The sequence below is a fragment of the Nothobranchius furzeri genome, chromosome 12 (assembly GCF_043380555.1).
Source record: "Nothobranchius furzeri strain GRZ-AD chromosome 12, NfurGRZ-RIMD1, whole genome shotgun sequence".
NCBI lineage: Eukaryota > Metazoa > Chordata > Actinopteri > Cyprinodontiformes > Nothobranchiidae > Nothobranchius > Nothobranchius furzeri.
This window is the reverse complement of record NC_091752.1, coordinates 22771099-22841758: the sequence shown is the minus strand read 5'-3', so window position 1 is coordinate 22841758 and position 70660 is coordinate 22771099. Positions and strand designations below refer to the sequence as shown.

General features: G+C 46.4%; 3 protein-coding genes across 5 annotated transcripts; all 3 read right to left on the bottom strand.

Moving 5' to 3' along the window:
- Positions 1-42514: 42514 nt before the first annotated feature.
- LOC107375592 (sperm flagellar protein 1) lies at positions 42515-47836 on the bottom strand. Of its 2 annotated transcripts, none has more exons than XM_054750066.2 (8): positions 47616-47701; positions 47360-47436; positions 46957-47104; positions 46817-46862; positions 45848-45926; positions 45653-45764; positions 45296-45373; positions 42515-44812 (listed from the first exon to the last, which is right to left on the bottom strand). In XM_054750066.2, the coding sequence occupies exons 1-8, from the start codon at positions 47619-47621 to the stop codon at positions 44786-44788; spliced, it is 573 nt and encodes a 190-aa protein (XP_054606041.2). In that variant the 5' UTR covers positions 47622-47701; the 3' UTR covers positions 42515-44785. The 2 variants fall into 2 exon arrangements, with proteins under 2 accessions (XP_054606041.2, XP_054606040.2); XM_054750065.2 differs by having other exon boundaries at positions 42517-44812; positions 47360-47474; positions 47616-47836.
- A 33-nt stretch (positions 47837-47869) lies between these two features.
- Positions 47870-55684, bottom strand: adam8a (ADAM metallopeptidase domain 8a). Of its 2 annotated transcripts, none has more exons than XM_054750064.2 (25): positions 55618-55684; positions 55134-55240; positions 54800-54873; positions 54619-54697; positions 54118-54194; positions 53812-54046; positions 53526-53603; positions 53360-53428; positions 52804-52973; positions 52631-52712; positions 52399-52541; positions 52116-52293; positions 51955-52044; positions 51593-51788; positions 51421-51502; positions 51171-51351; positions 51006-51092; positions 50847-50931; positions 50608-50719; positions 50306-50504; positions 49971-50018; positions 49846-49887; positions 49719-49769; positions 49541-49615; positions 47870-49273 (listed from the first exon to the last, which is right to left on the bottom strand). In XM_054750064.2, the coding sequence occupies exons 2-25, from the start codon at positions 55167-55169 to the stop codon at positions 49229-49231; spliced, it is 2514 nt and encodes an 837-aa protein (XP_054606039.2). In that variant the 5' UTR covers positions 55170-55240; positions 55618-55684; the 3' UTR covers positions 47870-49228. The 2 variants fall into 2 exon arrangements, with proteins under 2 accessions (XP_054606039.2, XP_054606038.2); XM_054750063.2 differs by lacking the exon at positions 55618-55684 and adding an exon at positions 55353-55591.
- Positions 55685-56401: 717 nt separating this feature from the next.
- Positions 56402-60475, bottom strand: msx3 (muscle segment homeobox 3). Its single transcript, XM_015944233.3, has 2 exons — positions 59709-60475; positions 56402-59485 (listed from the first exon to the last, which is right to left on the bottom strand). Exons 1-2 carry the CDS (start codon positions 60049-60051, stop codon positions 59088-59090), a joined length of 741 nt encoding a protein of 246 aa, XP_015799719.3. The 5' UTR covers positions 60052-60475; the 3' UTR covers positions 56402-59087.
- Between the last annotated feature and the right edge of the window lie 10185 nt (positions 60476-70660).

The following is a 70660-nucleotide window of genomic DNA, read 5'->3' as shown; positions in this document are numbered from 1 at the left end:
ATCTATTGTCTCCCTGTTCTTTAAGCTGAGGATGCACCACATTGCAAGATTAGCAACTCTTAGCTTTCAGTGTGACAGCGTGAGACCGAAGCTCACAAAAGCTGTCCTTTTCAAAGGTCAGTAGGAAATCACAATGTGCTTTAGCATCTGTCAGTAGATCAAAAACATGTATAATCTGTAATAAACAAGTTTTTCATAACTGTCAGTCTGTCTTTCATTTACTCTTTAATTTTTGGAAGTGTTTATCTAGCCCTTTAACTCACAATTATCCCAGTTTTCTCTTCTCAAACTTTCATTTTAAATGGGTTGCAGGCTGAAAGTGTAAATAAATATAAATTATTATAATAACTTGCCAAAGCCAGTATATATTAGGTTCACATTACTTGCAAATATTAAAGTCAACGTAAATAAAATATATTCTGTATATCTTCATTTGTCTTTTTATAAAATATTTTCTCAGTCGTTGAGGTTCTAGAGTTGTTTTGATTTTTTGGACTGGGTGTTTTAACTTGAAATTTTGTTTGCTGTGTCTGTATATTGGTTTTACTATTTTCTGTATATTAATTCAGGTATTTGAGTTTTTATTTATAAGTTGATATGGTAAGTTATAAGGTATCATAAAACTTATATTTATAAGTTGACCTCAGTGTACAAACTACAGCTAGTTAATCAGAAGCACATCTTGTTGACATTAAAACGGTAAGTCTATGGGAAATTGACAGGATAGGGGAAAACGGCTGGAAAGTGGAGTGAAATAAGGGGAGTTTCCAGCTAAAACTTATGTATTTCATAGCCACGTCTCTACGGTTTCTAAAAAACAAACCGTATGAAAATCGGTTGAAATTTGAGAAAGTTATAGCGCATGCACCACTAAACACCAGTGTTAGAGGGCGGCAGCTGTCCGAAGTAAGATGGCCGCCGCGTACGGACGTCAGGGTCCATTGACGAACAGCGCGGGTGAGGAAGATGGTGTGTACCCACAATATTACTCCTCGTTGTGCCACCTTGTGGAATAATCGAGTAATTGTTTCAAACAGAAAGTCTTTGTTTAACCAGCAGTGGTTTGATCAAGGAATTATCTTTGTACATGATATTGTGGATAAAGATGGTGAAATATTACAGCAACAGAATTTTAAATACAAATTTAATAACATTCAATGTTCTCTTCAGGAATATGAGAAAGTATGTAAGGCTCTACCAGTGACTTTGAAACAAATGATAAAAAACACAATCCTCTTCTCTGATGTTCAAACAAAACTTCCTAATTAATTAATAGGAGAATTGAACATCACAGAAAGAAAATGTGAAAATAAAATTTTAAATAGAGCCTTCAAAAATATATCATGATTATGATATAAAGATTAAACTAAAAATATTAGGAAATCCAATAACTGAAGGAAAACAATTAAAATGTCTAAAATGGCCTATAATGCCAAAAGTAAAAGAAACGCAATTTAAAATTCTTAATAACTACTATTCATCAGCAGAGACACTGAGGAAGAGATTTGGTTTTGAAGTTGACCCTTGTGAATTCTGTCAGGAAAGCCCTGAAGGAATAGAACACTTATTTTTCAGCTGTCCTGTCGGTAAGAAGTTTTAGGAAGAAGTCCATTGTTGGTTAAGAAATAAAATAAGAGAACTTGATCGTTTTACAAATGAAGATATTCTTATTTACAATTCTAAATTAAATGGGAATAATTAATTGTTAATATTATTATTATTATGGGTAAATACCACATCCACAAAAGCAAATGGAAAAAACAACTGCCAGACATGAACTGTTTCATGAATAAATTCCGTATGTTCTTATTCACTTTGATTCGTACAAAAAATTCCAATGTAACTGCAAAAGCCATTTGTCATGCTGCAGAATACACTGTTTTTACTGTGCTTCTTTTTAAGTTTCTTATTTGTTTTTCTTTTATTGTTACTAAGGATGCCTTGCATGTTTCCATTATGTGTTGTTGTCTCCACGAGAAATTGTAATAAGCATGATAATAAAGTAAAAAAAAAACGCGCGGGTGAGGGATCTAGCTAATATACGCATTTATCTATGTGCATAAGTTCAGAAACGAACGCTCGGCCAGCGTCTGCACGTCTATCACGTGACCAAGCGTAAGCGTCGGGTCTGCATCGTCCTTTAATTCGTCACTACTACCTGCCAGCGTCTGCACGTCAATCACGTGACCAAGCATTCTGCTTTAATACGTCACTGCTATACCTTTTGTCTCATTTCAGCCTTGTGGTTGGTCGGCGGTGCACCTTGGATACCGTTTGGGGAAAAAAACTTTTCAAAGGAGTTTCGTGTTTTTCTGGATTATTTCACTTCTGATAACTAGCAGTTTAACCTCAGGTGAGTTTTTCTAAAGCAGAAATTCAGCTTTTTTCTAAAGACACTCAAAAGTTCTTTATGTCTGAGGAGCCCAGTAACCTGAGACTTGTGACTGAATTCAGTTTATCCACTGTCAGCGATTTAGTTAGACAGCCAATCCAGGAATCCAGAATGAACGAATATACTAGAATTCAAGCCTTAAAACAGAACATCAGTAGGGAGCGTGAAGGATTTGAGGAAACCCCGTTTCAGCAAGTCATATCTGAGCCCAGTATTCAGAGCCTTGACACTGAATTCATGTTTTCCTCTGTCAGTGATGCAGTTAAACAGCAAATCCAAGATGCCACAATGAAGGACAATTTTATTATTCAAGGATTAAAGTTTCAAATCACAGCTCTGTTTCAAGGGCTTGAAGAACAAATGTTTAAACTTCAAAAAGATCGAGAAGATTTTGAAATCAGCAAAGTTAGATCAATTGAGGAAATAGAGGGTATGAAATGTTATCTGCTGGAGCAGAGAAAATACTTTGAAGAGGAAAGATCTCTATCAGAGTACGAGATCAATGAAATTCAGACTTTTCAGCAAGATGAAAGAGAAATGATTGAACTTTTGAAATACAGTTTAGCAGTTCAAAGCAACGACCTGCAGGAAGAAAAAGTAAGATTACAAGAGGAATGGCATCATCTCGAGCAGGCTAAACTCCAAATGAAAGAGGTTTATGAAAACCTGCAGGAGGAAAATGAGAAATTGAAGACAAACAGAAATGATATCGACAGAGCCAAAGCAGACGCTGATAGAGAGATTGAAAACATGAAAATTCAACTCGAAGCAGATAAAACGTTGTTTGAACAGACGAAGAAAAGCTCTGAGCTGGAGTTTGTAACTATGAGAGAAGTTTTGGATGATGAGAAACGTCAGCTTGACTGTGAGAAAACAGAGTTTGAGAAAACAAAGACTGAATCACAGCAGGAGATAAGAGACACCATTCAAATGCTGAATGATGAGAAAACATATCTAGAAATTAGAATTGGACATCTACACGAAGAGCAATCTGAGTTTGAACAGAAAAAGACTGAAGCTGAACAGGAGATAAGAGACACCATTCAAATGCTGAATTATGAGAAAACATATCTAGAAATGAGTACGGGATATCTAAAAGAAGAGAGACGCGAGCTGGAAGCCAGATCCCAGCTCGTGGACAAGCAGAAGGCTACAGTTGAGGAGGAAAGGCGTGAACTTCAGGAACAAACGATTAAACAAAACGATGAGAAAAAGAAACTGGAGGAAACAAAAATCAAATTGGATCAGGTCTACGACAAACTGCTGAAAGGTAAAGCTAAACTGACGAAAAACATCCAAAAGTTTAAGACTAACAAAGCAGAAATGCAGCAGATGATGGGAAGTCTAGAAGAACAGAAAAAGGTGTTCGACGAGACAAAGAAAAGCTCTGAGCAGGATTTAATAAATATGAGAAAAGCTCTGGATGATGAGAAACTTCTGCTTGAAGCTAGTAAAGAAAACCTAAATATGCAGAGAATTGCGTTCGAACAGAAAAAGACTGAAGCTGAACAGGAGATAAGAGACACCATTCAAATGCTGAATGATGTGAAAACATATCTAGAAATTAGAATTGGACATCTACACGAAGAAAAATCTGAGTTTGAACAGAAAAAGACTGAAGCTGAACAGGAGATAAGAGACACCATTCAAATGCTGAATAATGAGAAAACATATCTAGAAATGAGTACGGGAGATCTAAAAGAAGAGAGACGCGAGCTGGAAGCCAGATCCCAGCTCGTGGACAAGCAGAAGGCTACAGTTGAGGAGGAAAGGCGTGAACTTCAGGAACAATCGATTAAACAAAACGATGAGAAAAAGAAACTGGAGGAAACAAAAATCAAATTGGATCAGGTCTACGACAAACTGCTGAAAGGTAAAGCTAAACTGAAGAAAAACATCCAAAAGTTTAAGACTAACAAAGCAGAAATGCAGCAGATGATGGGAAGTCGAGAAGAACAGAAAAAGGTGTTCAACGAGACAAAGAAAAGCTCTGAGCGGAAGATCAGAAACATGAGTTAGTCATGGAGACAGAGCAGCTGGTGAGTGAATTGAAATGCAAAACAAATTACTGAATAAATTTAGCTGCACACAGGCTGCTTTACACAGCAGCTCTTGGTTCATCAGGTTACGTCTAAGAACATCTTAGGTGTGTTCTTGCTGTGCTGTTTCTCTAATTCCATGCTGTAGTTCTTTTTTGAAACACAGAGCAGTTCTGTTTACCTGTTTTCCCGCTACGTGTCGTTTGCGGCTGCAAACTTCCTCAGGCTGAGGAAATGGATCTAGAAATTAAGCTGAGGAAGTTTGCAGCCGCAAACGAAACGTAGCGGGAAAACAGGTAAACAGAACTGCTCTGTGTTTTAAAAAAGAACTACAGCATGGAATTAGGTTACGTCTAAGCTACCCTAACCCTTACTCAACACATCAGCTGGGTTTCCTTAGATAGAAAATGTTTACATATGATTAATAAATGAATAAAAATGACACATAAAATAAAAAATACATTAAAAAAAACTAACTCTGCCAGTGTCCCTTTTGGGTCATGCCTGCCAGTCCCAAGCCTGGATAAAAGAGGAGGGGTTTCATTTGTGACACAAAACAAAAACATGTTTTTATTTCACACTTTTTGTCTCCCACATGAGAGAATTCTTCTATAGGGACCCTGAGAGTCCTCTCTTTCCAGTTGACTCATGAGTTCCCAGGAAGAATGAAAGCAAGTGAACGGGGCTAAAAGAGACATTTTCTAATCTGCTTTGCCTAACGCCCTGAGTCACGCACACGTCATACTTCAATTTAAATGAAAAGTAGGATGTGTGTTTCGACCATGCTGTTGAGGGTCTGACCTCATGAGGAAATTACTATGCAGTGATTTTCTCCAAAATGACTGTGCTTAAATTGCTCTGAAAAGCAAATAATCACATCAGCGCCAAGAAACTTCATTTCCCATGATGCTTTGCACACGGAAGCATTGGGTGATGTCACCGCCTAGTACCAGAAACACGTTCTGCGCATGTGCGGGAAGCCGTGGAGCTTTTCCCGCGAACTAAGACCATAAATCTTCAGCAGAGACAAAGAAACCTCGTTCTTTTGCCCAGGATACCTGGCGGTAAGGACACGCTTGTCGAACGCTCCGTCAACTTGAGCACGCGGAAGCTCTAAGTGCCAAGTTGAGCCCACGCAACCGCTGGAAACTACACTCAACTCCATCGGGACCTGACTGGGAACGAGCGGAGCTCCATTCAGCTCTCAGAGACGCTGTAAGTTGTCAAACTCAGCACAAAAGAAACTTCGTTCTCTTTGTGTCCAGCCGTGGAGAAACACTCGTGGAGCCAAACAACGGAGAAAGCATTAAACCGACGGATGACGCTGAAAACTGCGGAGAAAACGGAGAACCGTCAAATCATAACAGCGGGGACGCCTTGCTGCTCTGGTGATCAGAAAACTCATTTTTTTTCTCTCTCCTTTTCTTCTCCCGTTTCCTCTATAGTCCAGAATAAGCAATAAAACCGCGCTATTGCTTAAAAAGTAGCTTCGTGTTTTCCTCTTTCGCTCCCAATTCGTCCTTCGGGTCATTTTGAAAGAATAAACTGCTTATTGATCATCGCTAATATCTTTAGTCGTCAGCTCTGGCCAGGCTGCCGACTCCTTTTAGATTAAATAATTTACAAGTGACCCTTTTGTTGTTTGTTAACTTTTGAAGTGTTTGAGTTAAGTTTTACTGTGATTCTAAGCCACTAAGTGTTCGGGAAAGTAGAAAACTTTACACATCCAGGTCTCCTGTTGAATGCGAGGGGAGGGGAAGAGCCCCACACACACTCACAGCTCCCTCCCACACACCACACAAACACCTTGAACATTATTTTGAATATACATCCTTTTATTATATCACATGGTTATTATTCATTTATGCCACTGTTTATTCATTTGACAAATTGTTAATTAAACGTTATAAAATTCAGATTTTCGTCTCCAGTAGCTTTGTTGTGTCGAAGAGAAGTCTCTGCTCCAAGGATTCTACGAACTTCAAGAAAGACTGATAAGAGTTTTGGATTCAATTTTTCCCCGGTTAAAGGGGAATGGTGCCCCGTATATCTAAGAATATCTTAATTAATTAATAAATCAGTAAATATTCCCATATTTACAGAATTTATTGAAGAATCCAAAAGTAAGTTGAAGCTTACTAATTGTTCGCTCCTAATAACCCCAACATTAATTGGTGCGGCCGTGTGAGGCTTGGATACACAGAGATTTCTATCCGGCACAAACAAGCAAATAAATCCAAAGAGCTTGAATTAAAAATAATCAGTTGTTCAGCCTTGAACCAGCAACAGAGTGGTGCTGATTTCGCTGAGCAGGAAGCTGCATCGAACTCTCACCAGTAACTCAGTGCTTCTTTAAAGGTGCAACGTGTAAATTAATTCTGGTTGACTTTTAGGTTAAAATTCAGTTTTTCCTTAAAGGTGCAACGTGTAATTAATTCTGGTTAACCTTTTAGGTTAAAATTCAGTTCCTCATTAAAGGTGCAGTGTGTAAGTAATTCTGACTAACCCTTTTAGGCTAAAATTAACTGCTAATTTAGCGACTTTAACTCACAGTGGCTATTATAACTAACTGAAACCTTCACTCAAAGACTGATAACACCCTGTTTGCTAATATCCTGAAGGAATAACTAGCATATTTAACACTGCAAGTGTTGTAAGACGTTGCTACGACAACGCACCAGCTTGTGCTAAAATACTGAAAGGAATAGTATTTTAAGCGTCAGTCACGGCATTCCGTGCAATCTTAAAACGCTAAAACCTGTGCGCACAAAGGTTAATTTAGTGTTTTTCTGCTACAAAGCTAGCAGTTGCTGCCAAAGGTGCAGCTTTGAGCTATCTGCAGAAGCTCTACTAGGCTATTTTTGGTTCGGTTGTTAAAATGGAGGGACAGAGTAGTGAACTGACCAACTCCCAGCAACCAGGTGGCGCTGCGGCCCACGACTATGAACTTGGCCTACTTTCTGGACAAATATTGTCCAAACTGGTCGCGGTTGCTCGAGAACCCGACTACCCTTCTAGGGATTTCACTGAAGAACAGCGTAGCGTCGAGCTAGAAGCTGTAATTGATCAAATAGAAAACCCGGATGGTACAAAACCAATCCAGGTTCACTTAGCTAAGTTAGCCCTGATCCTCTATCAGAGAGGACTCCAACGTGGTCAGAAGATCATGAACCTCCAGAGTATGCTAGCTGAAAAACAGCGAAATGGAAGGCTGATCGAGGAAGACAACACCAGCACCGATTCTGGGGAAGATGGGGAGAAGACCCCGCCCCCTTCTGCTGATGACAACAGACAGTGGGAAGGGGGGGAACACCGTGACTCTGAGGCTGAGCCAGAGGGCTCTCCCACGCCGGTACGAAAGCAAGCCGGCAAAGCCAACCAGGGTCCGCCCAGGACGATCGCCAAAGACCAATTGGTTTCCTCCACCCAAGGTAGCGAGGGACCGCCGTCCCGCCGTAAAGGTAGGCTACCTCCTGATACGTCTCCATACGATAATCAACAGTATGTAGTGTGGGACTCTCTGGACGGACGCACGCCGCAGGGGAGAGATGAAGCTTATCTGTCCCAACCTTCGGCCCCGTTCCCTACACACACTATAGGGCATTCAGGACCATCTAGGGGCCGAGGGCAGTTCGCCCTCGAACCCCAGGTTGGACCACCACCCTCATCTTCACGGCCTTCTCAATCAGTGAGAAGTCGACCAGCTGAGCGGCACCTCTATTTAGACCGCTCCCCCAGTCCACGAAGGGTGCAAGGTGCCGATTGGGGTTATGCACCCCAAGCTGCACCTCAACCATCCACCCATCCTAGCTACTCCGGTATTCGGCATGCCGGTAACCAGCTGCATGACCAAGCATCATACGCCAGTCTGTACCCGGACAGAGCATATTACGCAGAAGCCCCAGTTGAAAGACGCAGGCTGCACTTCGCAGACGTCTCCCGGGAGGAGGACCTCCCAAGACACCCACGTGACGTGCCAGCAGCCCGCCACAGCATGCCAAACCCCGATTTGGGCCCCAGGAGTCAACATTGGGAGCCCAGAGCACACCAGCGATATCCAGCGCCCTCTGAGACAGACCGTGGGTCAGAGTCAGAGGATGACGCGCCGTACCGTGAGTCAGGGCTCCGTGTACGTCAAATTGAATCGCTAGCTAAAGATATAGAACGCTTTGATCCTAACACCAATGAATCCAATGTCGACGATTATCTCAGGGAGATAGAACGTTGTCTGCTTGATCTTCCAGCACCCTCTTCAAGGGAAAAGCTCAAGCTAATTTGGAAAACCACATCTAGAACGGTGCATGGTTTCATGGAAACTCTACCACCTGACATTCGAGATCGGTACTCCTCGCTCTGCCGAGCGTTGAGGGATGAATACGCCACGTATGCAGACTCCACGTCAGCTACAATGGGGGCCTTCTCCATCAAACACGGGAGAAACGAACCCCCCAGAGAGTATTATCGCAGACTCAAAAGTGCTTACTTCCAAGGTCGAAACGGCCCTGGGCTCGAGGAAGACCCTGCCTTCAGATCCCTGTTCATTCACAACCTGCACGAGTGTGTTCGATCCGAAGTCTCAATGTATTGTCGGATGAAAAAACTGACAACTCAGGAGATTAGGAGATACGCTCAACAGGCTTGGGAAGCCGGCGGAAAGCCCCAAAAGCCTGACGCACATCACCGCGTCATGCACCTAGCTCCCGACCCTGAGCCGCGTTTGGAGCTCGAAGGCACAGAAGCTCCACCCACTAAGCCAAAATCTGCTAAACCTAGACCTGCTAAACCGCGAGAGCAGTCCCAATCTCCTCAACAGGGGAAGGGGGGTGCTAATCGGCCACCTAGGTCTGGACAATCAGACAGGAAGTGGCCCAACCAAAACCAACGGCAAGCAGGTCGGAACAGTGGAAGGTTTAAGGAGCGCCGCCCACAGGTAGGTCCCGAACACAAGTCCGCAGGTGAGTACTTGACCAAAGCCGACCTCCAGGAGATGTTTCAGCAGTTCCTAGCTAAACAGAAGGAACAGCTGAGATCTGCAGATGAGACCCCTGCACCAAAGTCTTCTTCTAAGAAGCCAGACCCAGAGCCAACGTCAGCATGACTAGGCGTGGCTCAACCTCCCAGCGTGGCCAGGACCTACCTGATCAGCTCGGGGAACACTACTGGTAGATCACAGGAGTCTCCTGAAATCTACCCCCCAGAGAAACCTGATACTAAATTTCTGAAGTTCCTTGGTGACTTAACAAACCATGATCATGCTCGCCGTTTGTACTGTAGCACCAACGTAGGTGGATGCATACAGGTTGATGCTCTGCTGGATACTGGCTCAGAAATCACCCTGATATGCTCCACACTGTTCCATCGCTTGTCTGACACCATGCGGTCGCTCGGGAAACCAGTCCAGGTAGAACCCTGTGACCTGAAAATCACCAGCTACACCCAGACCCGGGAGTGTATCACTCACCGGGCGTGGCTGGATATCACCTTCCAAGACATGACTCTGGTTCACCCGTTTTATGTCTGCCAGCTAGACACTGAACCACTTCTCGTTGGTCAGGACCTGCTTGAACATCTAGCTCCCCTCATCGACTGCCAGAAGGGTCAACTGTGGGCCCAGGTGGACACACCTAAGCCCTGGAACCCGGATAGCAGCCGACCATCCTCCATTCTTGAAGTCAGCATAAGTGAGCAGCAAAACCCTTGTTCCAAGGTCATGCCCCTCCCTACAGCTCCCACAGACGATGTCCGCCTGCAAAGGCATGAAACCGCTCCTGGAACTCCGTTCCGCACACATTCATCTTTTCTCTGCTCGCTGAAGAACGTCAGCCTGCAGCCATATGCACCACACATAGTTGGTGGTCTTACCATCCACTGCACCCACATCTCAGATGCTCGCCTTGCTCTTTGGTCTGAAAAGTCAGCCATCAGCCAGCAGACGTTTGAACACCTGCGTCAGAAGGACCCCCTTCTGGTCAGTGTGACACGTAGCCATCGGCTCTTGTCACCTACTTGGCCGCAGAGGCTCCTGAAAGCGCCAGAGGTCTGCTCTCTGACTATCCAACTTGGAGCAAGACAGCTCACACATACATTCAGCATCATACCACAGCTTGATCCACCTGCACTCATCGGAGCAGATCTGCTGGTTCGACTCGGTGCCCAGCTGGACACTTGCAATCAAGTCCTTTGGGCCCGAGCCACACCATCCTCTGAGCCTCGCTCAGAAGGCCCTGAACACTTGCTGTCCGGTCAGACCATTCCACAGGCCTGCCGTGCAGTGGTTGAGGCCAGCACGGTTCTGCCCCCACAGGTCAAAGGAGTGCCTGTTCGTCTGACTCTGATGAAGCATCAGAAGCTGCCAGGCACACAGGCCTTCTTCCAGCCATCACCACACTTCTTGGAGCTCAACTTAGCCGTCTGTGGCACGCCACTCTTGGAGCTGAACAATCGTTCTGCGTACTTGTTGGTCGAAAATCCGACCCAGAGTCCTATCCACATGCCGGCAGGAAAGCCCTTGGGCATGCTGATAGATAGCTCATTCCATGACTTCGAACTTTCAGTCCCCGTGATCGGACAACTTCCGTTGTTCTTGAATGACAGACAGGTTGGTGCAGACACATTCAGTACTTTCCCTTCACAAATGATTACCATCAAGCAGCATGAAGCCCTTCCTGAGGAACCCATTTGCAGTGCAACCTTAGATACTGACGGCGGTCAGTGTCTAACGGTTTTTGCAATAAATACTCAACCCTCTGAGTCACCGGTTGAAAGCCCGGAACACCCGAGACCCTCCTCCTCTGAACCTTATGACGGCTTCGAGGCCGAAGTCAGCCAGCAGCTTGACAAAGCGGATGCGCTGGAGTCAGAGGAGCAGAGAGCAGCGCTTAGAAGCCTGTTCTATGAGTTTCAGTCCATCTTATCCAGGGACTCCCTGGACTGTGGACTCACAAACCTGCACACGGTTCGCATTCCGACGAACCCGAATGCCCCTCCTACTTTTGTACGTCAGTACAAGATTCCCCTCGCTGCTTATGAGTCGATCCAGGAGATCCTCGATCAGCTGAAGGAGAAAAACATCATCAGAGAGTGTAACTCCACTTACAACTCTCCCATCTGGCCGGTTCTGAAACCGACTGGGAAATGGCGTCTCACCATAGACTATCGTGCACTGAACAAACAAGTACCTCTCTCCAGGTGGCCTATGATCCATTTAGATCAGGAGCTAGCCAGAGTTAGAGATGCTCGTTTCTTCTCTACGGTTGACGTAGCCAACGGCTTCTGGACCATGAAGGTTGAGCCGGCGGACCAGTATAAACTGGCTTTCTCCTTTGGAAATCGCCAATATACTTGGAACCGCTGCCCCTTTGGCTACTCTAACTCACCTGCAGAGTTCAACATCTTCCTCCACAAAGCCATGTCAGATGCTGCTTCCAGAGGGAACCTCATATATGTCGATGACATCTGGATGAGGAGTCGAACCTTCGAGGAGCACCTGGCCGAACTCCGTCACGTGCTGCAACAGCTCGCTGACGCCGGAGCTAAATTGGCGATTCTCAAGGGACAGTGGTGTCGAACCAAAGTGGAGTATGTTGGACTGCTGGTTGGCCCTAATGGAGTCGAGCCCCAAGCGGGACGCATTAGAGCCATTCAGGACATCAAAGCCCCAGCTAATCTGACTGAACTCAGGAGCTTCCTCGGAGTCTGCAACTACTCCAGGCAGTTCATTGAGGAGTACGCTGAAACAGCGAGGCCCCTCACTGAGCTGCTTCGGAACGACACACCTTTCGTGTGGGACAGACCCCAAGAACTCTCCTTCCAGTTCCTAAAACAGAAGTTGGCGTCCGCACCCTGTCTGGCTTACCCAGACAAGGATAAAGAGTTCTACATAGAGGCTACTTTCTCCTCTCACTGCCTGAGCGCTGCTTTGAAGCAGAAACACGATCAGGACATGAGAGTTGTGGCATACGCCAGCAAGCCTCTGAGCAAGGTGGAACTCCAGTTCTCAGACTGCGAGAGAGCTCTCCTCTCTACAGTCTGGGCCGTCGAACACTTTCGTAGTTACATCGGTGGACAGAAAGTGATCATTGAAACGTGTCATCAGCCTGTCACCTTCCTAAATAGCCAGCGTCTGCGCGAAGGAAGAGTGTCAAACAGCCGCATTGCGACGTGGATGATGGTGCTCCAAGGATACAACATTGAGGTCAAGTATGGTCAGAACACCAAGCTAGCGCTAGGACAAGGGCTAGCAGGCTGCCAGCACTGTGACTCTGACTCCGTCATGGGCCCCCTGGACACACCTGCCGCAGTCTACCCAACCGCATACAATCATCGCTACTTTGATGAGAATGTTTGCCAAGGGCTTCCGAAAGTTTACACTGACGGATGTGCCTACCTTCACGAAGGCCAGCTCCGTGCCGGGGTTGGAGTCGTTTGGGTGGACTGTGACACTAAGCAACCAAATCACTACCGGTTGGGCCAAAAGTCTAGTCAGTACGCCGAAATTGCTGCAGTGTTGATAACCCTCCAGCAGGCGGCAGCCTTGGACATCACTCAAATCGTCCTTTGCTCTGATTCAAACTACGCTAGACACAGCTTCATCTCTCACTTCCCCATGTGGAAGGAGAATCACATGAAAAACGCCAGGAACAGAGACGTGAAACACTCTGAGTTATTCCTAGCGTGTGATCTGCTCACCACTGAGAAAGGCATAATGGTCTACTGGAAAAAGGTCAAAGGTCACTCCAGGACCATAGGTCCGGAGAAAGATGGTAATGACGAAGCTGACCGCCTTGCTAAGCTCGGTGCTGACCAGGGAACCTGCTGGGAATTCAAAGACGAGTGGCTTCCTCCCAAGGCCGTTCACGAGGTCTGTGCGATTACTCGTCGCCATGCTAAACAGGCAGACGAACCTCAGAACATTGGGGTACCCGTGTTTCTAGGCAGACAACCACATGATGCGGACCTAGTCACCATGCAGGAACAAGATCCTGACCTGAAGCTCATCCGCGAGCTTCTCCAAAAGGGCCCGATACCTGAACAACCATCACCACCTATGGGCGCAAGCAGAGATTTGGTAAACCTGCATCGTCAACTCGCGCATCTGAAACTACAAAACGATTTGTTAGTTTACATGCGTGACGACCACAGCCCGCCGCGCTGGGTTGTTCCACTCGACCACAGAGGAGTGATGCTTGCCTACGCCCACGACACTCCGGTTGGAGGTCACCGCGGAGCAAAAGCTACCCTCGCGTCACTGACAGAAGTAGCATATTGGCCGTCAATGTCCAAGGACGTACACAGCTATGTCCAAGGCTGCCTCATCTGTGCCCAGTTTCAACCCTCCCAGCCGCTTGCTAGAGCACCACTGCGACGCAGGGGAATAACCTTCCCTTGGTCCCACCTGCAGATCGACTGGGTTGGACCGGTTCCCAAATCGGCAAGAGGAAACAAATATATGCTAACTGTAACTTGCAGTTTCACAAAGTGGGTTGAGTGCCTTCCAGCGCCAAACGATACAGCCGTCACAACCGCTGTACTGCTGATTAACCACGTTTTCAGTCGATGGGGACTTCCACTCTGCATTGACTCTGACCGAGGAACTCATTTCACATCCAGTGTAATGACGTCCCTGTTTGAACTTCTGGGAGTGGAAGTGAGATTCCACCTTCCCTATCACCCACAGTCATCCGGACAGGTCGAACGGATGAACCGCACGGTCGTCTCCATGCTCAAAAAGTACGTCTGCTCCACTGGGAAGGACTGGGACGTCAAGCTCCCTCTGGTCCTGATGGCCATACGGTCCACTCCACAGCGATCCACTGGGGTTACGCCCTTTGAGATGATGACCGGCAGACTGATGACTCTACCACTGCACCTCCTGTATCACCCAGAGGATGTCAGTGTTGCCACTGCCTATACCGCTCATCAGTATGTGGCAGACTTGAAAACACACCTCAGAGCTACATTCGCGCACGCTCAGAAGAAACTGGAGACCAACGTAGAAGGCGCTAAAGCCTACTACGACCAAAAGACAACCAGCCGCGAATACGAGGTGGGTGACAAAGTATTCTACTTTCGGTTCGCCCAACCGGCACGCAAAGCTAAGAAGTTCCTGCCCTGCTGGTCAGGACCATTTGAAATCGTGGCAAAACTCTCTCCAGTTGCATACAGGTTACGCATCACCAAAGCGAGACAGGAGCCTGTCTACAAATGGGTGCATGCAAACCAAATCAAACCCTACGTCAAACCATCCCCGCGGGTACAGAGACCAGACTCCCCGCAGGAGGTAGACGTAGTCTCTACATAGTTCTATGCATGGAAATGGAAAGGGGGAAAGTGCACGTTTAACCCACTAACATGTACTAACCGACAAAGACCCAGGCCCCCCCCCCCGCCGTCACTTTCACTAACCAAGAGAAACTCCTTCCTAGACCGCTAACAGGATGTACTTACTAAAACCTTACAGGGTACTCTGGTACCTACACTAGGCTCTGATTAATGGATCTCTACGTGCAATCAAGACTTTGTCTGAAACCATACCTCAGGATATTGTGTACACACGAGTGGTGAGAGATTTGATGTAGGACCTGCTCAGGGAAGTAAGTTCCACGCTGGACAGCTTGGTTGAAAGTCGTATTTCCCCGTACTTGGTACCACTGGACCTGCTCAAAGTTAGCTTGACAGCTGCTACCCCTCTACTGTGCACCTTTCACAAATCCACCTAGCGTACAGCCTAGGTAGTGCAATTCCCATTCACGTTGATGCAGAAAATTAGAACTCGGTTTCCTGTTACATGTTCCCATAATTGTGACACCTCACATCTATAGGTTTAGGTCGATGCTGAACTTTGGTATTTGAAAGGACGGTAGGCATTTCCACTTTGAACTAGAAACCTGGCACTCCATCACCTCAACCTCGAACAGCATGATTCGGAGATTGAGATCATGGACGCTTTCCAGGGTTATAACTTTGCCTTCGATTTAGAAATTGACCAACAATTGCTGATTGAAGGAACCAAATTTGTTAAGTTCACACAAACCCCGCGTGAACTTACTTTGACGCCCAAGACGCTACATTGACACAGATTATACCACCTTAATCTGCACATTGGTCGCCCTGGGGATGGGATGGCTCATCACGGCCGTGATAGCTTATTCCGCCTACAGGCGTGTTAAGAAACTCCAAGATAAGATGCACTTGCTCACCTACGGTGTGCCTCGTAACCGCGTTCGGGGAGACTCCAAGCGTGAATGTACCACACCTGTCTAAAGGGGGTGAGCAACATTTTCTTTGTTATTCTGTAAACCTAAGAGTAGTTCTCATTTTAGTCTACCTCACATATTTATCTGAGTGTTGCAGTATGTCACATTCTTTATAAGCTACACACTGACTGTATGACCTAAGAATGTATTTTATGAGACCTCAAGGTTGCTATGAATTTTCTTGGATGTTATATGTTTTTTTTTTGGGGGTTTTCTGTATTTTTGTTTCTTACTTGGTCACATATTAACTAGTGGTTATGTGCCGGCCCAGCTCAGTCTGTCAATGACTCTGTCTGACGCACCAGCACATTGTAGTACCTCTTAGTTTTATGGTCCTTGTTTTAGCCCAAAGACTGTCCTGATCCACCCTTTGGACCAAAAAGGGGGGAATCTTGGGACCACATAGGTCAATGCGCGTTTGCGAACTATGGACCTCGTACATCACCGCGTGTTCCATAAACTGAACTGTATGGCCGGCGGTGAGATGCCTTTGTGTCCCCTCGTGGAGTTAACCGCCCACCAACCTTCCTCCTTCTACACTACTACCTCTCGCATGGACGACATCTTCATTGCGTACCACCTGCGTGAGTGGCTTCTTCTCGTTATGCGCGTTGGGGACTATCCCGTTTCCTATCCTCTTTGTGCCTGACCAGGATCAAAGACCAAAGGCGCCAGGATCCAAGACAAAGACCAAAGACAAAGGCGTCCAAGGAGACCAACGTCCTAAGGGACAAACCCACCTGTGCTTCCGACAATCAAGTCGACCTACGTTCATGAGGAACAAACCCATCTGTGCTTCCGACGATCGAGCTTTGGGCGCGATCCCCGAAACCAAAAGGGGGAATGTTGAGGGTCTGACCTCATGAGGAAATTACTATGCAGTGATTTTCTCCAAAATGACTGTGCTTAAATTGCTCTGAAAAGCAAATAATCACATCAGCGCCAAGAAACTTCATTTCCCATGATGCTTTGCACACGGAAGCATTGGGTGATGTCACCGCCTAGTACCAGAAACACGTTCTGCGCATGTGCGGGAAGCCGTGGAGCTTTTCCCGCGAACTAAGACCATAAATCTTCAGCAGAGACAAAGAAACCTCGTTCTTTTGCCCAGGATACCTGGCGGTAAGGACACGCTTGTCGAACGCTCCGTCAACTTGAGCACGCGGAAGCTCTAAGTGCCAAGTTGAGCCCACGCAACCGCTGGAAACTACACTCAACTCCATCGGGACCTGACTGGGAACGAGCGGAGCTCCATTCAGCTCTCAGAGACGCTGTAAGTTGTCAAACTCAGCACAAAAGAAACTTCGTTCTCTTTGTGTCCAGCCGTGGAGAAACACTCGTGGAGCCAAACAACGGAGAAAGCATTAAACCGACAGATGACGCTGAAAACTGCGGAGAAAACGGAGAACCGTCAAATCATAACAGCGGGGACGCCTTGCTGCTCTGGTGATCAGAAAACTCATTTTTTTCTCTCTCCTTTTCTTCTCCCGTTTCCTCTATAGTCCAGAATAAGCAATAAAACCGCGCTATTGCTTAAAAAGTAGCTTCGTGTTTTCCTCTTTCGCTCCCAATTCGTCCTTCGGGTCATTTTGAAAGAATAAACTGCTTATTGATCATCGCTAATATCTTTAGTCGTCAGCTCTGGCCAGGCTGCCGACTCCTTTTAGATTAAATAATTTACAAGTGACCCTTTTGTTGTTTGTTAACTTTTGAAGTGTTTGAGTTAAGTTTTACTGTGATTCTAAGCCACTAAGTGTTCGGGAAAGTAGAAAACTTTACACATCCAGGTCTCCTGTTGAATGCGAGGGGAGGGGAAGAGCCCCACACACACTCACAGCTCCCTCCCACACACCACACAAACACCTTGAACATTATTTTGAATATACATCCTTTTATTATATCACATGGTTATTATTCATTTATGCCACTGTTTATTCATTTGACAAATTGTTAATTAAACGTTATAAAATTCAGATTTTCGTCTCCAGTAGCTTTGTTGTGTCGAAGAGAAGTCTCTGCTCCAAGGATTCTACGAACTTCAAGAAAGACTGATAAGAGTTTTGGATTCAATTTTTCCCCGGTTAAAGGGGAATGGTGCCCCGTATATCTAAGAATATCTTAATTAATTAATAAATCAGTAAATATTCCCATATTTACAAAATTTATTGAAGAATCCAAAAGTAAGTTGAAGCTTACTAATTGTTCGCTCCTAATAACCCCAACAATGCCATAAAACTTGAGATTTGGTAAGTAGCAGCTAAGCTAGGGGAGACGAGATTCTGTGGTGACGTCATACATGCGACGCACCGACATTTGATTTGCAGTCATGCTAATGACGAATTTTATTGAGCTACTCTCAAAGTACGTGACTGGCGTGGTCGAAACACACTTCATTACTTTTCATTTAAATTGCAGTATATAACGTGTGTGCGATTCAGGTAAAGTGGATTAGAAAATAGCTCTTTTAGCCCCGTTGACTTGCATCCATTTTTTCATTCTTCTGGTGAACCGTGAGCCGACCGGAAAGGGAGGAGACTTTAGGATCCCTACATGACACATGGCCACTAATGCTAGTTTATTAAATAGTTTAGGCATCATTTTTATGTTGTAATTTCTAATAACTTAATAATTCCTGAAGATATTTTAAAAGCAACCTGCCATCTGACACTATGAGACATTTTATTGTGGTGTTTTAAAGCGCACCTCGACCCGCCCCCTTCGATGACATAATTGAATGAATAATTAACTAACTAATTCATTAAATGGCAGGCCAATTAGAGAGGCATTCTTGCTGTGTTTTTCACTAAATACTAAATGAATCTTGGGGTGACGTTGGGGTGATACATCACACTTCCAAGACCGAGACATTGTTTTCATGTGTCTTATGTAGGGGTGCAGTACTCTGCTTTCTTTTGAATTATTTGACAATAATCACTAATTTTGTAACTAATGAGTTGGTAAAACAAATCGCATTAGAAACTGCTTCCAAAAGAAGCACATTTCATTACCATTACGTTACAGTATTTTTTTCTTGGGTTGTGTGAATCTAAAGTCTCAATGAGACACGCATCTGTATTTTACACAGACTGGTGCCTGGGTCCTAATCCTGATCCCTTCGTTTATTTGGTCACTGGAGCTGGCTGCACATGTCCTCAGATGCATTGTTCAAGAATATTTTTTGTTTATGGGGGTGTGACCCCCTATTCTTTATGATAGGACCTGTTTGAAAACGAGATGTCACAGCCATCTCAAGCAGTTTTAATCTCATGAAAAAAAATATATAGGTCAAATAAATAATTACACCCCCCACCCCCACCACCACCACCACCACCTTCTGAAACAGATACACAAGATGGAAAAAAAAATATCAGTTGGTGATCGATAGGTAACATCCGCCGATATTGATGCATCCCTAATTTTTAGACATTATTTTTTCAGCAAATCTGTTTTTGACAGACAGCAAGCTCAAATGGTGGCGGTGACAGCCTGAAGTGTTTCCATCCAGTTGACCTAAATGGTACATACTATCAAATAAACAGATTGCGATTAAAATTTAGTCAAAGATCAAAGGTAAAAAAGATCAAAGGTAAAAAGAAGTTACTGGTTACTTTTGGTATTTGATTTTTTATGTGTTTGAGTTATTTTCATTCATTGTGATCCAAATACATTAATGCTGTCCAGTTTAACACTGGTGATCGCCGATACACGTGGACATTGGGCTGAGTCTACTCCTTAATGGTGAATGGCTACAGTGGGTGGCCGTCCACGACCGTGATGCGAATGTGACAGGTGACACATGAATACATCCACAAAGTGCTTCCCAGACAAAATTGTCTTTCTTTTTCGAATGGGATTTATTTTTAGGAGCTTTTGCTGATTGTCCCATTTGGAAGACACTTGTGCTGATAAACAGGGTGTTGCTCATATGTAAAAGGGTGTGGACCACTTTTAGAAGCCTGACCCAAGTGGTGCTCGCTGCAGAACCACAAAGGCGGAGCTGCACCAGAAGGTGGAGCTGCACCAGAGTCAGCCCCGCCCATTTCAGAATCAGCCCCGCCCATTCTATCAGAGTCAGTCCAATTCCTTCCAGTTGTTAGACTTTATAGCATTCTGGAACCAAAGAGGGTGTTATAGCTAAAAAATGCAAGATTGAGGACGGAGTTGAGAAGTGAATTGAACAGTTTTTGCAAAGGTTCCATATAATTAAAAATCAAACTTTTGGAACTCCTCCTTGAACCGTCACCTTATCGTGGTGGAGGAGTTTGAGTGCCCTAATGATCCTAGGAGCTATGTTTTCTGGGGCACTTAGTGCCCCTGGTAGGGTCTCCCATGTCAAATTGGTCTTAGGTGAAGGGTGAGACAAAGAACGGTTCAAAGGATCTTTCATGGCGGTTAAAACGAAGAGTCGGAGTACCCGGCCCGGAGGGTTACCGGGGTCCCACCCTGGAGCCAGGCCTGGGGTTGGGGCCCGTGAGCGAGCGCCTGGTGGCCGGGCTTTCGCCCATGGGGCCCGGCCGGGCCCAGCCCAAACCGGATACATGGGCTCGTCCAACTGTGGACCCACCACCCGCAGGAGGAACATGAAGGGTCCGGTGCAATGCGAATCGGGTGGCAGACCAAGGCGGGAGCCTTGGCGGTCCAATCCCCGGACAAGAAAACTAGTTTTTGGGACATGGAACGTCACCTCGCTGGCGGGGAAGGAGCCGGAGCTTGTGGCAGAGGTTGAGCGGTACCGGCTAGATATAGTCGGACTCACCTCGACACATTGCATTGGCTCTGGAACCCGAGACCTGGAGAGGGGTTGGACACTCTACTTTGCTGGAGTTGCTCCGGGTGAGAGGCGGAGGGCTGGGGTTGGCTTTTTGTTAGCCCCGAGACTCTCTGCCTGTGTGTTTGGGTTTACCCCGGGGGACAAGAGGGTAGCTTCCTTGCGCCTTCGGGTCGAGGAACGGGTCCTGACTGTTGTTTGTGCTTATGGGCCGAATATCAGTTCAGAGTACCCACCCTTTTTGGAGTCCCTGGGACGAGTGCTAGATAGTGCTCCATCAGGGGACTCCATTGTCCTGCTGGGGGACTTCATTGCTCACGTGGGCAATGACAGCTTGACCTGGAGGGGTGTGATTGGGAGGAACGGCCCACCTAATCTGAACTCGAGCGGTGTTTTGTTATTGGACTTCTGTGCAAGCCCTGTCAGGACTCAGGTATCTCCCGGCTGACTTTCGGACCACAACTCCCGACATGCTCCTCATGGGGAGCTCCCAGCGTGCTCCTCGCGGGGATTCCCTCCACGTCACAGCCAAGCAAGGCTATATATGGAAGACGCCGGTACCGGCTTCTCATCTCAGTCATCGTTTCTTCCTCACAGAGATACGACCGGAGAAATAATAAAACTGTTAAACGTCTCACCTTGTTCGTCTCCTTCATCCAGTCTGATCAGCCCGACAGGATGACTGAGAGCCGAGTAGATTCGACGGAGATCGATCGTCTCCGCCACGAGAACGTGCAGCTGCGTTCCATGGTAGATCAGCTCAACACCAAGGTGAACTCCTTGTCCGACCACACCCTGCGTCTATCCACGGCTCTCACGGCTCTCCAACAACAAGCAAACGATCAGCAGCAACAGATCGCGGCACTCCAGCATCCAACCCGCTCTGCTCCTAGGGAGGAGCCCCACTTCAGACTGCCGGAGAGGTGGAACGGAGAGACGGGGAGCCCTGATGGTCTGCTCGCCACGCTGGACATGCAGTTCGAGTGCCAACCTGGACGCTACCCATCTGCGCGCTCCCGAGTGGCGCATCTCACCTCCCTGCTCTCCGGACGCGCCGCGGAGTGGGCTGCTGCGCTTTACAATTCCAAATCCCCTGCCTGCAACGACTATGCTGCGTTTGTGTCCGCTCTCCGGAAGACCTTTGTTCCCCCCAGCAGCGAAGTGGGAGCAGAGACACGCCTTCTCAAACTCCGCCAGCGGGAACGCTCGGTGTGCGCTTATGCGTCGGAGTTCCGCACCATCTCCGCCAAGCTGCAGTGGAATGACTCCGCTCTGCGGGCCGCCTTCCTGGAGGGGCTGGCACCCTACATCCGTGATGAGTTGGCGGGAAGGGAGCTGCCTCAGACCCTGGATGAGGTGGTTGATCTGGCGCTGCGCATCGACCAGCGGGTTCTGGTTCGACCCAAGTTATCCACGCGTCCCCCCAGGATGCCGGTGCCTCGCCCTCGTTCACCCACGCCAGCTCCTGTACCCATGCTGACGGAGGAGCCCATGCAGCTCGGCCACCTTCCCCCCGAGGAGAGACAACGACGGTGGCGCGAGGGCCTCTGTGCCTACTGTGGCTCTCCCGACCACCGACGCCTGGACTGCCCGCGACGATCGGGAAACGGGGGGCCCCACTGAGTATTGGGGTCGCTCAGTCTGGGTCTTCTTCTACCCCTGTTGCTACTAACCGTCTCCTTATTCCTGTCACCCTCCTCCATGGTGAGGCCTCACTCCACGTAAACGCATTGGTGGACTCGGGGGCCGCGGACAATTTCATGGACCTGGATCTGGCAAAACGCCTACGGATCCCCCTACAACCCCTGGAGAGGGTTATACCAGTGACCTCGGTGGACGGTAGGCCTCTCCAACCCTACCCAGTCCGAGACCGAACCCAGCCACTCCGTATGATCACCCAAGGCCACCAGGAGACCCTCCATTTCCTGATCATTTCTGCTCCCTCTTCTCCCCTAATCCTGGGGTTCCCCTGGCTCCGTCTCCACGACCCTCATATTTCCTGGTCCCAGAACCGCCTGCTGGGCTGGGGGACCTCGTGCCAGACCCACCTCGCTCCTCCTCCATCCTCGGCGGGTCTTCCGGACGGGGGCCCCAGCTCCACACCGCCCCACCTGCCGCTGCCCTATCGGGACCTGGCCGCGGTGTTCGACAAGCGGCGCGCCACCTCCCTGCCACCTCACCGGCCATATGATATGGAGATCAAGCTGCTACCCGGAACCAGTCCTCCCCGCGGGCGCCTTTTCTCTCTCGCGCCTCCCGAGACCAAAGCGATGGAAGAATATATCGCCCAGGCCCTCCAGCAGGGGTTCATTCGACCCTCCTCCTCTCCGGGTGCCGCTGGCTTCTTCTTCGTGAGGAAAAAGGAAGGCGATCTTCGCCCCTGCATAGACTATCGGGGTCTGAACAAGATCACGGTCAAGGACCGCCATCCTCTGCCGCTTCTCACTACCGCTCTGGATGCCATCTCCCAGGCACGGATCTTTACGAAACTGGATCTCCGGAGCGCCTACAATCTGGTCCGTATAAAGGCCGGGGATGAGTGGAAGACCGCTTTCATAACACCCACCGGCCACTGGGAGTACCTGGTTATGCCCTTCGGACTATGCAATAGCCCTGCTGTCTTCCAACGTCTCATTAATGATGTCCTCCGCGACATGCTGGGACGGTGGGTGTTCGCCTATCTGGACGATATACTGATCTACTCCAAATCCGAGGCCGAACACATCCATCATGTTCGCGCCGTCCTGACCCGGCTCCTGGACCACAACCTGTACTGTAAACCCGAGAAATCCTCCTTCCATCAGCAGTCCATATCCTTCCTGGGTTACAGGATCTCGGACGAAGGGATAACCATGGACCCTCAGAAAATCCAGGCGGTGAAGGACTGGCCCTTGCCAACCAGCCTGAAACAACTGCAGAGTTTTCTGGGTTTCTGCAACTTTTACCGCCGTTTTATAAAGAACTATAGCACCCTCGTAGCCCCTCTCACCTCTCTCACTCGACCAGGCTCCCCTGGCCAGCCGTTTCATCTAACTCCCGACGCCATTCGGGCCTTCCACCACCTGGTCACCCGCTTTACCTCGGCCCCGATCCTCCGCCATCCAGATCCTGCAGTCCCCTTTGTGGTCGAGGTCGACGCCTCTGACGTCGGCGCCGGCGCCATCCTGTCTCAAGGCGGGCCCGACGACAGGCTCCATCCCTGCGCCTACTTCTCCAGGAAGTTTTCCACCACCCAGCAGAAGTACGGTGTGGGCGACCGTGAGTTACTGGCCATAAAATGGGCATTGGAGGAATGGAGGCAGTGGCTTCTGGGCACCACTCAGCCTTTCACGATCTGGACTGACCATCAGAACCTGACCCACATAAAATCTGCCAAGCAGCTTAATCCTCGCCAGGCTCGCTGGGCCCTCTTCTTTGAACCCTACGACTTCCATCTCGCCTACCGCCCGGGAGCCAAGAACCAGAAGGCGGACGCCCTCTCCCGCCAATTCACCCACTCCTCGCCCTCGTCCGAGCCAGCGCCAATCCTCCCGGAACACCGTTTCCTGGGCCAACTGAGGTGGCCGTTGGAGGAAGCTATCCAGAACGCCCTCCGGGACGACCCCGCGCCTCCTGAGACCCCCGCGGGTCGCCTCTATGTCCCCACGGCCTGTCGCAGCGAGGCGTTGTCCTGGGCCCACTCATCACGCCTGTCTGGCCACGCTGGTTTCTCCAGAACTCTTAAATTCCTCCAGCGAGCCCTCTGGTGGCCAGGCATGGCGAGGGATGTGAAAGAATACACCAGCGCCTGTGACGTCTGTGCCCGCTCCAAGAACCCCAACCAGGCCTCGGCTGGTGCCCTCCGACCTCTTCCGGTGCCCAGCCGCCCCTGGTCCCACGTGGGGCTGGACTTCGTCACAGGTCTCCCGTCGGTCAATAACCTCAACACTGTCATGACGGTTACGGACCGCTTTTCCAAGTCTGTCCATTTCATCGCCCTTCCGGGTCTCCCCTCAGCCCAACGCACAGCGGAACTGTTCCTGGAGAACGTGGTGCGCCTCCACGGGTTCCCAGTCGACGTGGTCTCGGATCGGGGGCCACAGTTCACGGCCCGGTTCTGGAAAGCTTTCTGTCGGCTGATGGGAGCATCGGTCAGTCTATCCTCAGGCTACCACCCGCAGACCAATGGCCAGACGGAGCGGGCTAACCAACAGCTGGGTCGGTACCTTCGTTGTTTTGTCTCGGCTCAACCCTCACAGTGGCCTAAATACCTCCTCTGGGCGGAGCTGTCCCACAATCTTCACACCTCATCTGCCACTCGGCTGTCCCCTTTCGAGGTCTGCTATGGCTTCCAGCCCCCGGTCTTTGCCCACCAAGAACCCGAGGTCGCCGTTCCAGCAGCGGAAGCCATGGTGAGACGCTGCAAGAGCGCCTGGATCAAAGCACGAGCCTCCATAACCAGAGCTAACACCAGCTATGCTCGCCAGCATCTCCGTCGACACCGTCCTGGTCCCTCCTATGCTCCTGGGGACAAGGTCTGGGTGTCCACGGCTGACCTTCGGGTCCGTGCCGGGGCCAAGAAACTCGCTCCTCGGTTCCTCGGCCCATACCCCATCCAAAGGGTCATCAACCCGGTCACGTACCGGTTGCGACTGCCGGCTACTCTCCGCATCCATCCCACCTTCCATACCTCCCGGCTCAAGCCCTTCGTGGAGTCCTCCCTTCTCCCGCCTCCGGCTCCGGCGCCGCCTCCTGCCCGCTTCCTCGACGGTGAGCCTATCTACACCGTCCGGCGCATCCTGGACGCTCGCCGCAGGGGTCGGGGCTGGCAGTACCTAGTGGACTGGAAGGACTATGGCCCCGAGGAACGCTCCTGGGAGCCGGCTCGGTCCATCCTGGACCCTTCCCTGATCTCCGACTTCTGGGTCCGCCGGGGTCGCGCTGGGACTTCTGGAGCCGTCCCTGGACCGGGGGGTCCTGTCAGGACTCAGGTATCTCCCGGCTGACTTTCGGACCACAACTCCCGACATGCTCCTCATGGGGAGCTCCCAGCGTGCTCCTCGCGGGGATTCCCTCCACGTCACAGCCAAGCAAGGCTATATATGGAAGACGCCGGTACCGGCTTCTCATCTCAGTCATCGTTTCTTCCTCACAGAGATACGACCGGAGAAATAATAAAACTGTTAAACGTCTCACCTTGTTCGTCTCCTTCATCCAGTCTGATCAGCCCGACAAGCCGCAGTTTGGCCATAACGAACACCATGTTCGAACATAAGGATGCCCACCGGTACACTTGGTACCAGGGCAGCCTAGGTCACAGGTCGATGATAGATTTTGTAGTCGTATCATCTGACCTGCGGCCGTATGTTTTGGACACCCGAGTGAAGAGAGGGGCGGAGCTGTCAACTGATCACCACCTGGTGGTGAGTTGGATCAGATGGCAAGGGAACATGCCGCGTAGACCTGGCAGACCCAAACGCATAGTGAGGGTCTGCTGGGAACGCCTGGCAGAAGAACCTGTCAAGACGGTCTTCAACTCCCACCTCCGGCAGAGCTTTGACCACGTCCCGAGAGCAGTGGGGGACATTGAGTCCGAGTGGGCCTTGTTCCACTCTGCGATTGTCGAGGCGGCTGTTGCTAGCTGTGGTCGTAAGGTGGCCGGTGCCAGTCGTGGTGGCAACCCCCGTACCCGCTGGTGGACACCAGAGGTTCGGGGAGCCGTCAGGCTGAAGAAGGAGGCCTACAGGGCGTGGCTGGTCTGTGGGTCTCCGGAGGCAGCAGACAGGTACCGGATAGCCAAGCGGGGTGCAGCAGTGGCAGTTGCCGAGGCAAATTCTCGGGCGTGGGAGGAGTTTGGTGAGGCCATGGAGAAAGACTATCGATCGGCTCCAAAGAGGTTCTGGCAAACTGTCCGGCGCCTCAGGAGAGGAAGGCAGCAACTCGCTCACACTGTTTACAGTGGGGATGGGGAGCTGCTGACGTCAACTGAGGCTATAGTCGGACGGTGGAAGGAATACTTTGAGGAGCTCCTCAATCCCACCAATGCGCATTCCGAGGAGGAACCAGAGCTGGGAGGCCTGGGGATGGACTGTCCGATCTCGGGGGCAGAAGTTGCTGAGGTAGTCAAACAACTACACAGCGGCGGAGCCCCAGGGGCGGATGAGGTTCGTCCTGGGTATCTCAAGGCTATGGATGTTGTAGGGCTGTCATGGTTGACACGTCTCTACAACATTGCGTGGTCATCGGGGGCAGTTCCTAGGGAGTGGCAGACCGGGGTGGTGGTCCCCATCTTTAAGAAGGGTGACCTGAGGGTGTGTTCCAACTATAGGGGGATCACACTCCTCAGCCTCCCTGGAAAGGTCTACGCCAAGGTACTGGAGAGGAGGGTCCGATCGATAGTTGAATCTCAGATAGAGGAGGAGCAATGTGGTTTTCGTCCTGGCTGTGGAACTGTGGACCAGCTCTATACCCTTGCAAGGGTGATGGAGGGGGCATGGGAGTTTGCCCAACCAATCCACATGTGCTTTGTGGATTTGGAGAAGGCTTATGACCGTGTCCCCAGGGGCACCCTGTGGGGGACGCTCCAGGAGTATGGGGTGGGTGGCTTTCTGTTAAGGGCCATTCAGTCCCTTTACCAGAGGAGCGTGAGTTTGGTCCGCATAGCCGGTAGTAAGTCGGACCTGTTCCCAGTGAGGGTTGGACTCCGCCAGGGCTGCCCTTTGTCACCGGTTCTGTTCATCACTTTTATGGACAGAATGTCTAGACGCAGCCGTGGTGTGGAGTGTGTCGAGTTTGGTGGCAGGAGAATCTCGTCTCTGCTTTTTGCGGATGATGTGGTCCTCCTAGCTTCATCCAGCTCTGACCTTCAGCTCTTGCTGGGTAGGTTCGCGGCCGAATGTGAAGCGGCTGGGATGAGGATCAGCACCTCCAAATCTGAGACCATGGTTCTCGACCGGAAAAGGGTGGCTTGCCACCTCCGGGTCGGGGGAGAGGTCCTACCTCAAGTGGAGGAGTTTAAGTATCTCGGGGTCTTGTTCACGAGTGAGGGTAGGAGGGATCGGGAGATCGACAGGCGGATTGGTTCGGCGTCTGCAGTGATGCGGACGCTGAGCCGATCTGTCGTGGTGAAGAGGGAGCTGAGCCAGAAAGCCAGGCTCTCGATTTACCAGTCGATCTACGTCCCAATCCTCACCTATGGTCATGAGCTTTGGGTAATGACCGAAAGAACGAGATCGCGGATACAAGCGGCCGAAATGAGTTTCCTCCGTAGGGTGGCCCGTCTCAGCCTTAGAGATAGGGTGAGGAGCTCGGACATTCGGGAGGGACTCGGAGTAGAACCGCTGCTCCTCCGGATCGAAAGGAGCCAGTTGAGGTGGTTTGGGCATCTGGTCAGGATGCCTCCTGGACGCCTCCCCGGGGAGGTGTTTCGGGCATGTCCTGCCGGCAGAAGGCCCCCGGGTCGACCCAGGACACGTTGGAGAGGTTACATCTCCAATCTTGTCCGGGAACGCCTTGGGGTCCTGCCGGAGGAGCTGGTGGACAAGGCCGGGGAGAGGACGGCCTGGAGCTCCCTAATTGGGATGCTGCCCCCGCGACCCGGACCCGGATAAGCGGAGGAAGACGAAGACTTTTGGAACTTTTAATCATGTTATATTGTCATTTCCTCATAAGAAACATGCCAAAGCCATTTTTGGCCTCATTCATGCATTTTCTTCCCATCTCAGCTTCAATTTGGTCTCCTTCGCGAAGCGGGTCTGGGCTTGGTTCTCAAATCTGGATATTCTGTGAATTTTCTGACAAATTATTTCTGAAATGACTTCTACTGAGACACCGCCGGAAAAATCATACATCCCATCTACAAAGACACACTGGATAGCACAATTAAATGTAACGCCACCTGACTTTTATCAGATATGGTGGTATAGTGGTTATGGAGTCAGGTTGACATGTAGTTTTGCGCAGGTTCGCCTCCCAGTAGCGGAAATATTAGGTAGCTTACAACCCCTTTTCCTCATTTCTAGCTACACATGCCAGTACTATGTTTACAACAATTTATTGGTATACCGTTTAACATATAATGACTAATGTGTTTTTTTATTTATTCATTCGTTTATTTAGCCAGTGTGAGTCCATTTGTGAGCAGAGTTTCAACTAAACTGCTGTTTAGGAACGACCAAATTCAAAGAACTTGTAGAGACATATATATTTTGCTGAAAATAAACATTACAACTAAAATATGAACAAATTAAATGTTTCAGCTGGCTAAATAGATTGTTGCCGACCCCACCGAGAATCGAACCAGCATCAGTTGAGGGGAAAGCAAAATTTAACTCAGACGATCTTGCCACTGGACTACTAGAACCCATCCAGCAATGGTACATGCTGTTGTACAAGACTTTTGTTACAGCGGCTGTGGGCAGATATTCGCTAAAAGAAACCTTTTCATTTCGGGATATATTCAGACTTTGTCATGTAGCAAGTTATAATTATCTTGGAGCATAGAACATAGCATTGACAACTGTAAACTAGTAACAGCCGTAATTCATGTGGGTCAGGTTAGTTTGCGATAAAGTTGAAAAACAAAAACGGAAGTCAGTGGGCTAGGCTGAGTTTGCGTGAATGGGCGGGGCTGACTGGTGCAGCTCCACCTTATGGTGCAGCTCCGCCTTTGTAGTTCTGCAGCGAGCACCCTCTCGCCTGACCAGGAACCCCTTCCTCTTTGTAGCAAATGCTCCTTTCATTCTACTACATTTAATCACATTTCAGATTGAAAGCTGATGCGTGTAAAATGACAGCTAAGATCTTTAGTATAAACGTCTTCATGTTTTGTACTTTATGTTTTGACAGGTAGAAAATTGCTGGTCCATATTAAATAGTTTAAGTTAGTTTGCAGCTGCTGTGAGTGGGCTGACTCTCAGGCTGTTGTAGAATATAACAAGTAACACACTTCTTCCATTAATTAAAGTCTGCTTTAAATGGTTAGTGAATTTTCTAGCCATTGAATTCGGAACATTTAGTTGGTAAGTATACAATTATCTAATATTTATAAATTGCAGAACTAGATGTTTTTGTTAGAAAGACAAAATATTGTTATGTTTTAATTTTTAGGAGAGATGATGGTTTACAATTTTTTTTATCCAAATATTATGTATCAAGTTTTTACTTTAGTATACCTTCCTGCTTTTATGTTTATGTCAAACGTAAGCTGTTATTGTAACATTCAACCACTAAAAACAACAAATAAAAGAAAACTTGTATTTCCAGAACTATGCAGCATAAGGGACACAGACGTAATAATGTACATCCGGTATTGCACATATATTGAACACATACTTAATATTGCAGCCAGGTGTAAATAAAAATAAGGTGCATAATGCAATCTTAAAGCTGTTATAGCAAATCTGCAAATAGGCTATTGAATGCAACAAGGTCATGGAACACTCCTCCCCTCGGACATTTTTCCTTAGATGCTTTTGCCGGAACTGGAAACTCACATGTTTAACGTGATGAAGGAACTGTTTCCACCAAGGATTTAACCTCTTTCCACAGTTGCCTCTGACACAGTACTAGAGTGCATGAGACAGCCTCGAGGTCTGGGTTTGTCCTTTTTACTGTACAGCACTTTGGTTAGCTGTCATGCTGTTTTTAAATGTGCTATATAAATAAACATGGTATGGTATGGTATGGTATAGGTCATGCATTTGCTTCTAAACTGCTTACTTTCCAGCAAGAGAAGAAAGAAGATTTAAAGACTGTTTTCTTTTATTAAATCAAAAAACTGTTTAATAAAGCTAATCAAAACAACTGTTAGTCAATAATACAATGTGACCGATCTGTGAAATCACAATGTTATGATTAATATGTTTTAATAAGTGAATGACTTAATCTAGTTCACTAACCACACTGACACACGTAATGAAAACGTATGACACATTGGTACTGATCCAATCAGAACCTTCCTAGTCTGAAGTGTGGCATAGTCTCTATGGTGTTTATGAATCTGCCAGCTTTGATTCGACCAGAATTCAAAACATCCAGATTAATAAAACTAGTTCCAATGCCATCTTAGTTCAGTTCTCAAGATCTCACTGAGTTCACCGCATGCTAAGCGAAGTATCGGACCGGCCATCTGTACTTCCCTTTTAAAGCTGAGAACCACCAAGCTGGAAAAATCTGTTGTTTTTACCAACCAAGCAATGGTTCCTTTCAGAATAAAAGCTGAACTCGCTGACCCAAGGAGGGTCCCCTTTTGACGCTGTGAACCACCTGTCGCTTTTTAACTGGAGACAATCCAAGGACTAGTTTGTCGTGCGGTGAAGCTGTACCACTGGCTCCAGTATCGAAAGGAAGGTCCATGGACCTGACATTCTGGATCCATCATTGTAGGTCTCCCTGAGGTTATGTGTGGATGCGACAAAATGGCGTCTCATGTGTTTATGACTACTCCGGTCAAACTCTGATCAGTTAGAAGCAAAACATCATCCCACTCAGACTTGCTTCTCTGGATATGCGAGTTCTGAATAACACTCATTCACACACACCATCCATCTCACACCTCCTTCATACCAGCTACATCCATCATTAGAGAGTTAGTATTGTTAAATTGTTTAAAATTATTTAGTAATAAATCATCTTAAACGTTTGAAGGACTCGCTCTCTTCTCTTGCCTCTCAGTTAATACAAAGTGTTATCTAATCCCTACATTAAAAAGTTCCAATCTTCTCATTAAATAACCCAAATAACCCAGTCCGTAAGATGGATTTCATACTCGATATGAAATCTTAACGTCTCACGGTCCTTAATTAAATGTAAATTATTATCATTACACAATGGTGAGCCATTGCCCGATATTTGCAAATTTTTGGACACTTTGTGCTAAGTCTGAGACGTATTTAAACAGTATTTAAAACACTTCTAATTAAAAATGTGATGTTTCTGGTTGAAAACGAGGCGATCTCGTAATCCGCCACTAGAGAGCAGCATCTCCATTTAAAGCAAATGGGGGTTGGCATCAGTCATCCTCCACAGGAGGCGCTGTTTCATCTCAAATCATCCTAAGCCTGACGTGGCAATCGACAGCGTCCTCACAGTGACCATCTTACTTCGGACGCTAACCGTTCTCTAGCTGAGGGTGAGTGCACGGCTCAAATAAAAATACTTATAACTCGATGAAATATTAACGGATTTACAAACGGTTTGCCTTATTACAAACCGTATGATACATAGACTTGACGCGGGATATTTACACATGTTGAAATTACCACTTTTACTTTTGAAACACGACATACTTGTGAACAATGTGTCCCGGTGTTCTGTGTCAGGACTCAGGTATCTCCCGGCTGACTTTCGGACCACAACTCCCGACATGCTCCTCATGGGGAGCTCCCAGCGTGCTCCTCGCGGGGATTCCCTCCACGTCACAGCCAAGCAAGGCTATATATGGAAGACGCCGGTACCGGCTTCTCATCTCAGTCATCGTTTCTTCCTCACAGAGATACGACCGGAGAAATAATAAAACTGTTAAACGTCTCACCTTGTTCGTCTCCTTCATCCAGTCTGATCAGCCCGACAGGATGACTGAGATCCAAGTAGATCCGACGGAGATCGAGCGTCTCCGCCACGAGAACGTGCAGCTGCGTTCCATGGTAGATCAGCTCAACACCAAGGTGAACTCCTTGTCCGACCACACCCTGCGTCTATCCACGGCTCTCACGGCTCTCCAACAACAAGCAAACGATCAGCAGCAACAGATCGCGGCACTGCAGCATCCAACCCGCTCTGCTCCTAGGGAGGAGCCCCACTTCAGACTGCCGGAGAGGTGGAACGGAGAGACGGGGAGCCCTGATGGTCTGCTCGCCACGCTGGACATGCAGTTCGAGTGCCAACCTGGACGCTACCCATCTGCGCGCTCCCGAGTGGCGCATCTCACCTCCCTGCTCTCCGGACGCGCCGCGGAGTGGGCTGCTGCGCTTTACAATTCCAAATCCCCTGCCTGCAACGACTATGCTGCGTTTGTGTCCGCTCTCCGGAAGACCTTTGTTCCCCCCAGCAGCGAAGTGGGAGCAGAGACACGCCTTCTCAAACTCCGCCAGCGGGAACGCTCGGTGTGCGCTTATGCGTCGGAGTTCCGCACCATCTCCGCCAAGCTGCAGTGGAATGACTCCGCTCTGCGGGCCGCCTTCCTGGAGGGGCTGGCACCCTACATCCGTGATGAGTTGGCGGGAAGGGAGCTGCCTCAGACCCTGGATGAGGTGGTTGATCTGGCGCTGCGCATCGACCAGCGGGTTCTGGTTCGACCCAAGTTATCCACGCGTCCCCCCAGGATGCCGGTGCCTCACCCTCGTTCACCCACGCCAGCTCCTGTACCCATGCTGACGGAGGAGCCCATGCAGCTCGGCCACCTTCCCCCCGAGGAGAGACAACGACGGTGGCGCGAGGGCCTCTGTGCCTACTGTGGCTCTCCCGACCACCGACGCCTGGACTGCCCGCGACGATCGGGAAACGGGGGGCCCCACTGAGTATTGGGGTCGCTCAGTCTGGGTCTTCTTCTACCCCTGTCGCTACTAACCGTCTCCTTATTCCTGTCACCCTCCTCCATGGTGAGGCCTCACTCCACGTAAACGCATTGGTGGACTCGGGGGCCGCGGACAATTTCATGGACCTGGATCTGGCAAAACGCCTACGGATCCCCCTACAACCCCTGGAGAGGGTTATACCAGTGACCTCGGTGGACGGTAGGCCTCTCCAACCCTACCCAGTCCGAGACCGAACCCAGCCACTCCGTATGATCACCCAAGGCCACCAGGAGACCCTCCATTTCCTGATCATTTCTGCTCCCTCTTCTCCCCTAATCCTGGGGTTCCCCTGGCTCCGTCTCCACGACCCTCATATTTCCTGGTCCCAGAACCGCCTGCTGGGCTGGGGGACCTCGTGCCAGACCCACCTCGCTCCTCCTCCATCCTCGGCGGGTCTTCCGGACGGGGGCCCCAGCTCCACACCGCCCCACCTGCCGCTGCCCTATCGGGACCTGGCCGCGGTGTTCGACAAGCGGCGCGCCACCTCCCTGCCACCTCACCGGCCATATGATATGGAGATCAAGCTGCTACCCGGAACCAGTCCTCCCCGCGGGCGCCTTTTCTCTCTCGCGCCTCCCGAGACCAAAGCGATGGAAGAATATATCGCCCAGGCCCTCCAGCAGGGGTTCATTCGACCCTCCTCCTCTCCGGGTGCCGCTGGCTTCTTCGTGAGGAAAAAGGAAGGCGATCTTCGCCCCTGCATAGACTATCGGGGTCTGAACAAGATCACGGTCAAGGACCGCCATCCTCTGCCGCTCCTCACTACCGCTCTGGATGCCATCTCCCAGGCACGGATCTTTACGAAACTGGATTTCCGGAGCGCCTACAATCTGGTCCGTATAAAGGCCGGGGATGAGTGGAAGACCGCTTTCATAACACCCACCGGCCACTGGGAGTACCTGGTTATGCCCTTCGGACTATGCAATAGCCCTGCTGTCTTCCAACGTCTCATTAATGATGTCCTCCGCGACATGCTGGGACGGTGGGTGTTCGCCTATCTGGACGATATACTGATCTACTCCAAATCCGAGGCCGAACACATCCATCATGTTCGCGCCGTCCTGACCCGGCTCCTGGACCACAACCTGTACTGTAAACCCGAGAAATGCTCCTTCCATCAGCAGTCCATATCCTTCCTGGGTTACAGGATCTCGGACGAAGGGATAACCATGGACCCTCAGAAAATCCAGGCGGTGAAGGACTGGCCCTTGCCAACCAGCCTGAAACAACTGCAGAGTTTTCTGGGTTTCTGCAACTTTTACCGCCGTTTTATAAAGAACTATAGCACCCTCGTAGCCCCTCTCACCTCTCTCACTCGACCAGGCTCCCCTGGCCAGCCGTTTCATCTAACTCCCGACGCCATTCGGGCCTTCCACCACCTGGTCACCCGCTTTACCTCGGCCCCGATCCTCCGCCATCCAGATCCTGCAGTCCCCTTTGTGGTCGAGGTCGACGCCTCTGACGTCGGCGCCGGCGCCATCCTGTCTCAAGGCGGGCCCGACGACAGGCTCCATCCCTGCGCCTACTTCTCCAGGAAGTTTTCCACCACCCAGCAGAAGTACGGTGTGGGCGACCGTGAGTTACTGGCCATAAAATGGGCATTGGAGGAATGGAGGCAGTGGCTTCTGGGCACCACTCAGCCTTTCACGATCTGGACTGACCATCAGAACCTGACCCACATAAAATCTGCCAAGCAGCTTAATCCTCGCCAGGCTCGCTGGGCCCTCTTCTTTGAACCCTACGACTTCCATCTCGCCTACCGCCCGGGAGCCAAGAACCAGAAGGCGGACGCCCTCTCCCGCCAATTCACCCACTCCTCGCCCTCGTCCGAGCCAGCGCCAATCCTCCCGGAACACCGTTTCCTGGGCCAACTGAGGTGGCCGTTGGAGGAAGCTATCCAGAACGCCCTCCGGGACGACCCCGCGCCTCCTGAGACCCCCGCGGGTCGCCTCTATGTCCCCACGGCCTGTCGCAGCGAGGCGTTGTCCTGGGCCCACTCATCACGCCTGTCTGACCACGCTGGTTTCTCCAGAACTCTTAAATTCCTCCAGCGAGCCCTCTGGTGGCCAGGCATGGCGAGGGATGTGAAAGAATACACCAGCGCCTGTGACGTCTGTGCCCGCTCCAAGAACCCCAACCAGGCCTCGGCTGGTGCCCTCCGACCTCTTCCGGTGCCCAGCCGCCCCTGGTCCCACGTGGGGCTGGACTTCGTCACAGGTCTCCCGTCGGTCAATAACCTCAACACTGTCATGACGGTTACGGACCGCTTTTCCAAGTCTGTCCATTTCATCGCCCTTCCGGGTCTCCCCTCAGCCCAACGCACAGCGGAACTGTTCCTGGAGAACGTGGTGCGCCTCCACGGGTTCCCAGTCGACGTGGTCTCGGATCGGGGGCCCCAGTTCACGGCCCGGTTCTGGAAAGCTTTCTGTCGGCTGATGGGAGCATCGGTCAGTCTATCCTCAGGCTACCACCCGCAGACCAATGGCCAGACGGAGCGGGCTAACCAACAGCTGGGTCGGTACCTTCGTTGTTTTGTCTCGGCTCAACCCTCACAGTGGCCTAAATACCTCCTCTGGGCGGAGCTGTCCCACAATCTTCACACCTCATCTGCCACTCGGCTGTCCAATTTCGAGGTCTGCTATGGCTTCCAGCCCCCGGTCTTTGCCCACCAAGAACCCGAGGTCGCCGTTCCAGCAGCGGAAGCCATGGTGAGACGCTGCAAGAGCGCCTGGATCAAAGCACGAGCCTCCATAACCAGAGCTAACACCAGCTATGCTCGCCAGCATCTCCGTCGACACCGTCCTGGTCCCTCCTATGCTCCTGGGGACAAGGTCTGGGTGTCCACGGCTGACCTTCGGGTCCGTGCCGGGGCCAAGAAACTCGCTCCTCGGTTCCTCGGCCCATACCCCATCCAAAGGGTCATCAACCCGGTCACGTACCGGTTGCGACTGCCGGCTACTCTCCGCATCCATCCCACCTTCCATACCTCCCGGCTCAAGCCCTTCGTGGAGTCCTCCCTTCTCCCGCCTCCGGCTCCGGCGCCGCCTCCTGCCCGCTTCCTCGACGGTGAGCCTATCTACACCGTCCGGCGCATCCTGGACGCTCGCCGCAGGGGTCGGGGCTGGCAGTACCTAGTGGACTGGAAGGACTATGGCCCCGAGGAACGCTCCTGGGAGCCGGCTCGGTCCATCCTGGACCCTTCCCTGATCTCCGACTTCTGGGTCCGCCGGGGTCGCGCTGGGACTTCTGGAGCCGTCCCTGGACCGGGGGGTCCTGTCAGGACTCAGGTATCTCCCGGCTGACTTTCGGACCACAACTCCCGACATGCTCCTCATGGGGAGCTCCCAGCGTGCTCCTCGCGGGGATTCCCTCCACGTCACAGCCAAGCAAGGCTATATATGGAAGACGCCGGTACCGGCTTCTCATCTCAGTCATCGTTTCTTCCTCACAGAGATACGACCGGAGAAATAATAAAACTGTTAAACGTCTCACCTTGTTCGTCTCCTTCATCCAGTCTGATCAGCCCGACATTCTGGGAATTTCTCCTACCCTAAACCGTCCTACCTGTTGTTCCTGAGCATGTGTACGCATGCGCACAACACAAAAAGGGAATACTACTCTGATGTCATATTTGCAGGAAAAAAGGTAAGTAGTAAGTAGTAGTACTTAGAGACCACAGTCAATATTTTTATAGGGTTCGTATGGTTCAACGAAACTACGTAAACCTAATGTTTGTCTAAATGGCTGTCTTGGTGGATGTTTTAGTGTTTATTAGCTGTCTAACGGAAACCGATGTTTTCCACCCGGTTCTCCCCAGCGGCAGCTCTGCACATCTCAGTTCGCAGCGGCGCTTGTCTGCTGCACGGCTGCCGGCTTGTGGAGCTCTCGGGAGACCTCTGTTTTCCACCCGGTTTTACCCAGCGGTCAGCCCGGCGTATCTCTGACTCAGAAGCTCTGGTGTTGTGCACGGTTAACTCCGGTGTAGCTAGGTTGCTACCTCCGTTAGCTTAGCTCCCACCTCCGTGTTAGCTTTGGGTTAGCTTCAGGTTAGCTTGTAGCTAGTTCGACCGGGTGTCGTCAGTTGATCCCAGCCTTACAGCCCCACCCTCAGCTCCACCTCTCTTCCCTTTTGTGGAATTGTCTGGGCTTGATGGAACCTGTGACACGGTCAAAATGGAGGTGGTGGCCACCTCCCATTTCTCCTCAAAAACGTGTTATTGGAGCCTATGGAAATGAATTGTCTAGTATATATGTTGATGGGCCAGCTCCTTTGAGGGAATCTTAAGGCATTCCCAGGCCAGCCGTGCGAGACAGTCTCTCCAGCGTGTCCTGGGTCTTCCTTTGGGTCTCCTCCCAGTTGGACTTACCTGGAAAACCTCACCAGGGAGGGATCCAGGAGGCATCCTAACTAGATGCCCGAACCACCTTAACTGGCTCCTCTCAATGTGGAGGAGCAGTGGGTCTACTCAGAGCCCATCCCAGATGTCAGAGCTTCTGACCCCATCTCTATGAGAGAGCCTAGCCACCCAACAGAGAAAACCTATTTTGGCCGCTTGTATCCATGATGTCATCCTTCTGGTCACTACCCCAAAGCTCATGACCATAGGTGAGGGTAGGAACGTAGATCGACCGGTAAATCGAGAGCTTTGCCTTCTGGTTCAGCCGCTCCCACATCACTGCAGACGCAGCACCAATCCACCTATCGATCTCCTGATACAAAGTAAGATGGATATTATTATTATTATTACACATCCTGTTAAGATGCAGTTGTTCCCAGTAAATGTGTTTTATTTTGACAGCTGCTTATAGGTGGAAGCAGTGATTACGTAATTCTTGGACTTTTCTTGTCAAATTTTGAAAATTAAATGTTGAACTAAAGGAAACCCACGTACGGCTCCTGCAGATAAGATGACTTTGATTTTATCATGTGATTTAGTGGGGTTGTTGGCAACATGCAGGTCTTAAGAGTTGCTGAAAAGTTTGGTTAAAATCTGCCTGACTTTATCTGACATTGATTTCCAGTGTTTTACAAAAAAGTTAAGGTTGTTCATGTTCAAGATGAAGGTGGCCATTGCTAATGATTAAAACAAGATGGAAGTTGTTGTAGTACTCTTTTGAGCCAGGAGGGGGCGAGCTAATACTATGATGGACAAGTGCTTGAGTCAGTCCCAAACTAAAAAAGGTGGGAGGGCGTCAGATTTCAGTCAAACAACCAAAAGCAGAGTCAGTTATAGATTCAGTTATGTTTTAATTAGTATAAAATTAAAATGGATTATAATGCTCTGACTTGCTCTGCTGGATTTGCACAAAGAGCTTTGGGACTCATAGTAAAGCGATAGGTTGAGTGTGTACCCTGATTTTTATTTCCTTTTCATGCAGATGTGGCAAAAAAGGGAAAACGTTTGTATCCATGAGCCATTGATGAGTCATGGACCACTGCTGACACAGGGTATGACTCAACAACTTTGAGCTTTGTGTGTATCACATCCCCTTTCAGAGCACAAAATCCCAAATCTGAACTAGAGCAGGTGAGTGAGTTTGAGTCTACCTTCACTATCTCTTGAAAATGCCAGGATTGTTGGATCTTTTTCCAGGAGGAAAATCCGACCCATCTGCTGTGTTGCAGTCAGAACTGAGTCAAAGATCAGGATGATGATGATCACCAGGAACAGAAACAGACAACAAGAAAGGCCGATAGAAAGAAAACCTGGCTTTTAGGAAGCTGCATACGCTACACTCAGAACACACGATAAAAACAACAGTTGGGAACTGATTAAAGACCTGAACCCTGTCTCTGATAGTAGTCAGGGAAAGGGGAAAGAACAGAGGGAGGTGTTTCAGAGAAGGATGAAGTGTGGGAAACAGATAAGATCTTCTCACCAGCTCACACACCTAAAGCGTCAGCATTCCTAATCAGTCCTGTTTGATGCCTTAAAGAGTCCACGTGAGCTCAGAATGAGCAATAAAGCTCAAACATCACAACAGTGAAACTGGATTCAGCTCATTGATGCGGACTTTCTGTTTAAATTTAAATTAGACATCACAACAAGGAGTCTAAAGTTAGACGTTTCTCTTTCTAAACTAAAAAAATGGCATATTTTGAGCCTCATCAGCAAAAATTTTATAAAAATAACAGCAAGTCCAAAACAGTCATCTCATTTTGTTTTGTGAACCGTCACCTTATCGTGGTGGAGGAGTTTGAGTGCCCTAATGATCCTAGGAGCTATGTTGTCTGGGGCACTTAGTGCCCCTGGTAGGGTCTCCCATGACAAATTGGTCTTAGGTGAAGGGTGAGACAAAGAACGGTTCGAAGGATCTTTCATGGCGGTTAAAATGAAGAGTCGGAGTACCCGGCCCGGAGGGTTACCGGGGTCCCACCCTGGAGCCAGGCCTGGGGTTGGGGCCCGTGAGCGAGCGCCTGGTGGCCGGGCTTTCGCCCATGGGGCCCGGCCGGGCCCAGCCCGAACCGGATACATGGGCTCGTCCAACTGTGGACCCACCACCCGCAGGAGGAACATGAAGGGTCCGGTGCAATGCGAATCGGGTGGCAGACCAAGGCGGGAGCCTTGGCGGTCCAATCCCCGGACAAGAAAACTAGTTTTTGGGACATGGAACGTCACCTCGCTGGCGGGGAAGGAGCCGGAGCTTGTGGCAGAGGTTGAGCGGTACCGGCTAGATATAGTCGGACTCACCTCGACACATTGCATTGGCTCTGGAACCCGAGACCTGGAGAGGGGTTGGACACTCTACTTTGCTGGAGTTGCTCCGGGTGAGAGGCGGAGGGCTGGGGTTGGCTTTTTGTTAGCTCCGAGACTCTCTGCCTGTGTGTTGGGGTTTACCCCGGGGGACAAGAGGGTAGCTTCCTTGCGCCTTCGGGTCGGGGAACGGGTCCTGACTGTTGTTTGTGCTTATGGGCCAAATATCAGTTCAGAGTACCCACCCTTTTTGGAGTCCCTGGGACGAGTGCTAGATAGTGCTCCATCAGGGGACTCCATTGTCCTGCTGGGGGACTTCAATGCTCACGTGGGCAATGACAGCTTGACCTGGAGGGGTGTGATTGGGAGGAACGGCCCACCTAATCTGAACTCGAGCGGTGTTTTGTTATTGGACTTCTGTGCAAGCCGCAGTTTGGCCATAACGAACACCATGTTCGAACATAAGGATGCCCACCGGTACACTTGGTACCAGGGCAGCCTAGGTCACAGGTCGATGATAGATTTTGTAGTCGTATCATCTGACCTGCGGCCGTATGTTTTGGACACCCGAGTGAAGAGAGGGGCGGAGCTGTCAACTGATCACCACCTGGTGGTGAGTTGGATCAGATGGCAAGGGAACATGCCGCGTAGACCTGGCAGACCCAAACGCATAGTGAGGGTCTGCTGGGAACGCCTGGCAGAAGAACCTGTCAAGACGGTCTTCAACTCCCACCTCCGGCAGAGCTTTGACCACGTCCCGAGAGCAGTGGGGGACATTGAGTCCGAGTGGGCCTTGTTCCACTCTGCGATTGTCGAGGCGGCTGTTGCTAGCTGTGGCCGTAAGGTGGCCGGTGCCAGTCGTGGTGGCAACCCCCGTACCTGCTGGTGGACACCAGAGGTTCGGGGAGCCGTCAGGCTGAAGAAGGAGGCCTACAGGGCGTGGCTGGTCTGTGGGTCTCCGGAGGCAGCAGACAGGTACCGGATAGCCAAGCGGGGTGCAGCAGTGGCAGTTGCCGAGGCAAAATCTCGGGCGTGGGAGGAGTTTGGTGAGGCCATGGAGAAAGACTATCGATCGGCTCCAAAGAGGTTCTGGCAAACTGTCCGGCGCCTCAGGAGAGGAAGGCAGCAACTCGCTCACACTGTTTACAGTGGGGATGGGGAGCTGCTGACGTCAACTGAGGCTATAGTCGGACGGTGGAAGGAATACTTTGAGGAGCTCCTCAATCCCACCAATGCGCATTCCGAGGAGGAACCAGAGCTGGGAGGCCTGGGGATGGACTGTCCGATCTCGGGGGCAGAAGTTGCTGAGGTAGTCAAACAACTACACAGCGGCGGAGCCCCGGAGGCGGATGAGGTTCGTCCTGGGTATCTCAAGGCTATGGATGTTGTAGGGCTGTCATGGTTGACACGTCTCTACAACATTGCGTGGTCATCGGGGGCAGTTCCTAGGGAGTGGCAGACCGGGGTGGTGGTCCCCATCTTTAAGAAGGGTGACCTGAGGGTGTGTTCCAACTATAGGGGGATCACACTCCTCAGCCTCCCTGGAAAGGTCTACGCCAAGGTACTGGAGAGGAGGGTCCGATCGATAGTTGAATCTCAGATAGAGGAGGAGCAATGTGGTTTTCGTCCTGGCCGTGGAACTGTGGACCAGCTCTATACCCTTGCAAGGGTGATGGAGGGGGCATGGGAGTTTGCCCAACCAATCCACATGTGTTTTGTGGATTTGGAGAAGGCTTATGACCGTGTCCCCAGGGGCACCCTGTGGGGGACGCTCCAGGAGTATGGGGTGGGTGGCTTTCTGTTAAGGGCCATTCAGTCCCTTTACCAGAGGAGCGTGAGTTTGGTCCGCATAGCCGGTAGTAAGTCGGACCTGTTCCCAGTGAGGGTTGGACTCCGCCAGGGCTGCCCTTTGTCACCGGTTCTGTTCATCACTTTTATGGACAGAATTTCTAGACGCAGCCGTGGTGTGGAGTGTGTCGAGTTTGGTGGCAGGAGAATCTCGTCTCTGCTTTTTGCGGATGATGTGGTCCTCCTAGCTTCATCCAGCTCTGACCTTCAGCTCTTGCTGGGTAGGTTCGCGGCCGAATGTGAAGCGGCTGGGATGAGGATCAGCACCTCCAAATCTGAGACCATGGTTCTCGACCGGAAAAGGGTGGCTTGCCACCTCCGGGTCGGGGGAGAGGTCCTACCTCAAGTGGAGGAGTTTAAGTATCTCGGGGTCTTGTTCACGAGTGAGGGTAGGAGGGATCGGGAGATCGACAGGCGGATTGGTTCGGCGTCTGCAGTGATGCGGACGCTGAGCCGATCTGTCGTGGGGAAGAGGGAGCTGAGCCAGAAAGCCAGGCTCTCGATTTACCGGTCGATCTACGTCCCAATCCTCACCTATGGTCATGAGCTTTGGGTAATGACCGAAAGAACGAGATCGCGGATACAAGCGGCCGAAATGAGTTTCCTCCGTAGGGTGGCCGGGCTCAGCCTTAGAGATAGGGTGAGGAGCTCGGACATTCGGGAGGGACTCGGAGTAGAACCGCTGCTCCTCCGGATCGAAAGGAGCCAGTTGAGGTGGTTTGGGCATCTGGTCAGGATGCCTCCTGGACGCCTCCCCGGGGAGGTGTTTCGGGCATGTCCTGCCGGCAGAAGGCCCCCGGGTCGACCCAGGACACGTTGGAGAGGTTACATCTCCAATCTGGTCCGGGAACGCCTTGGGGTCCTGCCGGAGGAGCTGGTGGACAAGGCCGGGGAGAGGACGGCCTGGAGCTCCCTAGTTGGGATGCTGCCCCCGCGACCCGGACCCGGATAAGCGGAGGAAGACGAGACGAGAGACGAGAGACTCCGCAGTTTTGTGAAATCGTTGGATCTCACTGACCTCATGTTAGTTTTGTGACTTTAACTAAACTGTTCAGTGACAAACTCTGAGCTCAAGAGAAACTTCGTCTAAACTAGATCAAGATTTTACATAAATGAAAGAAAATTAATTGCTACTGCATTTTTCAAGGGTGGATTAGATCCAGGGGGACAATAAAGAACATGCAAACAGAAGAGCATCTTCACCATCATGAGTTGTTTCCAGGTTTTTGCTGTTGGAGATTTTCACAACAAATCCTGCTTACTACCTCCTTAGGCATGCAAAAATCCAGCTTTGTGTTAGGAAACACGTTACAAAGGAGAAGCAGCAGCATATTTAACATCAAAGTGTCACGTTGAGAGCAGGAGGTTTGGACCCAAAATGCATAAATCCAGACAACTCAGGCAGGAGCGGTTGAAAAAATGAAAAAAATCATTTTATTAGGATGATGAGTTACTTCCAAGGGCAGAAAGCCAAGCCAAAAATCTAGGAAAACTGAATTACAAACAAATCTGATTTATGAGAAAGGACCTGGAGTCATTAGAGGAGGGCAGAACAATGCTGACAAAGACAATGGACCCACAACCACTGAGGGACAAGACGGGGTTTTTAACAGGAGCAATCAGGGGAACAGGTGACAGGTGTGAGGAGTGAGGTCTGGAGGGGAGACAGGTGCCTTTGATAAACTAAATGGGGAAAAAACTTAAGCAGAGGGGAGATAAACCATAATCTATAAAACACTAAATAACTAAACCTAAAGACTAAGGGCAAAGATAAACAACTAATGACAAGAGGAGTGAGGAGGACTAATACAAACCAATAAGAACGACGGGAGTGACTAGGAGGAAACATGAGGGAAGACAAGAGGGAGCTGGAGAACACAAGGAGACACATGAGGGGAATGCAGAAGACAAACAGGAGGGGGCTGGGGACCAAGGGGACACAGAACATGACACAAAGCTTGCATGGAAATGTCAGGACAATGGATCAAAGAGGAAAAAAGACCCTAAAAATTTGTAATTAACATATTTATTCGTTTTTTATTGCAAAATTGGTAAAAAGATTTAAAAAAATAACATTGAAAGGTTATTCAGGCAGACTCCAGCTGCCAAAAGATGAAGCTAACACAGAAGTGACCAAAATTAAATTACAGTTCCCCCCCTCAGCCACTAGGGGCTGGCTCCAGAAAGGAGCAACTTCCCATTGACTCCCTTGTAAAAAGTGCCAAAATCACAGCAAAAATAAACATGTTTACAGCCTGGTTCAAAAACACTGTTTAGGTTTAATAGGTCAAGTTTACTGCCATGACAACTCCCGAAGTGTGTGTGTGTGTGTGTGTGTGTGTGTGTGTGTGTGTGTGTGTGTGTGTGTGTGTGTGTGTGTGTGTGTGTGTGTGTGTGTGTGTGTGTGTGCTTTAGTAACTCATCTGTTAATGAAAGCTTGTCCTTTTGATTGACAGGTAGCAGATGAGCTGCCGGCGCCAACAGCTTTCCTCCTGCTCTAGTGTAGGCCTCGGCCTCACATAAGTATTACAGCCTAGAAGGCAGAGGATTTAGCATCCGCCAACCTATGTTGGCTTCAATTAGCTCAGCTGGCATGTAGCTACGGCTTGGAGTTTGATGGGTGTCAGTCACCTACTCCCACCCTTACAGCCCCACTCTCAGCTTCCTTTTTGTTTCCATTTTCCAAGAGTGATGATACGCATGACCTGGCCAAGATGGTTTTGGAAACCACCTGCTGGACTTCAGTTCAGCTCTTTAAAAACCTACGGATGACGACGCAGAGGGTACCTCCAATACAGCATGTTCAGTTTTATGATCATTTGTTTACAACTATAAATAAATGTTGAATAAACTTTGCTGCTATGACCTTTCACAAACCAAACACGTTCATAAACCTGGACAGATGGTTTACAGTACTCAGATTTTCAGTACTTCAACTAGAATATTCAAATTCTCTAAAGCAGGAAGCTTAAAGGGCAGGTCAAGCGTGCCTCAGAGTCCTTCTCCACCCACGTATCAATTTTAAAAACTGCAACATTAGTAGGCGTTGCCTGGCGGACCGAGAGGGCGGAGCCGCGGTTGTGACGAAGACGGATGGGAAACCCATTATCCATATATGTCTGTCGATGGTCCATCCTCAGAGTCACAAGGGTGCAGAACAAATCCCGACCTCAAACAGCAGTGTGATGTGAAGGTGAATCACAAGACAATGAATGGTTGGGCCAAACTGGTCATTTACTCACAACCTGGTTCATTTTCTTCCTGCAAACAGGGAAGAAACGTTCTATAAACCGGTTTTATTATGTAAGATCTAAATCTGCAGCCATTTCACAGTATTTGAGTCACTTTCATTTAGAAACATCAAAATTGAGTGGGAATGAAGAACTTCTGACTACAGTCTATCTTTGAACAATTGTTCACACTTACGCCAAGTTTCCTTAAAACCAAGTGATGCATATTTATGAGGAAGTCAGTACTTCACACCTCATTATTTTTCTGCAGCTCTATTCTCATTAATGATGAGATCATTTTATATTTAACCAGAATGGTAAAATGAATAAACAGAACAAAAAAAAAAGCTATAAATGCACTTCTCTTTGCATCATAACTATTTATATTCCACAAATTAAGCATTAAATTATGTACATTATATATTTAAGCAATAAACAATCCATATGCACTGTTCTGGAAACATTTTTTAGAATAAATACAACATGGTGCCTATTTAGACATGAAAAAATGTACTTTTCTCGTCAGCTCTTGAATCCTCGTGTCCTTTAACTGCACCAGACGCTCCAGCTTCTCTACTTTGGTCTGCAGGATCTGCACACAAAGATACAAAATATTGAAAATGTCCTTTAAAAAGCACTCATCGTAAAAGGAGAATTGTGAGTGTCGTAATTCAGCTTTTATATGCATCCAGATGTGGAAAAAACAAGAAGAAAAAGAACATTTTCATATCCGGTGAGCTATGAGTGAGTCATGGACCACTACTGACAGGGTGTGACACAACAGGAATTAGTGTTTATATCACATTTTCCCCTTGCAGAGCACAAAAAATGACAAAAATCAAAGTAGAGCAGGTACTTGAGTCAGATTTACCTTCACAATCTCCTGAAAATTCAGGATTGTTTGATCTTTTTCCAGGAGGAATTGCCGGAGAATCATAGGATCCTTGACTTTGTAACAAGACTCCACAACAAGATCCTGGTTCCTTTGCAACGGCAATAAAATGTTTTATTAAAATCTCAAACATCGTTAAACAATTTATTTATGTCAAAAATAAACCTAACATACATGGTTCTCTGTATATTCTCCTCATCAATTTTCATCTGTGCCAGCTGGGCCAGAATTCTTGTTTCAGCCAGATGAATATCTAGAAAAACAAACCAGAAAAAGAACTAACGTGTGAAATCTCTCCAACTTTAGAAATGGCAAACATCAAAACGAACCAGTCTCCTCTGCTGTGGGCAGAACGAAGTTAAAGATCAGGATGACGATGATCAGGAACAGAAACAGACAAGTAAGAAAATCTGCAAAAGCTGCATTCAGCTCAGAACACATGATAAAAACAACAGTTGGGAATGGATAAAAGACCTGAACCCTGTCTCTGATAGTGGTCGGGGACAGACAGGAGGAAAGAACAGAGGGAGGTGTTTCAGAGAAGGATGAAGTGTGGGAAACAGATAAGAACATTTCACCAGCTCACACCCCTAAAGCGTCAGCATTCCTAATCAGTCCTGTTTGATGCCTTGGAGTCCATAATCTCAGGATAAGCAAGAAAAGTCCGAACACCAAAACAGTGAAACAGGATTCTGCTCAGTTATGCTGATTTTGTGTTTAATAGATCATAAGAAAATTAGACATCACAACAAAATGTCTAAAGTTTGACATTTTTCTTTCAAAACTAAAAAAAGACATATTTTGGGCCCCATCAGCAAAGATTTCCTAAAAAAACCTCAAACAGAAATTTCAAACAGTCATCACATTTTGTTTTCATTCAGCAGTTTTACTTTATGAAATCCACTTGATCTCACCGACCTCATGTTAGTTTTGTGACTTCAACTAAATGTTTATTATTGTTCTGTGATGATCTCTGAGGTCAAGAGAAACTCTAAACACGGCACCGTGTAAATGAGATCATCAACATTTTTGATCAAAGAAAGAAAATCCATTTTCTGCTGCATTTCCTTTCAGCTGGATCGAGGACAGAAATAAAAAATCAAGCTGACTTTTGTTTACAATAAAACCGAAGAGCAACTTCACCTTCATGAGTCAGTTCCAGGTTTCTGGTGTCCAACACTTCCAAACTCTAAATCAAAAAGAGAAAATTATGAAACAATCTGGCAGTTAGACAAGGACAAATGATATACTGTGTAAAGAATTCAAAAATCGAATGTACACACTAGTTTTTTACTTTCGATGTCAGCTAGTTTTTTTTCTATTTTCTCCCTGAGAGTTTTCAGAACTGGCTCGATCGCACCAGGAGAGCTCAACACAATCCTGCTCAACATTCCCTCAGGGACATGAAAATCCAGCTTTGGAAACACTTTCCTGTCCAGATAGGAAAAACAGGTTTATGACAAACAAAAAATAGGAAATTTAGGTGGTTTACTGATGGGCTCCACGCTACAGCTGTTTACAGTGAAGGGTCATAGCTGTCTGGGTGCTGGATCAGTGATCAATGTGAGGCCCAGCAAAGTTTTTGAATCAATCAATCAATTCTCACAGTAGTTGTCAAAATCATTCATATTTTAAACATATTTGTGAGTCCGTTATGAAACCTAAAGTTTCACTGGTTAATCTTGCCTGTTGAGGAGGTTCCAGTTCCCCATCTTTCCATCTTTAGAGTTGGAGGAAACCACCAGGCTGTTCAGCTCAACATACTTAGGGAAAAAATGTTTAACCACCTCAGCCATCAATACTGCAGAGTCCAGCAGGAAAACACAATCGTTTCACAGTTAAATAAAAGCAAACTGCAGTGGACATGATGAACAGATACACCTTCACTTAGCTTGTTTTCGTTACAGGCTATGCTAATGCTAAATGTGCTAAGGGCAAATACCTCCATCGCTGAAGTCCCTCCTCAAGTTTCTCTTTGGTCTGGACAGCGGAATCTTGTCCAGCCATAACAGTAAGTTTTCTATTTCATACTCTTGAAGCGGCGACTCCATTTTATAAAAGCAAACGCGTTCACAGACGTTTAAAACGACGCAAACACAAGTTTAAATATTAGCTTAGCATACTAGGAAACAGAGTCGCTGTCGCGTTGCTAGGCAACCGCTTGACCCCGGACAGTGAGAACGACCCACAAGAAACTTGTGATGAATCTGTTTATTTCTAACAAATTAGAAAACAAAAAACAGCTGATTGAAAAGTGAAACAGAACAATAAAAAATACCTGCTTGATACATGATTACTAATTATTTAATTATTTCTAAAGAAGTATTAAAATATGTAAATTTAAATTAATATGTATCAAGCAGTACCTGTAACAACAAAATAATAAAAAATCATTAAAAAATGTACAAAGTACCAATGTTAAAGCTGCGAAGATGATTTAATAGTGATTGAGCCCACTTCTCGGTGGGAGTAATTCTGCCAGAAAGAAAAATATATATAAAGATGACTTTTTTAAAGATGATAAGAATCATTAATAAAACAAAATAATGCAACACATCAAGAAACAAATAATACTAGTGTGTAAAACAACCATTAACAGGCCACAAAGCCACCTGTTAAACATATAAAACAGTCTTATGATGAAAAATGTGTAAAAAGAGTCTCTGAAGATGAAAAAATACCTAAGAACAGAGAGGAAATTTTGACACAAGACAAAAAAGACTAATTTGATATATAAAAGTGACCCAACAGAGTAATAAAATGACAGAAAACAATTGAGGAAAACAAGTTCCAAAAAATCTAGTAACTACAATCTAAAAATGAATTACTGAGAGTTCCTCGGTTCTTCAGTTGCACAGCTGAAGATCTTTATAAGACAAAAAAAATTCTTTCCCACAGATCAATTTTAATAATTGACCAGTTTCTATTATTTTTTTAAATGCAGTACCACAGACTGAGAGAAGCTAACAGATAATATCATGATAGCAACAACAGTCCTTTCATTCTTGTCATCATACCAGTTTTCTTTAGATTTTGATCATGAACATCAACCCTGATTACAGCACATTCCCTGACTACACAATAATCCTAATACTCATGTTTCTGATCATTTGTTTACAACTATAAATAAATGTTGAATAAACTTTGCTGCTATGATCTTTCACAAACCAAACACATTCATACACCTGGACAGATTGTTTACAGTACTCAGATTTTCAGTACTTCAACTAGAATATTCAAGTTCTCTAAAGCAGGAAGTTGTACCTGGATGAGTGCATTCATGTAAACAAGGACATGAAACAAGACAATAAAACATTTAATTTAAAAACAAATCTAATCTCAAAGTAGAAGCAGATCTATTTGTTTTCCTGAAGGCTGACAAACAGGAAGCAGTCGTAACACAGAGAGAAAATTATGGATGGAAAACGTTTTACTGATCCCTTGGTGCGCTCTTAAAAACAGACCAACGTCTCGTGAGAGGATCGTGTTGATTCTTCAACGTGCAGCAGAAACAACGTGGATCTGAGTTTGCATCATGGTGAGTCTTTGCTACTGTCATCTTGGCCTGCTGGAGGGCAGCAGGACGACTCTCCCTCCAAGCTGGAATCACAAAGAAATCCTGTTAAGACTCAGTCTGAGTGAGCTTTGTGTTTATCTCACCGTCAGAATCTCAGTCAGCAGGAGTTTATGTGCTGGTTGAGTCACCGGCTGTGAACCGCTGCTTATCCATCACACTGCTATGTTCAGTAAATGCCAACAACCACAATTTTTTTTAAAACACAAAAGCCTTTAATAAGATTCAGGAATGCCTGAATGCCAGTTGCAGCGGCAGGAAACTCTGATTCTGTCTGAAATGATGAAACCTACCAGCTGAGTGTGTGGCGGTGCAGGCGGGACTGCTGACGGCTTCGGCTTGTTTGGAGGAACCGAAGGTTTCAGCTTCTTAGAGACAAAATGTTCAGAACTCAACCAAACGGCAAAATCAAAGAGCAGTCAGACGTGTGAATGCAAACACGAGTGTTAAGCTACTTATGATGGTACTCACTGGTTTGGACACTAGCGGTGGCAGCGGTCTGCTGGGGGGGAGGGGCTTATTCTGAAATCATAGCAACATATTTAATACATCCTTATAAACAATAAAGGGTTTAATAAAAACCATCGTAAACATGTACCTTGTTATAAACAGCTGGTGGCTGCATTAGTGTCCTTGTGACCTAAAAATAGAAATAGATTTATAAAAATGTAAACGAAACAAAAAGTTAAATATAAATAAACACAAAACAGGAAGTGAGATTACCTGATGAATCTTTGGTGGCCGAGATGCATCTGAAGCTTTCTCTGGAGGCTTTAAAGGAATAAAACACAATATTATTATTATTGTTACTGTTTATTATCATCATCAGTTCTCACTGGAATTAGCAGCCTGAATCTCAGAAGGTGGTGTGTGTGACTGAAGGACACATGGGGGTTGTCAGTGTGAAGCTCAGCAGCGTCTCAGCAGGCCCACGCTGGCTGCAGCGATCTAAGCCAGCTGCCACAAATGGAAATCTGGTGTCTGATATAGAAGTGATGATGTAAATGTAACACATGCAGTGTGAGTGTATGATGACAGCGTGGTGTAGGGAGACTCACCTCTGGAGCTGCTCTGCAGGGCCTCAGATCTCCGTTCTTTGGTCTGACGGTAGAACAGCTCAGAGGTTTACAGGCTTGACGGGCAGATGACTCTAAAAATGTCGGCTGGCTGATGTCTGCCGACCTGAGACCGGGACTGTCTCGCCGAGTGCTCGACTGAAACGCCGGGTTTGACTGTCCTGAGGTCGCTGAAAGGAACCTGTGAAGATACGCGCAGCAGCCTCCATTAAAGATGAAGTTAGATTTAATGGCTTTGAGATGTTTAACAAGCATAAAAGTCAAGAAGCAAAGTGTGTCTGTACCTTTTAGTAGGAGGTCCTTTTCTGATGCAGCACATCAGACTCCCAATGAGCAGAACCAGCAGGATCAGCAGTCCGACCACCAGAGACACAACAAAAACCACAAGTCCTGTTTCTGCAAACACAAAAACAGAGAATGTCAGCGCTCCACCGCGTTCTGGGTTCTGCTCCTCCATGTGGCAGAAAGCATCTCAAAGCAGATCTAACAGATGGAGATGCTGAAGCTGTCAGTGATGAAGCACCTTCAGTCAGCTCCGACTGCTTCATGTCACAGAAAGGGGGGGCCCAGCCTGGATCGCAGTGGCAGCTACTCTCATGGTTGCAAACCTGTCAGAAGATGTTGGAGTTAGTTTTGTTTCTGAGTCATGAAGAGGTTCTCAAACGTTCACACAGCTTCTCACCCCGTGGTTGTTACATTTGGAGGAGCAGTCGCTTCTTCCAAACGCTTTTATGCTTCTGATGTTTTCACACCTTTGACTGTAACAGACCTAAGAGACAGAAACATCTGAGCCTCACAGCTCCACGATGCAGGAGGGTTTTCATTGTTCTCACAGCAACAAACTCACCATGTTGTTGCCACACTTGGTGCCAGTAGGAACCATGCCCAGATCTGACAGGAAGTTGTCCTCAGGGCTCATGGTTGCAGCGTTGCAAACGACTCCACTTCCTAGTTTATAAAAGGACTTCTTAGACGTGACTGGAAACTCCCTCCCTCCAGAGCAGAAAAGTGATCCGCAGTACTCATCCCTGCAAACACACCAGACCATAAATAACAGCAAAGACCCAAGTTAGTAATGTTCTGTTGTGTTTTCTAACCGGCTGGAGCATCCTTGGCTCATATGAGTCCTTCTGCAGCCTCCATACAGATAGAAACAAGCATCTGGAGCCACTTCAGCATCTAAACAGAACAACAACAACACAGTTAGAAATCTCCATGTTTCTGAATGAAAACACAAAGAAATGAAACGGTCGGTCGTGAAGATTTGACCTGGTCCCCAGAGCCTCTTGCAGTGCTCCTGCCGTGAAGGACATCGCCCGTTGTAGCAGTATCCGTTTCCACGGTTGCATGGCAGACCGTTCTGGGCGAAGGCGTCAGGAGGACAGACTGCAGAGAGGCCGGTGCAGAACTCTGTCAGGTCGCAGTCTCCGGCTTTTGGACGGCACATGCTGCCTGTTGGTTTCAGCTGAAGTGTGAGAAACACAGATGGTGATGTACCGACGGCGGAAATACATTCACTCACTCCCAAGCAGCCAGACAGAACAGTCTGTGTCTGGATACACACTTACATTATTAGTATCAGCCTGCCTCTTCTCAGCTAGTGAGTAGTAGACACAGTGAGTAGGACTTACTTGGCAGTTGTGGCAGCACTCTCCTTCTGCACACTCAGCTCCTGCTTTCAGCTGGCAGGTTGTGGCGTTGCAGCAGGGATTCTTGCACTCCTGTAAAACAGAACTGCTGTTTCACTGCTGGCTTTGCAAATGAGCTCCTGGTGAGTGTAGCAGACACGAACCTCCGCAGTGCCACAGTCACACTCCTCTCCAGGCTCTAAGAAGGCGTTTCCACACACGGGGCCCCCGTAGATGCGCTCGGTGGACGGAGAGTCCAGCAGACAGGTGGGGTTGATCTCCTCTAAGAACGAGCTGAGCTGCTGCCGGCTGCAGCTGCTGAACCGTGTGGGATAAACCAATCTAAAAGAGGAGACAGAAACAGATGAGGAAGGAAGCTGCGTCGTTTGTTTAGGTTGAAGAGTTAGAGATCAGGCTGTTCAGGAGCAGGTGGTCTGATGAGCTCACCCAACACTCTCAGCCATGATGCAGCTTTCTTTGGATGGAAAGGAGCCACAGAAGCAGTCTTCAGTATCATGGGTCAAACCCAGGTTGTGACCCATCTCATGAGCGATGGTGGAGGCTACTCCTATTGAGTTGGTGTTATGGTCCTGAGGGCATCAACGAGACACGAGTGAGTCAAACGGATTCATTCATTCCTCTTTTATCACCTTTGTTCTAGTCGGTAAAACTGAGGAACCTCGTTGATCGCTCCGGAGTTAGAGGTGCACATCGCGTTGGTGTTCGCCAATCCGACGGTGGAGCCGGTAAAATCCACACCTCTGAAAGACGAGGGAGGAAAATGTTTAGATTTACTCTGACAGCTGGAACCTGTCAGTGTATTTCATGATGTGATGAAACGGCAGAACCCACGTGATGAACTGAGCGTTGTCGTGTTTGAACCTCGGCAGCAGGCGCTGCTTCCGCCACTCGAGGAAGTGAAGGAGGGTGAGGTCAGGGTCGGCTTTGACATCGATCTGGTCTTTATGGGACCAGATTTCCAGTCCAACCAGCATCACACGAACCCCCAAAGCTCGATACAACTGGAATAAAAGGAAGGGCTCGTCTATAAAGTGATTGAGAACTAGTTCATTTCTGTGTCTGATTATTAATGTCTGAAAAACACAAAGACGTGACAGAAAACCACCGCTGCTGTTCTCTTCGCGTGTCTGAATCTCAAAGTATACAGAGATGATTGAGGGATAAGTGCGAATGGTTTCACGTTAGGTGTGAAGACTCACAGTTAAAGCTGTGAGAGAACTTTCCCTTCCCTTCTTTCTGCTCACATTCCAGTCAGAAAAGGTCTAAATATCAGGACTTTTTTCCTGAATGTTTTCTCACATCAAAAGAAACGTCTGATAAAGTTCAAACCTAAAAGCCATCAGCTCTGGAGGCTTTTATCTGCCACGCTGCAGAGAAACAAACACACCTTGTCCACATGGTTTGTTATTTCAAGCACCCTGGCCTCCACCGTCTTCCTGCTGCCGAACTTCTTAAACTACAGACAGATGATTCAGATCAGGATCCAAACCAGCAGCATCTCTTTTCATCATTTTACTGCATTTAAACCAGAGAATCAATGAGAGGAATCGAACCTCGGTGTTGTCCACCACCACCACCAGCTCCACCGTTCGGGGTTTTGCTTTAACATCGCCGGTCTGGGCTCTGCTTTTCTGTGGAGCGTAAAAAGAACTAATATCAGAAATGGTAATAAGTAAACAGTTAAAGTGTCAGAATTAGGAGTAAATATCAGACCCAAAACAGAGATGATGCACATTCAAAGACCTGGGATCATTTAGATCCTCGTTTCCTGCTGATATTTGATCTTCTGCTCAGTTTAAGACTAAATCCAAATAATCTGTGAACGTGCCGGGTCTTTACCAGACTGCCGAGCTGGAAGAGTCCAGACGGACGAGCTCCGTGGTCGTAGAAAGTGGTTGTGTTTCCATGGGAACAGGAGCTCCTCTTCCTCCTCAGGTGTTTGTAGTTGTAAACAGCATGAAGACGGAGATCAGCTGGAGCTTCGGAGCTGTCTCTGTCATCCTGCTGCTCCTCCTGCTCCTCACCAGCAAGAGGTTCAATCAGGTACATCTGGTCTTGGAGGGTCACGACCCCGCTGTAGAGAGGAACGGGGACTTCAGAGCAGATCCGACTAAAGAAAAATGGAATCACTACAAGTTTACTCACTTGATTCCTGAGCAGAGTTGGATGCTGGCAGAAGAGTCCTCCACTCCCACCACACGTCCGTGGTAGTAGCAGTGACCCTGGAAGGATGATGATCGGTTTATTTAAGTCTTTCATTCCTTCATGAGAGATTTGGTCGTTTCTAAAACATCTGAATGTTTCTCAGTAGCTTCAACAGAGGAATTGATTTCTGTAATCTCTCATGAGGAACTTCGTGGTTAAGAAACTGTCCTTTTATATTTTGTAATAAGTAATGAGGACGACTGCGATCAGAACAGATGACGAAACGTCTTTTACATCCGCTAATGTTGCTCTATGGAGCGTCTACATCTAATTAAATTAATGCGACCGGGTCCATCCAAAGCTACAGTACAGAGTTCACCAAACCACAAAATGAGAAAATTACTTTACTGGCCACATAAAAGGACCAGCTGTTCTATTTATGAGTCAAACCGAAGAATCTAAACATGCTAAATAGAATCAGAAGAACAAACAGAAACAAACCTTTAAGTCTGGAGTAGATGACACTTGGTGGCCTTGATCAGAATAATAAGTCACAGTGAAGTTATTTCCAACAAGATCCCTGAAAAGACAAATGTTTGTTTCTCGTTATAAATGTCAGGTTTCACCGAAGCAGTAAAACAACAGAGCTTGTTTTTATAAAGGAGACAAAAACTTTTATTACTTGTTCCTTTCCAGGTGGAGAGTGTAGCTTTCCCCAGCAATCGCCACTGAGTATCGGACCACGTCTGGGTGTTCCTGTTCAGCAGAAAGTGGTTTAAGTGTCTTTTATATATTGCCTCTCAAGATAAAAATCACCAGGCTCTTCACAAGAACAATAAATTCAAAATATAAAAAAGATGAAAAAAATATGGCTAAAATTAGAAAATAAATTATGATTAAAAAATGCAAGGAAACGGAAAGAGGGCCGTGTGTGTGTGTGTGTGTGTGTGTGTGTGTGTGTGTGTGTGTGTGTGTGTGTGTGTGTGTGTGTGTGTGTGTGTGTGTGTGTGTGTTACCTTGTATGTAGCAGCATCATCCAAACGAGAATCCATCAGTTTCACTGGAATCACTTTTTGGTATTTTAGTACATGAGGAAGATTCTTCACATCACCCAGAGTTAGACCTGCAAGAACCAGGAATTATTACAGAAAAGAAAGAAAGAAAGAAAGAAAGAAAGAAAGAAAGAAAGAAAGAAAGAAAGAAAGAAAGAAAGAAAGAAAGAAAGAAAGTCTAACCCCATAAAGAAAAGCAAATCCATATAAAATATCCAGTGTGTGACATGTTGCTCTGCCGGACGGATTCTGTCTTTGTGAGTTCCACGACTCAAATGGAAATATCTTCAGCTCTCCGCCCATCTGCTGTAACATCCTGGCCATTCTCATCTGAAGCTGACTAACTAACTAGGCCAGAGGTAATTTCTTTAATAATGACTCATAGTGTTCTATGTGAGCATGAAAATGTTTCTGGTCTCTTCTGGGCCACAGAAATTAGTTTACCTACTGTTAACAAATAGCTGTTGCAACCACAGTGGTGGTGACCGCACTGGTGATCTCAGAGCTGGACCCTTTCACAGGCTTTTTGTCGCCATCTAGTGGTGAAAGAACAGGAATTTTGAAAACATTTCACATTAGATTCTGATTAAAACTGCTGGAAACCCTAATTTAATCTGCAAATAATTTATGCCAATTAAGGATTTATAATTTGTCTGTTATTGCACATTATTTATGGTTTTATTAATAGTGACTTGAATCGTACAGTCAGATAGATGTATTGGACACTGTATGAATATACTTTATGGATGCTGATCGGTACCAGTAGATGGCGGTGGACCGCCATGTTGGAAGCGGGTGCGATTTGATTGCGTCACAATACTGCGCCAAAATCTGACAAAAACAAACAGACAGCTCACTTTTACGTTTTGAAACAATCAAAGGTTGTTAAAGGTGTGTAGGCGATGCTGCAACCAGACTTTCACCTGCTTTTAGAGGCAGACGTGTGCTGCTCCAAAAGATCCAGATGACAGTCTTCATCATCCTCACCCAAACATGGCCCTGCTCATTTGTTCCTCAGTTATTAGAAGTACAAAATTCTAATGCACAAAATAAAGGGTAATAAATCTTAAAAGTTGAAAGACCACCTGATAAGAATCACGATTAAATCTTTATTTTGAACATGTAACGAATAAAAAAAATTCTAAAGTGTCAACAGGAAAATAATAAATATAAATAATAGGACTGTAAAATTAAGATATTCCATTCAAGCCAGAAAATAATTGCATAGTCGGTTTGAGAAGGAGAACAAAAAATCTGATGCTTATTTATTCCTGGACATTCAGTACTTAAATAGGTATACAATTAAATTGTTCTCCATGTCACAATTACCCATCCCATGCACCAAATGAAGCTCAGAGGACAGTACAGCTACGCAGCAGTGCTCTATCGCTCAAAACTCTGTTACACCCATTAATGTTGGATTTTTTCATTTGACCATTTTAATGCCATTTTAAGATTGAATTATATGCATTTCAAGATCTCGTCCATGCTGTTCCACAAACTCACTCCACAGATCTCTATGGGCTTTTTGCTGGTTGGTGTATTTGCTTTACGTTTGCTAAAATTGAGCTGTCCCCTGATTTTGTAACCACACTTTCTTTTTTCTTCCCCCCAGAGCAAGTGTTTTAATATTTCTAGTAAATGGTGTCTTGCTTTGTACATTTTTGGCCAAGTTTTTTATTTTACAGGATTAAATTAATTTTTTCTATTCTATATATGATTTTTGGTAATGTTTTCTAAGGACCCATAAACATTTAGGATTTGAAAGTTTATCCACCAGGTGGCGCCAAAGAGGCTTTCTGTTTTATCGAATGTTGCATACTTTTGTGTTTCCGTTATAATATCTGTCAAGTGTGCTTTATTTAAATCGGTATAAAACCTGTAAGAAACTTGATTGTAAAATGCTGTGTTTCTTTTTATACAATCAGAGATGCAAAGAAACAGCAGTAGGACACATGATCAGGTAGGTGATGTCTGTGAGACCAGGTGTGTGTGTGTGAGATTATGCTGTCAGATGCTGCTACAGCTCAGGATAAAAACACAAATAAAACCAGATACGTTCAGATTTTAAGACTTTAAAGAGCAAGCCATCCCTCACCAGAGTCTTACTCCACTCCCACTTCCCGGTTGAAAAATGCACCAAATGCTGATGCCTGCAAAACGAGAGGGCGAAGTCACTAACAAATACACACAAACAGGCTCACAACGACATTGTGACACCATAATGTACCGGCTAACGTCATTGTGTACCTCTCAGCCAATAGCGATGGCAGATTTAAAATCAAATGCAGTGACCACAGCACAACACTGACAGTTTTATGGAGAATATTTAAATTTGAACTAAGATGCACTAAAGTGCCAAATTATTGACTACACATGTCTACAGCATGATTAGACACTCATTTACATAGCTTATTAGAGAAAATAAGTTAATTTGGGGGTGACTTGCTCTTTAAGAATAAATGTTGGCTGAGATGTTTGGTTGAAAACACCAGAGTCCTGGTTTCTTACAGTAAATATTTTCTCATGAACATGTCTAAAAATTGATTAAGCTTCTCACATAGATTAATTTGTAATTGAAATATGTGTTCAGACATTTGGGCAGTTGAGTTGGGGTTGTTTTCATGGTGTGCTTAAGTAACAGCTCAGTCTGTGGTTTCAAGAACGCAGAGACAGGAGAAAACTCTGATACAGAGCTTTATGCTCTCACACTGTGCATTGATAAAAATAATGATTACATTTACTTTGCAAAAAAGTTTTTGTCAAGTAGCCATTCATTGGAATTTATGGTTAGGAATGTTTGAAGTCCAGGCAAGGAGAAATTTGCTAATATTTTTTCAGTCTTGAATTATAAACTTCACATTATTTAAAAGATTCTTGTCAGTTTAACCATTTTAAGCAATAAAAATATAAAACAAAAATAGAAATTTACTTTTTGTTTCAAAACTGCTTTATTAACTATACTGTTAAAACGTTTAACAGTAGAATAGATTTCTGGTGGATTATTGTTTCTGAAATGTAGAGATTTATTAACAAAATATGAAGAATTGTTTACATCGATAACAACTACAGAACTTTTTTAATAGTCTAAATGCTCCCCTTAAAGGGCAGCATCAAATAAATCCTTTTATTAATCTTAAACATTTAGTCAGATTGTAGATTGTGTCCAACTAAAGTCCAAAACTCTTTATTTTTTAAGGAAAACGTTTAGGGCAATTAGAGGATCAAAGCACAGATGAATAAGGTGAAGTTATTTATATTATTTTTATGTTATTTGTCATGCATCCCTTAATTGTCTACTTTCAACGTGGCATTTTATTATGTTAAAATTCAATTAATGCAATACTTATTTAGTTTTTTTATTTTCAAAGATAATTCTTGTTTTTTTTTATTTGAGGTCCCTTTAAATCCGAAGAAGCTAAATAAATAAATAAAAATCAGTCACACAAAACAAGAGCTTGTTGTTGTTTTCCATGATTTTGTGAATCACTTCACTTGTTTAAATAGTCATAAAACAAAAATTAAAACTTATGGAAACCGCAGTTGAAACAGAAAACGTGCAACTTTTGAAAATTGTGACGGAAATATTTGTGTCTTTAATAAAAAAATACTTTTACTTAATCGACTGCAGAATATATCTAAATAAAAATTAAACTCTGGAGTAAATTTTATGAAAATATTATTGGAAAACGTGTGTTTCTTGCTTATTTTTCTCAAACGAATGTATTAAAATAATTCTGATTGCTCTCTGTGTACAAATATGATCACATATTAAGCCTTATAGAAAAAACATGAATTGTAAAACAAAAATGTAAGAATATGTTCAAAGGGGCATTTTGTTTCCAATCTGTTAATAAAATAAACACGTAACAGTGCGTTTCGACTGCTTTCCCATCGATGCAGTTCATAGTAAGAGAGTTAAGATAAATAGTACATCCCATAAGGTCTGTAGAGTCCCGGTAAGGCCAGCCGTGGTCCATTCAGAGCTCCATAAAGAGCCGGTGCGCTCATGGGTGCGCTCAGCGGGAAAGGCAAGGCAAAGGACGGGAGCAGCGGCTTAGAGGCCAGTTTGATCTTCTCCAGCTCGGCCTCCTGCAGTCTTTTGGCCTTGGCTCTGCGGTTCTGGAACCAGATCTTGACCTGGGTCTCTGTGAGGTTCAGGGAGGTGGAGAACTCGGCTCGCTCCGCGATGGAGAGGTACTGTTTCTGACGGAACTTTCTCTCCAGGGAAAGCAGCTGGGAGGTGGTGAAGGGTGTTCTGGGTTTCCTGTTGTTCTTGTGTTTCCGCAGGTTGCACGGAGTGGGACTGGGGAGTCCTGCATGGGAGATTCACACATCACCAGAAAAATTAGGCTTTGGAAGAAAAAAGAACTATGTGCACAAATAAAACTTTTCAAATTTTTAACAAAATATGAGCGCTGGAAAATTAAAACTAAATTTATTCTGGAAAAAATATATAAATAAAAAACTCCTGAAACATATTCTCAAATTTGTAAGATTTCTGACGTGAATTGTTTTATAAAAGAGCCTCCCACTCACTTGAATGTGACGCATCCTGAAGCGAGGGTCTGGTCTCATCACTAAGGTCCACCGCCTCCACCTGAGATCCAGTAACTCCCCTCGGTGACGCACTCTCGCTCTCCTCCGTCCCGTCGCAGCTTGAGCCGGGCTCTGGGGAGTGGATGCTCCTCTTCTGTGGATGTCTGTCCGATATGATGAATTCCACGCTGAAAGGCAGATCCAACGTTTGGCTTTTACATCTTCTAGCAGATGACATGTCCAGCTGGTTAGCTCCAACTTCAGCAGAGTCTCTGTCCTCTCCAGGAGCAGCCGAGGCCGGGGATCCCTGCGCAGGATTCATTACGCACGACAGCGGTGCCATGCAAACAGTCAACTTTGCGCTCTCCCCGCTGCTGATTATTTTGTTGCGTTTTCTTGATGGAAAAATGTTTTCAGCGAGCAGAAGGTGAACCAGATGCTGCGCAACGGCAGGTCAAGCGCTTGGTTTTACGCACGGGGCTTGTTTCTGCTTTGCTCAAGTGCCACGAGTTCTCATTTCATCTTTCCGCCTACCAATCAGACGTTTGACGTTTCCACGTGACTCAGCTGATGTGGATTCTGATAGGCCAGATGTCAGAGTTGGGGTTAATTTGGTGTTTCTGGTTCTTGACAGGCGTAAACTACTCACATGGAAATGTGTCATCCCGAACGGTTGGATGTGGACCACAACTTTCTGATTTTACGGACTTTTAAAAAGATTGTTAATTTTTAAGCTGCGGAAAGTTTTTGTTACTGAAAAAGTTTTAGCATTTTAAATCTTTGATGTCTGCAATAAAAAATTTTAAAATGACTATTATGTGTTCCTTTGTCATTTATATAAGTTATATAATATAATATAATATAAGATGTAAATGTTGTTCCATGACTTCAAAGAATAAGCATCTTAATGATTTGAACATGTGACTTTAGGAAAGTAACTTAAATTAGGAATAATTCTCAAAGGTACAAAAAACCAAATCACAATTTTTATTTTGACAAATGCTATTCATTCCATCCATTCTCTTCCTCTTATCTGGGGTCGGGTCGTGGGGGCAGCAGCCTAAACAGAGAGGCCCAGACTTCCCTCTCCCCAGCCACTTGGGCCAGCTCCTCCGGGGGAATTCCAAGGTGTTCCATGGCCAGCGGAGAAACAAAGTCCCTCCAGTGTGTCCTGGGTCTTCCCTTGGATCTTCTCCCGGTTTGACGATGCTTGGAAAACCTCACCAGGGAGGTGTCCAGGAGGCATCCTGACCAGATGCCTGAGCCACCTCAACTGGCTCCTTTCGGAGCAGCGGGTCTACTCAGAGCCCCTCCCAGATGACCTAGCTTCTCACCCTATCTCTAAAGGTGAGCGCAGCTACCCTGTGGAGAAAACTCATTTTGGCTGCTTGTATCTGTGATCTCATTCTTGTGGTCACTACCCAACACTTGTGACCAGGTGAGAGTTGGAAAGTAGCTCAACTGGTAAATCGAGAGCTTCACATTCCAGCTCAGCTCTCTCTTCAGCACGACAGGCCCGTACAACGCCCACATCACTGCAGACGCAGCACCAATCCACCTACTGATCTTCTGATTGATAAATGACAGTATTCTTGAAAATAAAATTCAGATTATAGTAAAATGGGTGTTATTTATCTGACTTGTTACAGCTCCGCAGGTTCTCCAAACCGTTTAATAAAATATGAAACTGAGCAACTTTTCATCACAGCCTATAATTATCCTTCAGTGTTCCCAACAATAAATTCTCAGTTTAATGCAATCCTGACGCTGCTTGTTTATAATAGTCCTCCATCTTTAAAAGTTACCATTAAGGACAAGCGAAACAATAGTGTTATTGCTGTGTTTCATGAAAGTGGTGCACTGTGATTTATTACACCCTTTGGAGCCCTGAGAATTATTATGACTGTAAATTTAGTGTCTTGTGGCCTGTAATCCAATTGTCTACGGCTATATTTCATCCTGTCACACGCATTGTCCGCAGCCCCTTCGAGGGCCCATTGAAGAGGCTCGTCCCAATCGGTTTTATTCAGCAGCTCTTCTAATTAAGTCGAATCATTTCTGCTGAAACCAAATATGTGAGTACTTTTCTCTGCTGCATGGGCCTGAAGCAGCACCCGGACTCCCCGTCTGTCTCTCCGGTTTAAATGGAGTTAACCATTTCTCTGAGGTATGTTCCTGCTTTGATCCTGCTGAGCCTGGCGCCTGTCTGCTCTGCCCGCCCCTCTCCCTCTCTGTGTGACAGTGATAGATTGCTGGTAGCCATACAAGCTTTCAGCGACTGTAATTTAGTGCAACACTACATTCGCCTCTACTTACTGCCAATATTACAACCCTCAGTCTGTGTCTGTTTGAAAGGAGAGGCTGTAATCTTTTGTTTGTCTCTTTTTCTCAAGTAATAAAGAAGTTCAAATGTATGATTTAATGCTTTTATGCGAGAAAAGTCATACTGGAGAATTCTGTCCATTTCTGTGTAAACAGCTACTGTTTTTCTTCCTTTAAAACGATTCTTTCCTTGTAAATCTTGACATAAATCACAAGATAAGTCTGGACAACGGCACAAAACCTTGAAAATAACTCTCCAACTTCTCCTTCGTTGGCAGAAAGTTACCCTCACATTTCTTAAACTGGCGTTTTGCCCTAAAGAAGAATTGTTGAAGAGTTAATTGTGGTTTTTGAAAATTCTTTTTCTTTCCAACAAGTCGTGCTGAAACAGGCTCGATATAATGCATGCTTTGTAAATCGTTGTCCTTCATGGGAGCTAGCAGATCTCACAGCTGTCCCGAGTAAACCTTTAGGAATGGGGCCGGAGTTGTGCAGGAGAGTAAACTTCAATGAAACTCACAGCGGGGAGCTGATGGTGGTGAAAGTGTATCATCTTTAAAGAAGACAGGAGGCCAGTCTGGTGAAGCAGAACAGGACGTTGGTGTCTCTGGATCAACATGTCTGTGAACGTAAAATCACAAACTTCATTAAACCAAGGAGTCGTCTGTGGTGAAAATAACCGAGGTATTCCCCGTGTAAACTGGAATGATGGATGTTGGTGCTTTGAATAAATAACAGAACTCACATGTTCACTTGGCTTCAGTCAGGCCCAGTTGTGCCAACCAACCAAAGAGGCCGTAGAGGACCCGAGGTCCTCCATCTTCTCATCTGATTTGAAGTTAAAGTCAATTTCATGACATGTTTCATCTAAGGATGCACAATATATCTGCATCAATATCGGTATCGGCCAGTGTTAGTTATTTTTTAACATATTGTTGTGGCCTGATAAATAAAACTGGACCGGCATTGACAACGAATATTTTTTCCATCTTGTTTGTATTCGTTTATCTGTTTCAGAGGGTGGTGGTGGTGGTGGGGTGGGGTGGGTGATGAGTATTTGTTTAGTCATGTGACACTGATTGTAATCATCTACGAAAAGTAAATGTGTGTGTTGTGTGTACATAATAATGTAAATTCAGTTTTAATCATTTTTATTCTAATCTGCTGATTTTAGAAGCATTAATATCAGTATATTGGTATCGGTATGGTTTTATCAATATCGGAATCGGTTCTAAATTTTTGTATCGGTGCATCACTGGTTTCATCTTTGCCACTTTGTCCTGATAGCTCCAACTCTCTTTGTCTTTGTTTCAACTTAAATGCAATGAAAACATTAGAACAGCATTTAACGGTGTAGAACACTTGTTTAATTACTACACCTGCAGTGGTTTCTGGTACGAATGAATGCCTTGCAAGTCAAACTCAGGGGGGAAAGCCCAGAAGAACCTGGATCAGCATAGAAAAGTCTGCTGCAGCAGAGTGGCACAACACAACAGAATTTGGAGTCTTATTTCCTGATGTGTGGACATCTAGCTTCTGATTGGATAATGGCAATGTGACTTTACTACTAGGTCTGTTTGTTCTGCAACATGGATGTTTTATCCCCACAAATAACACAAAACTGGAGGAGCTTCTGCTGTGTGACTGAGTTGCTAATGCTAACAGTTAGCTTTTGCTAGTCATGACGTTTTCTGCCATTTCCTGGATGCTAAACCAACACAGGGCTGCCAACTCTCATGCATTGAGCACGAGACACGCACATTTGACCCTCTTCACACGCCCCACACCATACATCATATATCTCATGCTGAAGAATACCCCCCCCCCCCCCTTTTTTTTTTTTGAAAAGTTCAAAAGTTGGCAGCCCAGCCGCCTTCCCCATCATGGGTCAAGATGGGTGAGTCCATGAATGTTAAGTGACAGTGTGACGTAGATCTGTCAGGTTTTCAAATCCCAGAGTTTCACTGTCTATTTTCTATTAGAAGCTAATGCTGTAGAAAGGTGTAGGAGACTATTTTCATGTTCAGCCTGCGTGAAAAACAGAGTGGCTGTGATGTGTCGACCGCAAACGAAATGGCTCTTAGAGCCAGCTCGTTGAAGTGACCAATTGGAGCCGTTTCCCTCTTGGAGGAGCCAGAGTGAGTGAGTGACACCCGCACCCTTAATCCTACATCAAGCTGCTGCAAAACAGCAAAGATGTACACACACACGCAGCGTGTCTCTGATTGTTGCGAGACGGGAGGAGGAAAGACAAATAAACAGTGCTATAGGGAAGGCCACGAGTAAAACCAGGACAGGCAGCAAGATTTGGACACGTTTTAACTACAATGACAAATCAAAGGCAGAGGGTGGGATAGACAAAGGGGAAAAAAATTCTGAAGGCAATAATAGTTCGAAGTTGATAAATATTTTGTTTACAGAGTTTATTTTTGTAATTTAAAATGTGGTTTTGTGGCTCTCTGCTTCACGTTAAACAAAATAAGTTATTTAAATAATAAACCTTTGACATAACACATATGTGTAGATTCAGTTTACACACAGTTATGCATAATTTCTGGTGATGAATCAATTTAAGAAACAAAAAATGTGAGGAGCCGGTTGATTGTAGTGAGCCAAGCCAGAAGAACCGGTTCTCTTAAAAGAGCCGGAGTTCCCATCGCTACAGAGCGACTGATTTCAATCAGAATTAATCATTAAAAATGGTTCCACACATTTAACAGGAAGTTAGAGTATAACCTGACTCAAGTTTTTAGTGTGCTTCACACCAGTTTACTGAACCAGGTTAGTCCTCTGAAAGCATTGAAAATCTGTTAGTTTTAAACAGTGTTTCATACCAACTTTTACTGCCTTAGTTATAGTCGTCCAACACTAAATAATTCTTGGTTAGCCTTTTAATTTACTCACAGAATTGAGTTTCTGTTATTTTTTTTAACTTTTAGTAATCAATGGTTTTCTGTAGTTCATTGTAGCAGTTTCACCGCTTTAGTTTTGGTCTGCCTCAATACTCCAAGTGTTAGTAATTCAAAGCATTGAAATACTGTTAGTTTTAAACAGTGTTTTTCTGTAGTTCATTGTAGTTTATACTGCCTTAGTTCTGTTTCCTGATGCCTTCAGCTTAATCTTTGTTTTCACTTATTTAGTAAATCCTGGCTGATCACATTTAGTTATCTTCGCAATTTTTCTTGATGTTATGTTAGTCGTCTAGTTTTATTATATGTTGTTCATTTTTGTGTTTGATTGTCTGTTCTTACTGCTGTAAAGCACACTGAGTTGCCTTTGTGTAGGAAATGTGCTATATAAATGACTCCGTCTATTCTATTCTATTCTATTCTGTTCTGACTTTTTGTATCCATATTTAAAAGGAAATTGCATATCTGTGAGACGGGGCCAACTACAGCCTGTAACAAGCCGCGTTGAAGCTTCATTTACTCAGAGTGCTGAACGGATGCGGATCAGAAACCGTACAGCTTTCGCAAAGACAGACTACCACAGAGTCCAGTCAGAGCATTCACACCATCTGTGGCGTGGCGCAGATCCGGAGCTTTGCAATCTTTCCACATGATTTCTATTCTTTTGGACACCGCATGCAAATCTTCATGAAGTTGGAGAAATTCCACGAGCCTGAAGTGAGACGTATGGTAGCAAGGCACATCTAGTTTATTTCAAAATAAAAGTCACGTTGCATCATTCCATCAGCTTCTTTTGTTGTTATTGACAGAAATGACAGTGTGTTATAGTTTGAGAGGACAAATGTGGCTTTTCTTTAGCTGCTCTTCTCTACACATGTAGCTGTTATCGTGTGAACTTGTGAGAAACTTTGCGGAGACGTTCTGCACACAAATGGTGGCCGGTGTAAATGGAAGGCTGTCCGGAAGCCACGCAGATTCCAGTCTGCGTCTGTTCAGCACTCAGTGTAAACGACGCTCCACACATTTTAAATTTATTTCCTAAAGCCATGAAGCTATGGCACTTGTGCCTCCACTGGTTTATAAGTGACAAGATTATTTTCTGACTAACTCACTGTGGCTTTTTAGAATTGAAATGTAGCTCAGTCACTTTTTCACAGAAAAATATATTTTAGCAACATTTTATTCATCTTTACTTTTACTTTTGTCAGCCTTTTCACCTGTCATCTAATTCTTTGGGAAATGTATTTAAATATTATGATGTCATCTATATTCTTATTATTTCTATTTTATTTAATGTACATAAGGTGAATCAGCCAGTTTACAGCATCTTGTTTGTGGTTTATTTGTAATTTATCTTGTGAGCAGGACGCATGGAGATTCATGTAGCAGAGAACCTCCGTAATTACCTGATGGGCTGCTGAGCAGTTAAGTGCTTTTCATTTATCTTCTTAATGCCAGCACGACTTTCAGAGTAGGGAAGTGCTGACAGGTGAGCAGAGAGAGGTTGATTATGTCTCTGTGTGTTTTTTATGCTGTATTTTGGGTTTGGTTACAAGCAGGTGAGTCCCACATGGCGCCTGACAAAGATGAGTTGTGTATGGATGACGGGAGCCTGCATTAAGTCTTGTCTGCAGCGCCAGATGCTAACAGATGAGCGCAGATACATTGTTGCCTTATTGTGGTGGTTTTGGCAGAAGCAGGGGAGGACTGCGGGAACTGGACACCCTCTCTTAACCTGCGGTGAGATCAGTGATGGTGCTAACAGGGGGGTACTATCATCTCAGTGTCGGGGATGATGATGATGATGATGGTAAGAATGCTGCTGTATGACCCAGAAAGGCTTGGATGATGACGAAGATACTAGTTTAATATTTGCTCAAGCAGCTGCAGCTCTTTTTAATTTAAGGCTGACGGCAGACTAACACATAAAAAGTTACGCGCGTTAGAAGATACACGTGATTCACATCTTTGAGATGTTTGACAAAGACGTAGTATTTACAGAATAATATTAATTAGAAGAAGTAATTAAAACTCATTAAAATGTATGCTACATACAGACAGCATCTTAAAGGTGAGTTTCACCGAGAAACGTTTAATACTTTTTCTTTTTTTATATATGTCTACATCTTCAAAAGAGGTCTACGTCATGCTGTAAATTTGTAATCATGGACTCATCCTTCTTGGCTCACGATTAGGGAAGCCTGTTGTTTCTTTTGTAGCCAGGAGAAAGCACAGGGCATCTCAAATAGTAGAAGCTAACCGTTAGCATTAGCAACTCCACAACATGGCAGACCTCCTTCAGGCTTGTGTTATTTTTAAAGATAAAACATAAATGTTGCAAACTGAGTCCGTGGTAGAGTCGCATTGCTGTTAGCCAATCAGAGGTGAGATGTTAGAATATCATGAATACTAATGAGAAAGACTCCAAATCCTGCCGTTTTACACCTCCAACTCTTCTGGCTAACTTCTACTTCCTGAAATAGGAGCACCAGAGGTTTTTTTAACCACACGACTCACAAGGCATTCATTCATAGACCACAGCAGATAGGAGCACTTTAAAGGTGTGGAACACTGAAAACAGTTTTAATGATTATTTCTAATCATCAGTCACCGAGTTTTTCATGCAGATTGAATGTGAAAGTAGTCTCCAATACCTATCTCCCGCATTAGCTTCTGATAGAAAATTGATGGAGAAATGCTAAGATTTGAAAAGCCTGACAGATCTGCATCACACTGTCATTTAACATTCATGGGCTCACCCATTTTGAATCAGAATGGGGAAGGCTGTAGTTGCTTTAACATCCAGGAATCAGCAGTGGACCTCTCGACTAGTAGAAGCTAACTGTTAGCCTCATCAACTTCACCACATGGCAGAAGCTCCTCCAGTCTTGTGTTATTTGTGGAGATAAAACATCCACATTGCAAGTTGGTGGTAGAGTTGCTTTGCTGTTATCCAATCGGAGGCAAGATTAAAGGAATGATCCACTCCTTTAAGGAATTTTTGCATCGGGGTATTACAAATTAAAACCAAATTCATCGATTTACTAACCCAAATCCTCTCCAATCTTTACCATTCAAACCCCAATTTAATTGGATCTATCCCTAATTCAACTTCATTCTTTAACCCTATGTACCCCAACACATAATCACATTGAACTGACATCGGAGTGTGTGTGTGTGTGTGTGTGTGTGGGGGGGGGGGGGTAGTTTGCAGTATTCAGTGGGGGTTTGATTGGACCGCACATTTTACCAAACACAAACGTATGATCAAGACTAACGGGCTTCATGATGAAAATAAGACCCCAGGTTAAATTCCTATCCAAAGAAATATTAATATTAGGGATGCCCGATATTATGGACCACCACTATTATCAGCCAACATTGGCATTAAATTGCTATGTCGGAAATTATTGATGTTATACATGAAACTCTTCACTGAGAAAATCAAACACTGGGAAAAAGTCAAGGATCATTGTTGCCAGAGGAGACTTGATCATGTCTCATCACTCATATTTTTCCTAAAACGGTGTGACTCATTCAGGCTTCAAATGACGTTCCAGGCCAGTTGATTATGCCAGTAAATTATGGTTTCATCTGTCGGAGTCTCTGATGATGTTGGCCACATTAGAAAGAGTTAAAGCTGGAACAAATTGGAGCTTCATGCATTACTCTGAGGCTTTATTGTGCTCGCTCGAGATGGTGGGAATTGCCCTTTGCATTTGTTTTCCACTCATTTAATGACGTGGTCACACGCCTACCTCTCTAACTTCAGTAAATTACTACTTTGTAAGTTTTGTTTACAACCTGCATGTTAATATGTATTGTATTTGAGAATATTGTTTAGCTCAAAGTTATTTTGGACACCATTGCTTTTGACTTTGCGTGATCTCTTTGCAGCGAGATCCTGAACAAATACGCCGCGTTGATTCTTCTGAGATTACAATAGATTCCACGTCGTCTCGTGAAGCTCTGAAAGGGATGGGAGGGCAAAGCAGAGGCCCCTGAATAAACAACTATTAAATTCCTCCCGCACCAGTTTGTGGTGGTGGTGGGGATCTTCAGGGAGTATCAAAATAACCAAAAACACTATAAAAGTGAAGAAATAGAACATTCTTTTGGATTCTTTGTTTCTCTCGAGTTTCTTGCAACTGGAAGAAAAGGTGCCCAGCAGAAGAGCTAGAGATGTAAATATGTTGGAGGAGAGATGGAGTAGATGAAGGAGAAGATGAAAGCTTAGTTGCACTGATGCTTAATGAGCTGGAAAACACAATTGAACTCCTCCGACTGTGGAAATTGGTGTGAGGGCATCGTAAATTAGCACCAGTATGGGAGCTAGCCCGCTGATAGAAAGGAGGCTTTGTGTGGTGACGGCATCCTCAGAGGCCTGAAACCGCTGAGATCTTCACAGAGGTTTCATGGCATGATTTGTCACAGGATTTCAGCCCTGACTCCTAAAGAAAAAGTAAACATTCCATTTAGTGTAAGCACATTTTTCTGCTTCTGTTCTTGAATTTTCTAAGAATTTCCCTCCATGAGTTCCTTATTATTCCTATTTGAAGCTCTGACGGCACACTGAACAGACAGGAGGAGATGGGAGTAATATTCCACTCTGATATTTGGAGAACTCCAAAGGGAGGCTCTTCATTCTGGCTTTGCAGGCTTGGCACATGCCTTCTGTTACTAAGTGGCTTCATATTGAAAAGCTCTGCAGCCACTATTCTCTGGCCCACCGGGTGCCAGCCTCTCTGCCCTGGCAGCTGCTGGGCTCTAAAATGGACCCATAGTTTCCACTCCGCAGGTGAGCTGAACAGCCAAAACAGGGCCTCTCAAAGGCCTTTTCAGAGTCTCAATAGGAAACTGACTTGGGGAAAGAGGAGCAGGCACACAATGGCTGCCTTCTCTGAACATAGAGAAGATGGAGATGAGCTTTTGGGGATTTGCTTTAGTGTTCCTTATAGCCATGTCAAGGAGACGTGATGAGAGAAGAGAGGATGAGTTCCCCCTTTTTAAGCTTTTGAAGGCGTGGTTCTCTTTCCTCTGTGTTTTTTGGCCTTGCTGCTGCTGTGTGAATGTCCTGTCACACTCGTGTCTCTGCTATAATTGCTGCACTTTTGAAACCTGATGAAACGCAGCGCTTTCCTCCTTGTCCCGGGATGACGGAGGAGGTACTCCAGTCCACTCCTTGTTCTACCGCCCTCCCCTCAGGTCCTGCACCCAGACTGACTGGAGTCCCCTTTTGCATGCAAAGCTCTTCCCATGCAAGCAGGAACAAATTTGACTTAGATTTTATTGTTTTTATTAGCAATGACACCTCTGAGGAAAAAAAATAAATAAATAAAAAGCAATGACACCTCTGTGCTAAAATCATCAACCATTCCTCTTTTCTTCATATTTTGCTTAAAAAAGTAAACAGTAAACAAGTGTCTTGTCATCTTCCAGCCAAAACCAAGAACACTGCTGGAAAAAACAGCACGTTGTGTTTTAGGTAAGCTAGTCCAGCATGGGATGCTGGTGACTGGACCAGCAAGCTTGACCAGCATCTAAGTTAAACCAGTATACTGGGCCAGCATCGCATCCTGGTCCAGCATGCAATTTTTTTTATAAATACAATTGTATTCCATATTTAAATTAAACTTAATCTACCAAGGTACTTGCTTTAAGAAATACTACATGCTTTATGAATAGATCAAATACTCTTTATTTTAAAATCAATATTACAAT

What these genes read in the sequence shown, in the direction of transcription:
- msx3 (XM_015944233.3), bottom strand. Translation starts at nt 60,051, where the DNA reads ATGGCACCGCTGTCGTGCGTAATGAATCCTGCGCAGGGATCCCCGGCC. An exon ending in TCAGGATGCGTCACATTCAA is followed by an intron (nt 59,486 to 59,708) that starts GTGAGTGGGAGG and finishes TCTCCCATGCAG; the next exon opens with GACTCCCCAGTCCCACTCCG.
- LOC107375592 (XM_054750065.2), bottom strand. Translation starts at nt 47,724, where the DNA reads ATGGAGTCGCCGCTTCAAGAGTATGAAATAGAAAACTTACTGTTATGG. An exon ending in AACTGGAACCTCCTCAACAG is followed by an intron (nt 47,105 to 47,359) that starts GCAAGATTAACC and finishes CTATCTGGACAG; the next exon opens with GAAAGTGTTTCCAAAGCTGG. An exon ending in ATTTTCAGGAGATTGTGAAG is followed by an intron (nt 45,374 to 45,652) that starts GTAAATCTGACT and finishes CTTTGTGTGCAG; the next exon opens with ATCCTGCAGACCAAAGTAGA.
- adam8a (XM_054750063.2), bottom strand. Translation starts at nt 55,398, where the DNA reads ATGTCACACACTGGATATTTTATATGGATTTGCTTTTCTTTATGGG. An exon ending in CCAAGTGTGGCAACAACATG is followed by an intron (nt 51,093 to 51,170) that starts GTGAGTTTGTTG and finishes TCTGTCTCTTAG; the next exon opens with GTCTGTTACAGTCAAAGGTG. An exon ending in AAAGGACCTCCTACTAAAAG is followed by an intron (nt 50,505 to 50,607) that starts GTACAGACACAC and finishes GTATCTTCACAG; the next exon opens with GTTCCTTTCAGCGACCTCAG.